General features: G+C 40.6%; 1 protein-coding gene across 1 annotated transcript; it reads left to right on the forward strand.

Moving 5' to 3' along the window:
* Positions 1–8744: 8744 nt before the first annotated feature.
* Positions 8745–40203, forward strand: CCDC186 (coiled-coil domain containing 186; the record flags this gene model as incomplete). The annotated part of the gene is made up of 16 exons (XM_084246093.1): positions 8745–8813; positions 18206–18901; positions 22672–22798; positions 25705–25833; positions 27589–27801; positions 28997–29116; positions 29523–29627; positions 30075–30173; positions 30338–30424; positions 31259–31401; positions 34163–34418; positions 35023–35212; positions 36571–36651; positions 38018–38228; positions 39299–39518; positions 40120–40203. The coding sequence occupies exons 2-16, from the start codon at positions 18240–18242 to the stop codon at positions 40201–40203; spliced, it is 2727 nt and encodes a 908-aa protein (XP_084102219.1). The 5' UTR covers positions 8745–8813; positions 18206–18239.
* Positions 40204–72089: the final 31886 nt, after the last annotated feature.

Genomic DNA, 72089 nt, shown 5'->3' on the forward strand with positions numbered 1-72089 from the left:
CTGTTCAATCCCTGGCCACCGGGCGAGGGTTCCACATGGCGCGCAGACCTCTCCTGCCGCCTGCTGCTCCCCTCAGCAGTGTACTTCCTCAGTCTGTCTGTTCTGTTCCCCGTTCTGGCTCTGGTGAGTTCTCACCCTCCTGCGCTTCTAACTGTACCCAGTGCTTGCATTAAAAAAAAAGTTATGAACAGAATGCACAGAGAAGGAATATTAGTTGATAAATATAATGGGGAAAATGTTTGACCTTAACTGTAATAAAAAAAAATTAAATTTTAATAACTATGCATTACATTATAATCAGCCTATCGTGAGTGCAATTAAAAAAGACATTTATAATTGAAGGGAATATTAACTAATATGCTTTTTCTGGCAAACAATTTGGCAATACATACATACAGAGGTTTACATTACTAGCCACTCACCTGATAACGCTATTTTAGAAAAATCATCCCATTGGAATAGTCCTAAACATTGAAAAATCCTGAACCTATATTCATTTAAAAGGGCAAAAAAAAAAAATTTAGGAAAAAAAAAGTGACACCTTGACCAGGGTCCTACACTACCGTTTAGAATCCTATTTAAAAAAAAAAAAAAAAACTACATGTTCAATGTACATTAATGGGAAAAAGTAACAAAATTAAACATAAGAAATATAAATGAAAGCCATTCTATTCTAAATAACAATGAATGTTCTTTTATATTCTTCTTTTATATTCTACATAACAATGAATGTAGGTTGAAGGAATTTTTTTCATTTTCTAAATTTACTTAAGTATGAATTACTTTCACAGAAAAAAGATTTTAATGATTAAAATATTTCATATCTGGCAGTTTTAAATGGAGAATTACATCACATTGTGAGGTTTACTGAAGTTTAATAGCAAAACTTGTCTTACAGTTCCCAAATTGGCAAATATATTTGACTTCAATAATAACAGTGGCAACAACAGCATCAGTCTTAGACTCATCGTAAAGTTTAAGCAAAAAATAAAATGGATAGATACCTAATACCTAAAAGAAGCTCCATTTATGATAGAATATTTAGGATAGAAAGACACCTTACTGGCTTCACCCTATTCAAGAATTTTCGTTACAGCTTCCAGGACAAGCAGGCATCTAAAGGAGTTGTTACAAGATACTTATATACTTCCTTTCATTTAGGACAGTCAGTACTTCTGCATTCTTCTTTGTAAAATAGTTCTCTTCCCAACTGACTGTTGTTGCTGTGGCCACAACCTTGCAAACATCTAACAAAAGGGGGTACCTGAACCTGGAGCCCCATGGGCTCCATGCTGCAAGGGGCATGATACGGAATAGGCTAACCTCACCCAGTTTTAAAACATTTTCTCCAATATCCAATACACTATTTTTTACATGCCACAGGTAGATGAAAATGTATTTTATGATCATCCTCAAACCCAAGTAGTTATAATGGCTCCTTAACTAACAAGAGGTTCATTAGAAGGCCCCTGAAACTTCTTTATGCTGAAACTATCCTTATATTTTTAGGGCTAGTATAATAAAAGAGCACTGGAATGACAGCAACTAACTTCTGTAATTCTACAGGGAAAAATAAAGCCTGGGCTGTATTGTCTTCTTTGTTCTGTATTTAGTGCTCTGATTGCAATAAGACACAAGCTCCCTAAGCACAAACCCTTTATTTTCCTTCCCTTGGGAATCCTACTCTTCTTCCCCCATGACCAAGGACATTCTAGGACACCCTGGGACCAGTGAAGCAAGCCCTCTCCTTTCCTCCCAGGAGACCACAGCCTAGTGGTTAAAGTAAACCCAGTGAATTAATTCCTCTAATACCAAAAGTGCTTACAGCAGATACTTGGTTCTAACTGTTTTCCTTCTCTGTCTGCCTTTGTCTTCTGGTAACCTCAGAAGAGGTTGCATTCAGAGAGGATGGCGCCTCCAAGGAAACACTCAGTTTTAAAGCAATGAAACTCAAATGGCTCAGTCTTTCAGATCCATGTCTGAGCAGTCTCCTCTTCCTCATGGAGCTATGTTGGCTCAGGCAAACCACTTCATCTTTCTAGAATTCAGTGACCATAAAATCTGGCCAGCAGCAGTAACTTCCTCCTGACTTAGGATCATGAGGATTAAATGTGAGAGACTGTGAACTACCAAGCACAGCGCCTGGGGTTTACTATAGATAAATTCCTGGGAGGCAGCTATTATTTCTTTTCTACCACTCTCCGCACAAAGAAATTCTTCCATTCAGGTGGAGCACGTTTCAGATGTTAAGTAATTTGAGGATTAAGGTATTCCTATTACTTTAGTCTTACAGAGGAGAGAGACCTGAGAAGGTGTAACTTGCTAAAGCCTCCAGGGCCAGCGCTTTACACAATTGAGATGAAAATTCAGGTCAGGTTTCCAGGCTGGGTAGCTCCACATTCAATGAGGAACTAGAGACATCTTCCCTAACTCTGATATATTTATAGCAGAGGCACTAGTACCAAGAAAATCAATTGACACAAGGCACACACGGATGTGGACTTGATGAATGAGCTAGTGTCAGCTAATTCACGGCTAAGCAAATGCTGCTGGGCCTCCCTGGTGGCGCAAGGGGTTAAGAGGCAACCTTTGAAGCAATCTGCAGCCGCTGCAACACGAGTTCAATGCCCGGCCAGGGAGCTACTCACATGGCGCAGCAGACCTCTCCTGTCTCACCCCCTGCTCCCTTCAGCAGTGTATTTCAGTCAGTCTGCCTGTTCTGCTCCCCACTCTGTCTCTGGTAAATCCTCTCCTCCCCCACACCTCTGGCCTTCACCCCATCTCCTGTATGCACAAATAAATTTTTTTTAAAAATGCTGCCAAGCATTTCTGGGGGGTTGGGGGGGGGCGTCGAATAAGTATCAGTATTGTGTGCACTGCAGCTGCACGTTAAACAAAGGCACTGAATCCAAAAACCAGTTTCTTTCAGTGAACAGGGTGAAGGGATCCTCTAATGGGATGCAAGTGGCCCTTCCCATTTCGGACAGCCACGCCTGCAGGTACTATTTTGCAAACCTACCGCAGGGCTTGACCCCAGGCTCAAGGCTTCAATCCCCAGGTCTCTGCACCCCCATCCTCAGTCTCCCCTCATCAAAATCTCCTGCCCTAAACCTGCCCTGCCCTGCCGTGGACAGCCCAGGCCCCCCAAGGGTTCCCCTCTCCCATCATTTCCAAGCCGCTCACACCGCCCAACGCCCGACGGCCTCAACGCCTGACCTCAACGTCCAGCGTCCAACGTCCGGCCCCCAACGACCGCAGCTCTGTCCCCCCAGGGTCCCTGGGGCTCCCCCTTGCGCCTGGTAACCCTGACCTGGAGAGAGACGAAAGGGCCGCTGACCCCCACGGGTCCCTGGAGCCTGGCCGTGGCGGCGCGCCCTGCCCGGAAGCCCGGCGTCGGGGGTGCTGCTGGGCCCAGGCCTCGCCCTCAATGCCAAGGGCAGGCCCACCCGCGCGCCTGCGCAGTTGGCGCCGCGCGCCCAGCTCGGTCACGTGGGCGCTCCTCGTGCTCCGGCCCTGACCCCTCTGGCCCCGGGGTGGGGAGGGCCCGAAGTTCCTGGTGGACACTTACTGTGGCTGCAGCTCAGGAGTGGTCTGCAAAGGCGGCCCTGGGAACTCTGAGGGTGAATTTTGAACTTAAGAGCAGACCATTGTCTGCCCGCCAAGGTCACTTAGGTCATCTTAACCGCTCTGGGCTTAGAGGGTTACCCCAGAGAGAGCCCCTACTTCTGCCTGGTCTTGGAGACTGACCACAAAGATCACTTACTCCCCCTTCTCCTGACAGCGAGCTCGTGATATTTTGGTGTTACCCAAAGGAAAGATTCTTTTCACCTTAAAAGCAACAAAAATAACTGGTAGACGGGGCCTCCCCGGTGCCGCAAGGGGTTAAGAGGCAACCTGTGAAGCTGCCCACAGCCCCTGCGGCCTGAGCTCCATCCCCAGCCAGGGAGCTACCCACATGGCGCAGCAGACCTCTCCTGACTCGCCCGCTCCTTCCCTCAGCAGTGTGTTTCGGTTGGTCTGCCTGTTTTGTTCCCGACTCTGTCTCTGGATCCTCTCACCCCCACCACACCTCTGGCCTGTACCCCAGTTCTTGTATGTATAAATTAATAAATTTAAGAACAAAACCCATAGAATTTTCAAGCAAATTAACAAGATAAACGGTTCTTATATGTACCCATCACCCAGTTTCAACATCAAAGATAATGATCTTATCTACATCTCTACTTATCCATTCTCCCATTGTTTTGAAGCAAATCCCAGATCTGATCTTTCTTTTTTTCTTTTGATAAATTTATAGAGTAGTTTTACAGCATAAATTGAGAAGACAGTATAGAAGTTTCCCAAGTAAGGCACACGTAGTTTCCACTTTTATTAACATAGAACATATCACAGCTTGTTATAATTAAGGAACCAATACTGATGCATGATTACCTAAAGTCTACCATTTTTAGATTTTCATTTAGATTTTCTAGGTTTTATTTATTGTCCTTTTCTGAGCAGGGATCCCACAAGGACACCACATTATAGTTGTTGTGTTGTGTCTCCTGCAGCTCCTCTTGGCTGTGGCAATTTCTCCACTTTCCCTTGTCTTGATAAAGGACTGCTGGTGAGGCCATCTGTAGGATGTCCTAGTGTCAGAATTCACCTGATGTTTTGCTCAGAAGAAGCCTGGAGATAAGCATTATTAGAAGGAAGACAACCCAGGTAAAGTCATTTTCACTGCATCATCTTTCAAGTATACATTCTAGGAACATGATTAATGACAGCTGTTTTCTACTATCACCTGACTAGGGTGGTGTTTGTCTGTATATACTATGAAGTTCTGCTGTAACATTCTACTATAAAGTTGCTTTTCCCCCTCTCCCTTCTTGTACTATTCTCTTGGAATGAAGTCATTATATACAGTCTATACCTAAGTTATTTTGTTCTGCATTTATTCCATTGAATTCCATATAGTACTTTTCCATATCACCTATTTGATTTGAGATTCAGTTTGTAATAAGAGAAATATGATGCTTTTTTAAAATCAATTTTCAGAGTATGATGATTCTGAGACAGGGCAAGCTAGGGTTATTAGGCAGTTTTAGGGATAGTGCAGGAGGGGACCTCTGAAAAATTTAGGGAGGCTTCAGAGATAAGGACAACCAAAGAAATATAACCAATTCCATTAGGAAAACAAACACCCCAGGACCACGAATAATATTAATACTGTTAATGATGGTCCTGGTTTCCTTCAGGTGGTAAAGGGAGGCAGAGATTGGAGAAATGGAGAGTGGTTTAATTTATGGTCACATTAGAAGGGCAGCTGTTTAACTTCAATGCAGGGATGCCCATCCAGAAGACTGGGCCATAAATTTAAAGATGCAACTAATGGGGAAAGAGAAAGCTGTTAGATAAGGAATGTGAAGATCCCCACTCAGTAGCAAATTGAGTGAGACAGCCGAGAACTAACCAATCACAAAGAGACTGGGGCAGCTTTAGAATAATGAGGGAAAAAAGGTATATATTCCCTAAGACACGACTCTACTTTGGCTTCCTTGCCCCTCCCAGGCCTGGTTCCCTGGCCTGGGAGTCCCACTTTATTTCTGCTCTTTTTCTCCTCAATAAACTTTTTCTTCTAAACAAACCTGCCTCTTCTCCTTGCTTGCCTGAGCATCTGCGGAAGTTCCTGCTGAGGCTTCGTGAGACACCAACCCGTGGGGGTCTAGTGGCTGGGGCTCAGCGCTGCCCTGCAGCCTGAAATCCGATCCGGGCTGGGAGACTAGGCCTGACAATTCCGGTATCAATTCCTTGGCATCCTCCAAAGGTGATCAATGTCATCTTTAAAAATCAATACACTCCTTGATTTTTAACATAGCAGACATGTCTCCATCAGTTACTGTTGTATTATTTTTGAATGCTAAATTTGTCCCTTCCTTTACCAGCGGGAGCACCTTTGATCTGACTCCTGATTCTTTTTGACACAATTCCTATTATCTTTACTTTCTGTTGAAATCAATGTGTCCGAGGCTCTCTTATGCATTTCCTGTACCACACTTAGAATCAGACCTTACTCTCCAAAAGGAGCATAGATGACTTCTATGCTAAATTATATTTAGAGATCATAGTCTGGAGACTAGGGTCATGCATTGGGTAGGTCTTTGTTCTAGACCTCTTCAGTCTCCATTTTTGTAGTGGGGGAAAAAAAAGAACCATGAGTACATACAGGCATTTTTAAAATTCAAATTTAGGATTGGAGAATTTTCACTTAATTTTTTGATTTTGTTTCTATTTCTGTAACAGGGTGGTCCCAGGAAAGGGGGAGGTTCCCTGCCCCACCCAAGGGAGGGTGGAGCTGAGCAAGAAGAGGAGAAGCTGAAGAAGAGACTGAGGAAGGAAACAGGAAGGAGCCAGGAGACCTGGAGGAGGCACATGGAGCCTAGAGACACGTGAAGAAACTGCGCTTGTCTTTTGGTCGTGGACTGGGTGACACAGATGTGGGTGAGACCCATGGGGATTTGACAATGGCAGCTTTTATCTTGATGTTGATTTTGCTCTTTTCCTTCCAGGCTTGTCTGGTTGTTTCTGGCCCTTTTCTGTGGGTCCCCACTGGAAGATGCTTTAGACTTGTGGCAGGCTTTGGGGCCTTGCTCTGGGCCAATCCCATATGGATGGACTTTTACCCACGAGGGGACGGGTAACTTTGGGTGCTTCATTTAGAAACCAGACTCTTTGCCTTACCTGTATTGTTTCCTAGTTTTATTAAAGTTCCTTCCCATTAAAGTCTTATATGTTTTGTGCTGATGCCGCGGATGGCAGAACCATTTAGAATAGGCAGGTTTGCAGGGTTTGGGCTGACCCTCTCCCTGTCCTATAACATTTCCTTTCTCAAAGGCTGAAAATCTTGCCCCCCAAGCATACTTATATACTTTATACAAATGTAATGTATATCTCTCTTTTTCAGAAATAACAATACAAATGTCATTACTGATAATTTGACAATTGAAAAAACTTAAAGTTTCTTCGGTTTCTTTTCCCTTGGAATAATCTCACAGGAACTTTTGATCTATGGTTTCTTTTCCCTTGGAATAATCTCACAGGAACTTTTGATCTATTTATCGCTGTAAAGTCAAATCATTGCTTTACTAAGCCCCTTTAACAACAGAATGTGTTTTAATGTAGCTTTTTCTTGTAAGGGGAGAGGTGCCATTTCCTGTAGAAAAGGAAGAGGAAGAAAAACACAACGTTTTATTTATTTTTTAAATTTTATTTTTATATTCCCCATACAATTGCAATCCCCTCGTTTTATTTTTTTAAGTGACTTTTTTTGGTCAGCTGTATCAAAGTAACGAAACAGAATGGTATCTGACTTTACAAACTCTGATTGACCACTCCTTAGAATTAACTACTTTCACTCAAGAGTTGTGCATAAAACGTCCTGAACCAAAGACCACACCCCACAAGACAGAGGACGCTTGCAAAACCTCCAGGTGTTGCAGAAATGAATTCTAGCCTTTTACCCAGGCAGGGGAAGAACAAGGCGTACTTCAGGAACAGTGAGGTCAGGAGAAGCTTTATTACTCATGCATGAGGTCTCAGGCCTGGGTAGCCCCGTAAGGTCTGAGCACCAGTCTAGGGACAAAGGGTTTCTTTTTTACATAACCATCTTACATTGATAACATTGGTCAGTAAGCACAAAAGTTTGTGACAAAACACAGGTATTCCAGGATGCCCTGGGAGATCAACCAGCCTGGCGGGCTTCCTGGCCTTGTTAAATTGTAACCTCGTTAAAGTAACCTCATTTAGATAGGCTTTAGAGAAGCAAAACTTGTTGTTTACATTTACTTTGCATTATTTACTGCACCAGACCTATGACTCCTTTAGCAGGAAACAGAAAAGATTTTATTTGCTTAGCGGTTCCCTGTCACAGGGACCAAATGTTCACTTTAATTCACCGCCACCGATTAGGTGACTCAATTCGAGATACTTTTTGTTGCTAAATCATGGAGCAGCTTCTTCGCATCAAACCCCACACTGGGTGCTGCGCTATCCAGAGGCCACTCCTGCGCTGGAGGCTCGAGGCGCTCACCCTTGGGTGCCCCAGACCAACGCGCCAACCGTCCATTATTAAACAATGCTTTGTGCTGCGGACTCGAGCGTGGTGTTATGGAAACCCCCAGAGTCGGTCCCAGGGCAGCGGGCGGGTAGGCTGCGCCTGCCGGCCCCGCCCGCGTCAGGTGCCAGGTTCGCGTCTCCGAGTTGGGAAGTCACGGCTGGGAATCTCTGATTGCTCCTGCCCTGACTAATACAGGAAGAGCCAGGGGCTGGGGAGGAGCTAGACGCAGGGAGCGCGCCCCATAGGAATAACCTGCCTGGGGTGGGGGGCTCGGGGGGCAGGGCAGGACGAGCTGCAGGGGGCGGGCGGGCCGGGGCCGCCCGGCGAGGGGTCACTGGCCGCCCCGGCCCTGGCAGGAAGAGGGGGGGTGTCCCCGGCCGGGGGGCGCGCGGCGCGGCCCCGCCCACTGCAGACAGGTTAGTCTGGGCGCCAGGTGCGCGCGTCATGTGCCCGCGCCGCGCGGATTGGCTCCTCCCGGGAGCCCCGCCCCCTCAGCTGTAGCCGGGCCGGCTTCGGCGTCGCCGCCATCTTTGTTGATGTGTCAGCTCCGCGGGGGTTTGGGGGAGCCGCGGCGGGGGGAGCGCGGGGTCGGCCCTGGTTCCCACCGCTGTCCCTGCCCGTCGTCCGGCCTGTTGTGCTCCGTTATGGAGAAGTTGGTTCCTGAGCTGGCGCTCCAGCGGCCTCGTTAGGGGTGCGGCCTGAGGCTCCGAGAAGTGGGGTGAGTGTCCGAGGGGCGTCCGGGGCAATCGGGGAGTCGCGGTGCGGCGCGGCTGGACTGCCCACCACCCCAGCCGTCCTGCGGGTCCCGCGGTGGGGGTGAGCCGGTCCCCGCCTGGCTCGGGGGGTGACGGAGACGAGCGCTGGGGTGAGGGGCGCAGAGTTTGGAATCCCCTTTTCGCCCTGCTTCCTTCTTTCCGTCCCGGGTCGCTGGGGGGCGGGGGGAGGCGGCAGAGAGGGGTCGAGGGGGGTGGTTGGGGGCCCCTCTTCCAGAACGGCGCAATTTGGGGCCTCTGCCTGTCCAGTAAGAAGGGGCAGCTGAGCCCCACCTGCTCTGTGATCTTTCATAGACTCAGTCGCCTGTTTCTCTTCCCATCTCCAAGTTGACTGCGGTGTGTTTCATGTTTGCTGTTGGGGCCACTTTTTACCCTCCCCCAAACGGGGCCGTGACAGTGATTTTAAGTAACTTGGAGATGATTCCTTGGGATTGTAGATGTGAGAGCTACTACTCTTGATTTTTATGTTACCTTTCTTCCAAGGACACCAAGGCATTTGATAATCCTTGGCTGCTAAGAATGGTACTTCAAATTTCTGTCTCTATCAAGCGAGTGAAATAGTAAATCCCCTTCTACCTGTCCCCTGCCATCAGTCCTGGAGAACAGTGCAGGTGTAATTATTTCTCAACTGCTAATAATGAGTAATCCAGCTAATATTCACATCTTGATTTTGTTAAGAGGAAAGAGGCCTGGATTTTGATTCGGGACATGTGGGCTTAGAATCGGCCTATTTCACTTCATTGTCTTGTTATCTATGGGAATTACAAAGTATAGCAAAGACAGTTCAGCCCCACACAGTTGGCAGTGTTGTGTGTGTGTGTGTGTGTGGGTGTGTGGGTGTGTGTGTGTGTTGGGGACTTGGGGTTGGTCTCTTGAGGCCCGGTTGTATTTTTATTTCTTCCAGAATGATAGTCTGGAAGTTTTCCTAAGGAAAATGTACAGTTAATCAGTAGAACAGTGTTGAAGTGTAGTAGTAGCCATTAAAAAAACAAAACAAAACCCAGAAACCTATTGTGGGTGAAGTCTTCCTAACTACATCTTTATGTTTGTGGAGTCTTGATCTCATGGGAAAGATAAGAAATACTGATAGTGAAACTGAACTATCTCCTGTGTATAAAATATACTGTTTCCTGTAGAGCTGCAATTCTTTCATCATTACACAAATAGAAAACAGTGATGATTGGTATATTTCTTTTTTTTCTTTTCTTTTTCGTCTTTTCATGTTATTTTAAATTCAGTGAAGGTATTAAATGACTCACAAATTTTGCAGTATTAAGAAGGAAACTGCTGCTTCGTAGTAGGCAAGTATGTATAATTACTAAAGAATTTACCCGAAAATATCTGGCTTGTGTACAAATTGGTTTTATTCTTTTTAAGGTGTGTGTAGTCAGTTTCTTGCATATAAATTTTGAGGTTTCTTTAAACAGTGCAGATTCCATACAGTGTCAAAGGTATTTCAGAGTCTTATTCATTGCTAACTCTAGGAGTAGTATAGCACAGTAACTACTATTTAACCTTTTGTTCCTTCACACATAAATTCAAGAGTTGTCTTTTGATGCTGTACAATGACAGCATGACTGATGATGACTGCTTCGTACATTCAGTTTAAAAACATCCATTTACAGCCACCTGTGGATTTTATGGAGTGAAGGTAAAGCAGTGTAGTTGATTGTTCAGAGAGAGATGATATGCTGAAGCAGCCTTGTTAGAGGTTTAGTAGTCATCTTTCCCTTTGAGGAATGTTTAGAAATCTGCACTAGTTTTCCAAGTTCACTTGACAGTTTCGTGTTAAGGCAAGAATCCTTAACATGCAGTTCTGGGTTTGTTTTTTTGTTGGTTTCTTTCAAAAAATATTTAGGCTTTTCTTCTCTTTTCTTTTTTTTTTCAGGTTTTTCTTTTATCTTCTATCTGTAACTTCAAATAACAGTCAGTTCTTGAAGTTCTCATCAACATGTCACTATGCTTATAAGATCGAGAACACATTATTTAGTATTCATTTCAGGATAACAGCGGGAGCATACATAAATTAAATTTACAAATTACTCTTTATTATTTCAAAATTCTCAACTTTTTTTTCTCAGCTACTGAGATTTTAAAAGTCTTCTGGGGCTGAGAAGTAAACAAAAGCAAATATTTGGGTGAAGGGGCAATAGACACAAAAGTAGAAATCAAATTCAGAAAAGTATTGTTTGAAGTGCTCATAGATAATATTCTTTCTTTCTCTCTCTCTTTTTTTTTTTTTTTTTTTTTTGGTAAACTACATTGTACCAAGGTCAGGGCAAAAGACGTCTCAGTTTTAAACAGAATTAAATATAATTCCTTAATCTTAATATAGAAAAATCCACTTCTTTGTTGTTACTAAGCTTCCATTTTGAAAAGGGAACTACAGAACAAATATTCACCTTCTTTAGTTTTTGATACGGAAAAGAAGATAGCTGAAAATACTTTCCAATTTTCTTAGATTCACTAAGTAGTGTGATATAATACTTCAACATTTATAACTTTGTGCTTTAAACCTTTAAAAAGTTATTAGAGGTATATACAATTGCAAGGATCTGAGCTAGCAGGCTTATCATGACAGTTAACTTAAAAATGTGATATATGATGTGGCTGCTTAACTTTTATTTTTCCCTCGAAACCTGATGGGCCATATCTTGTTTACCTGACACAGGGTGTAGAGGTTTGGGAGGGATCCTGCTAGCATGTATTGGCCCTGAGCCTTCTTAACATAGTCTTGGTGTCTGATACAATGTGCCTATCATAAAACTCATTCTGCCTTGAGTTTTAGGTGCAAAGTTAAACAAACACCCTTAGGAATAAACTTGACCTTGGCTTCATAGAACATACTCTCTAACTGGTGGACTGAAAGCGTCATAAAATCTAATGATATGAAAGCCCAATATGTTAAAGTTAAATTTTATCCAAAAAATTTAGAATGTGACTACCTTAAAAATCACTTCTTCCTATTGATAGAACTAATCTGAAGTCCTTTGAAATAGCTCAGTAATTTTTTTAAAAAGATTTATTTTTATTTTATTTATGCATACCAGAGCCAGGGTGTAGGGCAGAGGTGCTGGGAGGATTCACCAATGACAGAGCGGGGAGCAGAACAGGCAGATCTACTAACACACTGCTGAGGGCAGTGGGTGAGACAGGAGAGGTCTGCTGCGCCACGTGGGTCAGCTCCCTGTCTGGGGATGGAGCTCAGGCCGCAGTGGCTGGAGATAGCTTGATTGCACTGAGACTTGAACCTCTGTACCAGGAGGGAGGCCCCTTATTTTTTTTTTAAAGTAGAACTTGACTTGCATAAATTTACCTTATGTGAAACTTTACTGTCAAGATACTTTAACCCAATAGAACAAGATTTTCATGTTTCTTAGAAGGATTTTTTTCTATTCCATTTTATTCTATATTTTAAAAACTATTCAGGAACATATTTGTATTTTGAAGTTAATATTTACCAAAGAATTAGGTACTTGTGATCAGGTTATATTGGACTGTGGATGCTTTTTTGACTTAACTGCTTCTGACTTTAATTGCCTATTGGAACTAGTCAGAAAGATAAGTTATACTTTTGTTTATGCTGCTTTCAAAGTGTATTTGGGGAATATGTAAAAAAAAAAAATGCCCTTTGATGTACTTATTTTTCTTTCAGAGGACAGTGTAAACCATTATGTTGCAGGTCAGAAATGTTCTCAGCCACAAACTGCCTATATTAATGAACGTTATTTGAGAAATACATCTGGTATTCCTTGAGACTTAAAGGGTAAAGTTTGTAATTTAAAAATGTGTACTCAATATTTATATTGAACTAAGATTTTTTTTATTGGATTTAAAACACTCACAAATAATTATAATTTCTGATGGAATACTGACAGATCTTCAGATTGAATACGAATAATAAATGATTTAATGTGGAGCTTTTACATATTCGTCTACTACCCTGAATGTAATCTCTGTAAGGGATGTCTGTGTTGTTTGTTCACTGCCATAGTCCCAACATGTAGTGCAGAGCATGAGAACGACACATGTTCAATATGTATTTGGTGAATGAATTAATATCTAGTGTGGAAATATACTTCTGACTTGGTACTTTTGTATGAGATTTATTTGATAACTTCTTACCAAATATATGAGGGTTGGATTGGTTTGTGTTTGGTTGAATAAACTTGAGTTTCTGTTGTTTAATTGTTGGGAAAACTAGAAACAGTACTTAGTGGTTTTTTTATATGGCTCTTGTAAAGTAGTTTTGTAGAATTGTGAGCTCTTTCATTAATAAAGTCCAAGGTGGATAATGGCGTAAGGCAAATAAATGTTTCTTGACTGGTTGCCTACAGCTGATGAGCTCCAGTAAGAGCGAAACCAGTTCTCACTCCACTGAAACAACTTTTGAAGTGTGAATTGGTCCTGTAGTACTGTGTCAGAAACGAAAAAAACTCTGGGAAAAGAAAGTGCTTGAATTAAGAGAAATTTTGTGGCAGTGTTATGTTTTAAAGACAGTATTTCCCTCTAATGAGTAAGAGATGCTAAAAAGTTAAATAGCCTGTTTTGAATCGCAGAACAACCGCTTTTCGTACCTTGAGTGTAATCATTATGCGTGTAAATTTGAGTTTGGCAAACCCTTCTTAACTAAAACAGTTTTATGAGCAAATGTTCAGTTTTACATCCTTCTCTTACCTACCCCTAGGCTATTACATCTTGAGTAGTTTGGGTGAACCCCTGTTAATCATGGACATAACCCAAGTTCATCTGCCTCCTCCCTCCCCCCATTCTTGTGTAACACATTAATTTTTGGTGACATATATCAACTATTATAGTTGTAGCTTGAGAATTTTGAAGTTTGGTCAGGTTAAAATGAGTTTTTTTCCCTCTCCATGTAAGTGTAGAGATCATTTAAAAGGCTGAAGACTGTGTATTCAGAAATGTCACAAGGAAGGCAGTGTCTGTGTGCTTGATGAGTATGAATGAAGTGTGTTTTTATTTACATGGAAGATTATTTGTGTATTTACTATTAGGAAAAATTTGGAGGGTGATGTGAGAGTTGATAAGTAGGCTCCAGATAGACTGAACGGAAGGAAATTCTAGGTGACAGCAAAACCATGAAATGTTAATGTGCAAGTTGGAGGAATCTTGACTAGACTGGTCATAACTGGTAAAGAGAAATACTGGAATTTTTGGAATGTGTTGGGAGATAATATTGGAAAAATAGTACAACTGGTTTGTTGAGGAATCACAACTCTAGGGTATAAACATAAAATGGTTTCATTTTTCTCTTAATGGATCTCCAGTCATACTGTGTGAACTCCCTCTATCATCTCTACTTCCTTCTGAAGTACAGTCCCTTAATAATGTTTTGGTTTGATGTTGTAACTTTTCTGCCACTTTTGATTGTTAGTGAAAACTTACTCCAGAAATTAAGTCAGGTTTCAATCATTTAGACAACAAAAATAAAGCTACACAAATGTTAATCACAGTAGACAGTTTGGACCTGTTCTCAGCTGTTTGGTTTGAATAAGAGGTGGGATCTGGCTCTAAAGTGTGTGTTCCTTCTTTTTGGTCTAGCTAGTCCATTTGGAGTTAGGGAAAGAAGACAGCAGTGGTGGCAGAGTTGCATTATCTGAACCTTTAAAGAAAGAAGAAATAGCCCTAACCTCACTCTGGGTTCTGTGGTTGGATCGGATTGTGGTTTGTGTGGAAAATTTAAGGGCAGTGCATAGCTCCCTGGTCCCCTCTGTCATTGAGGACCATTTTGTAACCAAACTCAATTAGTTCATTCTCTTGGCGAGTATCTGGGCTGAATAAAAGACACTGCCAAGATGGAGTGTACAAAGGATAAGTATTTCTTTTCTTTTCTTTTCTTTTCCTTTTTTTTAAAGATTTATTTATTTATTTATACAAGCTCTGGGGTACAGTCAGAAGCGCGGGAGGGTGAGAGAGAATTCACCAGAGCCAGAGTGGAGAGCAGTACAGGCAGACTGACGAAGTACACTGATGAGGAGAGCAGTGGGCAGCAGGAGAGGTCTGCGCGCCATGTGGGACCCTGGCCCAGCGGCCGCCGGGGATTGAACCGGCGCTGCAGAGGCTGCGGGCAGCTTCGCAACCCAGCGCTCAACCGCTGCGCCACTGGGGAGGCCCGACAAGTATTTATTTTCTTGTGATGAGAAAAGACAACAGTGAAACTAGCATTTCCAAGGAATCTCTCAGAGAGAGAACAGTTTGGTAAAATGACCATGTATTGTTTAGTATGGGAGAGGGTCTTAAGGAACGTCTCTGTTCCTGGTGCTGGCATCTTCTGGTCCTTATCTTCAGCCAGGAGGTCTGTGTAAAAACATACGTTCAGGAAATGTTTTACATATCCGATTCTTATTAAATTTTATTTATGGTCAAGAAGCTTGTGTACAGGTGACCTTTGCCTGGAGGCCTGGGCCAACAGAGAATATTTAGCTTACTGCCACGCTCTCTCAACTTCATAAGGCAGTTCCTGTTCCTCTTTGGCAGAGACAATGTATTACACACTTCAGCTCCTTCTCTGGGTTGGGTGACACCTAGCCCCGGTGCTGTCTCAAGTCACCCACCCTTCCGTTCACCTCTTTGCTCCTTCCTTCACTTGGAGTTGCACAAAGAAGAGCAAGTAGGAGGAATGGTGTGAGATTGAGAAACCAGCAATTCAAGATTCCAGGTATAAAATGATCTGGCCTGGGCTGGGTTGCAGACGGGGAATAGTGTCAGTAGAAAAGAGGGTGTCATGGAGGGAGACATGAAATCGGTAAAAGAATATGAGGACAAAGGAAAGGAAGGAGTTATGATACCAGTGATAGACAAAAGATTACCTGGGCTAGTCAATTGTAGAAACTAATTATGACTTTGAGTGTAGCCATTTTGAATTTGAGGTCATGTTGGGACATCCATGGGAAATGCTTATTATTCAGGTGGAGATTTTAATACAGATATGTAGAGTATAGCTGAAGAGATAGCTAATTCACCTGCAACTCGAGCTCAGGAATGAATTAATGTGGACATCAGGCTGTGGATTGTTCAAGTTATCAAAGTGGATGAATTCTAGGAGAGAAAATAAAGTTGAGGACTGAACCCTGGGGATATGAAAGGTGGATGAGAGACTAACCAGTATTTATTTAGTGCTTTTCTCTTGACAAAGCATGGCACACATGACAAGCCATAATCCCCAATGATAAGGTTTCTTCTCAGTTGCTTTATGCTGGAGAGTCAAGGTGCTTTTATAATCTCACTCTCTTTCAAATAGATTCTTTATCTGCTATGCATTGTATTTTGGGCAGGTCTGAGTTCAGTTGATACAGTACTCACTAGTTATGATGATGATGTTTAAAACCACTCTCTTCATTAGTTTTTAGATTAATTTCTAAATTGAGATTTCAAATCCTGTGTCAACTCATTCACAGTTTATATCTTTTTTTAAAAAAAGATTTATTTATTTATGCATGCAAGAACTGAGGTATAGGCCAGAGGTGTGGGGGGTGAGAGCATTCACCAGAGACAGAGTGGGGAATAGAACAGGCAGACTGACTGAAATACACTGCTGAGGGGAGCAGCGGGCGAGTCAGGAGAGGTCTGCTGTGCCATGTGGCTCCCTGCCAAGGACGGGGATCGAACTCCTGCTGCAGAGACAGCGGATGGCTTCATAGTGCTGTACTTTGTAAACCCTTGCGCCACCAGGGAGGCCCTCACAATTTATATCTTAAGTGAGCTACTATGGGAAAGGTAATGTGGGTGGCTAATGTCCCTGTTTAAGAATTGCTTGATTTTGTCCAATATTTTGGATTTATGAGACCTTTTATTGACTTCATTTATTTATATTATCTTAAACCAAACCTTAATGCTTGTGTGGGCTTTATCTTAGTTGTACCATATATGTAGTAGGTTGATAATGGTAATTTCTGTTAGTATATATTATAGAGATAGGTAGTAAAGTATTAAGGCCATTGTCTATTTTAGTTGATGCCCCAGAGGGCAGTCTAAGATAAAAGACATGGTATTTAGCAAACTGATCTTTTACCTTGTAAAAGTTATTCTTCCCATTTTCTGCATATTTATAGTAATGTTCCTTAAATACTAGTTTTATCCTCATGCTTCTATGCTTTAATTGAATAAATACTTGAGGATCTACTAATGCTAGAAACTATATATGATCATATGATAATATGATCGTGATTTATTGTCTTTCTTACTGAAATTCACTTCTACATGTCATTCTGAGGACTCTATTATCTTCCTTTACCCTTTTTTATCATCCTTGGACAACCGCCTCCATCACAGATGAACTTATCGATCTTTCTGCTATTTAAAAATGTAATCTTTGTTTTGTTTTCCATAAGTACACCTTCCTTCAGAATTACTTCTTTCGTGTAGTTTCTGTCAAAACTATAATCTCTACTTTTTTAGCCAGCTTCATCTACCCGTAAACATGCTTTGTTGATATGTTACAAGAGGTGACTCTTTTAAAAATCAAGATCATTGAGATATTTATTATTATATTTTTCTGTCTCAGGATAATTTTTGAAGTTCTCTAATTTTCAGAAAATTACTAGGATAAAAACCCTCATAAGTAGAATAAAATATATTCTAATGTTATTGACTTAGTTTTATAAATGTTGCTATTAGGAACTAGGCAATGCATATGAGCTCCACTTGAGTTGCACTGCACATTATTTATTCTTGATAAGAGTGTTTGGAAATCACCATGATACTTCCTGGATGCCTGCCTGAATGAAAAACAATTCCTCCCTGGGCTTCCTTCTGCCTCTTTCACCTCAGCTCTAGGTGTCTGATTTACACAGGTAGCTGTGTTTTGTTACTGTTTAATTTTACTTCTTTGGAAATTTTTGTCATTGTTAATGTGCATTGCTTTATTTTCTTAGTTTGTTGCTTCTCCCCAGTGTGTTCATTTCTGTCTTATTTTCCTGATATTTTATTACAGATCCTTGAGATGCCCTTTTTGCCCTTCTGTAGCTGAAGGAATTCTAAATAATTCTTTAGCAATAATCTTCAGGTTAACTAGTAGTATCCCTTACCTGACACCAAACGGGGTTGACTGGGGAATGCCAAATCACAACTGAAATGAGAGAAATGAACGAGTGAATTTTTATGGCCGAATTAAAGGAGGAAAGAGGAGACTTTGTAGTACCCTGTTGATTGTCACACACTTGGACTGATCAGTTTTTTTTTTTTCTGTCCTCCCAGAATGGCTTTTAAACGAATGGTTTATGGTAAAATGGTGGCCGTAGTTATTCCACATCTTATGAGGTCATGGTTATTAAAAGCTTTTGGTTTTTGTTAAATTTTAATGTTTTGACTTTCATAGATGTAAAACGAAGATCAGGAACAGATTTGAAGAAATGCAGAGTGAATTAGTGCCTGTCACCATGTCAGAGACAGAGCACGTAGCATCCATTTCCTCAGATAAAGATGCTGAGAAAACATCTGAATTAAAGGAAGACTCTTGCACCTCGTTTTCTGGTGATGAAAGCAGCAGTTTAGGAAATGAGTCCAAACTATTGTCATTAAACTTTGATAAAGCTTTATGTCAGCCTGCAGAACACAGTCATCAGATTGAAGCACAGGAAAATTATATTCCAGGTCACGGCGGAGGTGAGGCTTCTTATCCTAAAACAGACATATGCCCAGAAAATTCTGAACAAATAGCTAATTTTCCTGGTGAAGATTCTTCAAAGCAAGTTTCCAAAGCAGATGAAACAGAACAGACAGTAACACAAATATTGGAGGGATTAAGATCATCTACATTTTCAGAAGCATCTAATCAAAAGACTTATTCAGACAACCCCTATGATACAGACTGCACCAAGAAACTTATTTCAAAAATAAAGAATGCTTCAGCATCAGAGGATTTGTTGGAAGAAATAGAATCTGAGCTCTTATCTGCAGAGTGCGTAAAACAACACCGAGCACCAAATGGAATGAATAAGGGAGAACATGCATTAGTTATGTTTGAAAAATGTGTGCAAGATAAGTATTTGCAGCAGGAGCACACTATAAAGAAGTAAGTTTTTAATTCTTTCAGATTATTTTTTCCACAGGGATTAGATTTCATTCTTTTAAGATTCGGTATCATCTTGTCCACTTTTAATTCCACAGTAGAGCCATGCACATAGTAATTGATCAACAAGTATGTATTTACTGAATAATTGAGCAAATATCATGCATGTCCAGTTATTCAGTATGAAATCTAAAGGAATATTTCATTAAATAATGTAAGTTCTTAAAGATTAGGAGATTTTTATAAAGACAACTCAGATTTTTCACTTAAAAGACGGCAGATCATAATCCTGTCAAAACTGATAAAGATTCCAAATGAAATAGGAAAACAAAATTTTTTTAAAATCCTTGTAAATTCCTTGGCTTAAAAAATTACAATATAGAGAAAAGAATTGATTGATTATCATTCAGTAAATAACAACATAATTATTCTTAGACTTATTGGATTTGTGGTATTAATTTCTAGTTTAACAATACAGTTTAGTTTCTTTTTCTAACAGCATTTTTATTCTAGATTTATTGATGTGATATATATTTTACACACACACACACACACACACACCCCAAATATATAAACCTAAATAGGCACTCATAACCTTTAAGAAAGGCAAGTAAAACATGCTAGACTGCACTAAAACACAGACTGGTTCTCTTCTTTTTTAAATGATACTGTAAAAAAAATTTGGTATGGGAGGAAGGGGAGGAGGAAATCTGCATCCCAGGAGGATGACAGAAGAAAACATCATAATCCAGATGTTGCTGAGTATGTAATTTGGTTTGAATGATCTCATTGCTGCTTCTAGTCTTTATTCTGCCAGTGTCTTACTCAGTGACTCGGTCTTCCCCAAGCCAACTCACCCTTCATTGGTTTGTACAGTGAACTTGAATCTCTTAATAATATCCAAGGCCCTTCTTTTCAATTTTTTTTTTCATTTTATGTGTTAGAAAATACATATAACATAAAATTGACCATCTTTTCTGATTTTAAGTGTATAGTTTGATAGTGTCAAGTATATTTGCATTGCTCTGTAACCAGGCCCCATTACGTTTTCATCTGGCAAATCTGAAGCTCTGCTCCCAGCCGCTGGCAACCGCTATTCTACTTTCTAAGAGTTAGATTACTCTTGACATCACTTTAAATGAAATCAAGCAGCATTTGTCTTTTTGTGGTTGGCTGATTTCACTTAGATGTTCTCAAGATGAATATTATCCTGTAGCATGTGTATCCCACAATTTATTTGTTCATCTATTGGTGGACATTTGGGTTGCTTCCACCTATTGACTATTGTGGGTAATGCTGTCATGTTGTGAATATGACAGTACCAGTATCTCCTGAGACTCTAAGGTCCTGATTTATGCCACCCCAAAACTGACATGTGCTGCTCCTACTCATATCCTTCCTAGAATACTACTGTTAAATGAATAAACATACTTGAATGAACAACATTTCTATTCTTACTTTTTAGGGTGATTTCCTCATTTTCCATCTCTATATATCTATCTTTTAAACCTGTCCCTTGAGATTATTTATCTTCTTTCCCCATTTTCCTTAGAATGGTGTTAATTATGTGCCTGGCACTTTACATATGTTAACACATGGAGTCCTCACAGCAACTTGATGTAGTGTGGACTGTTATTTTCCTTTTACAAACAAGATAACTGAAGCACAGAGAGGTTAGTTTAGGGTCACATGCTAGTAAATGTCACATGCTAGTGAATATGAAATCTAGTTTTTTAGGCTTCAGAGAATTTTTAAAATGTGGTTATTTGAAATGAACTAGTTACAAGTGTTAAATGTATCTTAAAATATTAGGAATACAGTGGAAAATCAATTCCTCTTTTTTCCTCTGCCCTGTCAGAAGTCAGTGGCAGCATGGTAGAGTTGGATGTGTGCTGGTCGGAAGCTTGGCATTGGAAGACTCCCACTGCTATTTGTAAACTATTTTGTTGGCCAAACGACCAACAAAAGATTTTTGAGTCAAAGATTTTTCATCTGTATTCAGGGAAACAAAACTGATATTATTTTGTGGAGATTAAGGCCTTATAAAATGTCAAATAGTACATTTAAAATCTATAGTCTTTTGTTATGCTTATAATGTTTTGTGACTCAGGCTAACTCTAAAACAACTAATTTTATTTTCTTCCGCCATCACTGAATTTTCTATAAAGACAAGTACCTTTCAAGTCTTTTGGCTTAAATTTTCATGAATGCATCTCTTTCCAGATGTCCTTGTTTATACTTTTTAACATCAATTTCATTGTCTAAGTTCCCACAGAATTCTTCTTCTCGCTCTTTTTTTTTTTTAAAGTATCAGGAAGAATTCTTCCGAAGAACAGTAATGTGTATACATGATGTGCATTTGACATAATAGCAGTTTGAGAGCTTGCTGCTCTTCACTTCTTCCTCTTTAAATTGTCTACTTTTCCACTACAGCCAGGATTCTTGTGTTTCAAGTAGTTTTGTGCAACAAATTGAGTGTACACCTTAATCATATAAATAATCTCAGGTCAAAAATGCTGGGCCAAAAAAGGCTTGAATAAACTTGCATTCTGTAATTTTTTCTTCCCCAAACACTGCAAGACTTGCTTCCTCAGGGCATTCCTGTGTGCCTCCAAGAGGCCTTCCCTGACTCCCATATCTAAAATCACCGCTCCTGACGCTCTCTCTGTCTTCTTGCCTTCCTTTCTTTTCCTTAATAGGACATGGGCACTGCTGACATTCTATTATTTGTTTATTTTCATTTTCTCCCATGGAATGTAAGCTGCAGGAGGTCTGTGACAGTTTTCTGATGTATTCTCAATTTCTAGAACAGTATTGGTATAATAGGTACCCAGTAAGCATCTGTTGAGTGAAAGAAGTGGAAAGGTATGGGCTATGGACTAAGACTTGGTTCCAAATCTTTCTTACTAACTGTGTGACCCGGAGCAAATTCTAAGCTTCAGGTTTGTTTTGTGGTTGTTTTTACTTAATTCAGAAGACATGAGTTCACAGGCCTCCTAATTTCATAGACTTGAATATTAAATAATGCACTTAAAACTAAGTAAAAGCTATATTAAGTAAATAGTAGTTGTGCAATCAATGTTAAGTAATAGCTGTTGTGATTAATAGTCCTAAAATATTAGCTGTAGCCTTACTAGGTATCTTTTTTAATAATTCTGAGCACTTTACAGATAATTGTAAACGTTTTATTTTTTTCTAGGGGGTCAGTGAAATTTCTGTTACACTTTTGTTATTTTATATTGACTAGTCCTGTCTACGAGTATATACTAGCTACGAGAATATTATTAAACTAGTAAAAGCTAAAGCAAAATTTCTCAACCTCAGCACTGTTGACATTTGGGGGCAGATTATTATTGTTGGTTGGGCTTTCCTTTTCTTAGTAGAATGGTCAGCATTTTCTCTGGCCTTCATCCACAAGAAGCCAGTATTAATCCCTGCCCTTTGTGGCCCCCCAAAATGTCTCCAGATAATTGCTTGAAAAGCAAAATGGCTCCTACTTGAGAACCGCTGGTCTGTATGGGTTCAAGTGCTGAAGGAAGGAAGAGATGCCCAAGGTCATCTTCATTTGTCTGGTTATATATTACTTTGAGCCAGGAAAAGTTGATAGGCCAGAGAATGTTTTGTAAAGTATCTATAATGTGTCATTGCAACAGGATTATTTAGCAGTGTTCATTTATTAACCAAAAATATCTGCAGCCTAACCTGCAAACAGGTTATATTCCACATACTCGTTTTTAATTATGTTTTACTTATACTTCCCTTTTTATATTTAGGTTAATTAAAGAAAATAAGAAGCATCAGGAACTCATCTTAGATATTTGTTCAGAAAAAGACAATTTAAGAGAAGAACTCAAAAAAAGAACAGAAACAGAAAAGCAGCATATGAATACAATTAAACAGGTAATAAGAGAAAACAAAAATCTTTAAAAACTACTTCAGTTTATAGAATAAATGCATTTCTGAAAATTTGTGTAGAAATTGAAGTTCTTTCAGTTAGATCTAAATTTATTTTAAATGCAGAGGATTGCTGGGTATGAAAAGCATTCTCTTTTATGAATTGGGACTCATAACTTGTTATTTTATATAAATTTATATTTTTTAATGATTTTTGTCACTTCTATATAGAAATAGAAATCTGAAAAAGAATTGATTTGACAATCAAACACTGTTTTTTCCAGTTAGGGAAGAAGCAATATGTACCTTGAAGTTTATTTCGGGCATTAAAATATTTTTAAGTTACAGTTTAATATGGTTGCATTCTCAGAATATTTGTGAACTACACTATAAAAACTGATACTTGTTCTTCTCCTGCCCTCTCTCTCCCTCCTCTCCTTTCCTTTTCTTTTTTCCCCCTGTGCCTTCCCTTCTCTCCTCCACTTCCATTTCTTCCTGTCTTTTTTTTTTTAAGTTAACAAATACTGAATATTTGGACTTGTAGCAAAGCAGAACTCTTTTTCTGAGCTGCTTTTTCTTTGAATTGGATTAGAATCTTTCTAGCCTTAAAAAGCCTTTCTTTTGGTCTCATCTTTTAGAAAGCTATATAATGAGAATAGTAAATATTTGGTAAAACTATAATTGAAATAGTAAAATAAGTTTCACTTGCTTATACTTGGTGCACCATTACTTAGTGGAAGGTAACTGTATTAGTAAATTTTACGTATGTAATTTTTATGTGCTCTAGGACCATTATGTGTAAACCAAACTTAGAATTTTTTAAAGTATGATGGAGCCTTAATGATGGGCTGAATTTTGCATGCAGGTCGCTGTTGATGACCAGAAACTTTAAACTGAATAGATGGGAGGGAACCAGAACTGTTCCTTTCTTGAGTATGTTAGTCACTGTGCCTTTTTTAAAAAGGAAATTGGATTTATATTTTATTGGCAAGTCTAGGAGGATTTTAACTTACGTCCAGACCTGTACCATTCAGTATGGCAGCCACTAGCCACATACAACTACTGAGTACTTAAAAGGTGGCTATTCCAAATTAATGATACTGTAAATCTAATGTAAAAACTTCTTTAAAAAAATCCACAAACATTTAAAACTTTATAATTTTGTGGAAAGGTTTTAATTTATTCTACCTAAAGAATATAGTATGTAATGTTTTGATAATTACATAAAAATACTCTTTATTGACCAAAAAAAAAATCCTAAAATACATGCTTAATTTTGAGGAATTAGTACAAAAAGTAAAACCTCATAATTTTTCATGTTGATTACATGTTGAGATGATGTTTTATATAAACATCATTATATAAACATAAACAATATTGTTGGTTTAATATTTCACCTGTTTTTTTAATATGAATCATAAATCAACCAATGAAGTAGAACATCTTTTCACATACTTGTTTGTTTTTTATTATAAGTCTTTTAACATATGTCTTTTATGTATTTTAAATAGATATTTCCAGAGAAATAGCCCTTTAAGTCCTCTTAATTTTTTTTTATGTTGTTGAGTTGTAATAGCTCTTTTTATATTCTAGATAATAAACCTTCATCAGATATATGACTTGCAAATATTTTCTCCTATTCTCTGGGTTCTGTTTTTACTTGCTTAGTAATAGTGTACTTTGAAACACAAAGTTTCAAATTGCGATGGTATCCAATTTATTTTTTCTTTTATTGCTGTCATACGCAACACTCAGTTGTCAAATCCGAGATAATGAAAATTTACCCCTATATTCTTCTCTAAGAGTTCTGTGATTTGACTTTCATATTTAGGCTTTGATTCATCTTGAATTAATTTGTTACATGGTATGATTTAAAGGACCAATTTCATTCTTTTGTAACTGACTATTCAGTTGTCCAAAACGAATTATTTGAAAAGTCTCTTCTTCCTCTGTTGACACATCCTGCCATCTTTATTGAAAATCAGTTCATATATGGGCTTATATTTAGACTCTCAGTCCTGTTTCATTGATCTTTGTGTCTGTTGTTAAGCCAATACCACACTGTGTGGATTACTGTTGTTCTATAGTAAGTTTTGAAATTGGGAAGTATGAGTTCTCAGACTTTGTTCTTTTCAAGGTTGTTTGACTCTCTTCAAATCCTTGCATTTCCGTATAAGTTTTACTTACCAGCTTACCAGTTTATGCAATGAGACCAGCTGAGTTTCTGATAGAGATTACATTGAATCTGTAGATTCGTTTGGGCAGTATTACCACTTTACAATAGTAAGTCTTCCAATGCACAGACATGGAATGTCTTTCAATTTATTTTAATTTTTAATTTTTTCAACAATGTTTTGTAGTTTTCAGAGTGTAAGTTTTGTACTTTTGTTAAATTTGTTCCTAGATAATTTATTATTTTAACTGTCATTGCAGGTGGAATTGTTTACTTAATTTCACTTTCAAATTGTTGTTACAAGTTCATAGATTTTTGTTCCAGTCTGCCTCTACATTTTGATATTAGTATTCACTCTCATTTTTATGTTATTGACGGTTGGATTTATGTCTACCAATTTTTTCTATATTTCATGTCTGTCTTGTTCTCCATTCATCCTCTACTGCTTTCTTTCACATTAAGTAGATATGTAATATTATATTTATTTTATAATGTTTTCACTGTATTTTGAGTTATTTCCTTTGTTATTGCTCTAGAGCTTACTTACACATTTCATCAGAATGCTTTAGATTTATATTAATTTAATTTTACTGAGATTTAGAAACATTGCTGGAATTACTTTTGATTTCTGGGTTGAAGTGTATTTACTACATCTTTTGTGTTTATTTCATTGTTGATATTTATCAGTGGTCTGTTTGTTGTAAATATAATAATAATATAGGAATAATTTTCTTTACAGTTAGAATCAAGAATAGACGAACTTAATAAAGAAGTTAAAGCTTCCAAAGATAAGCTAATAGCTCAAGACAATGCAGCTAAAAATGCAGTTCAACAATTACACAAAGAGATGGCTCATCGGATGGAACAGGTATATTCAAGTTATTAACTTTATACTATGGTGTCTTATTTATTTAAATAAACTAACCCTATCAGATGATTTTGAACATTGGTGGTATATTAAGAATAGGTGATTTCATTTATACAAAAATTAATCTTTTTTTAAAAAATGCTATAGCCATACAAAAATACAGCCTAACTGCAAAAAACTAATAAATTAGGGGGTACATAGAATAAAAAGTGAAAGTCCCCTGTCTGTATTTCTTCCTCCTTATACCTTATTCTCTTACATCCCATTCTGTTCCTTGTTCCATAGCTAGTTATTGATATTTAGGTTTTATATCTTAATTCACATATGCATGTATAAATCATGCTTGTTTATGTGTACATATGCATAGACTTTTCCCCCATACTTGATTGAAATCTTGTGCTGCTTTTTTGATAACTTTTTTCAGGTTTCAGAGGAGGTCATGTTAAGCATTACTTTTGTATTATAATTGTCTTAGCTTCTTGAGGATTGGACCTCAGTCATCTTCATTTCTGTATCCATGAAACCTAGCGCAATGTCTGACTTACAGTTGGTCCTCACTTCAAATTGAGTCCGAAAGGGCTAACTACTTGTTGAGTTAGTTCATTGAGATGGATCATGTCCTTTCTACCTTGTAGCTACCTTTCCACCTTTGGTGGCTTTCTGGAAGAACTTTAGGAAATAGATGAGCCTCAACCTTTATTTTTGTGATTATTTACAATATGCAGAGCCTTAGCATTTGAAATGTTATATATTTCAAATCCATCCTTGAAAGTTTTCAGACAAAGAAATAATTGAAAGGAATTATGTAAGACCTTAAGAAGTTAGTGGTTTTAGTGGACCCAAACATAGGTAATTAGAGATTCATCTAGTGAGCTTTAAAAAAAAAATACTCCTTTGATCTCACTATATTTTAAAATAAAAATAGAGTCATGAAACCTGGTAAATTTAGAACTGGAGACCCAGCATGAGGTGCATGTGTTCAAGTACACATACATACTCTCCCCAGTTAAATTTTCCAACTTGAAGTTTCCCCATGTCTCAGATTAGGTGACTAAGATTATAGATCTTGAAAATTGTCAGCCATATATTCAGGTTACTGGCTGAAATCAGTTACTGGTGATTTGAGGAGATTAATTTTTACTAAATTGTGGGCAAGGATTAAGGAACCTGAGCAAGGGAAACTGCAGAATTCTGGGCTGTTGGATGATCCATTGTCATTTGGTGGACTAAAAGAATAAAGAAAGGAAGCAAGTAGTACAGCCCACAGGTTAGTTGTGTAGAGAGGTACTTTATAGAAGTACTAACCTTCAGCCAACTTGTGATGACTCTAAATCTCACTCTCTGCCTTTTGATCTTCTGCCTAGTGCCTCCACTTGACCAGCTGGAAGTACAAGGATGACACTTGTTGATAGGGTCCCTGATAGTCTTCTTTCCTGAGTACAGAGTAGGATAGGACAGAATGAGAACGTGGATTCAGAGTAGTAAGCAGAAAATAGCAACTGTATCAGCCAGAGTAAAAGGAATAGGAAAAAAATGTTAAAAGCAAATACTAGTGGTACTATTTGTTTATTGTATTGTTAAACTTTTGAATTTTTTCTTTCATTTTAAAATTTCATGACACATGTCCTTGGAATACTGTGCAAAAAAACAAAAAATACATTGGTAAAATTATAGGAAAATATTTATTTTGATTTATTCTTATTTTGATTTGAAAAAGTATTTTTTTTATTCAGCTAGATAATATTTTTTTCAAAGGCCAATAAGAAATGTGAAGAGGCACGTCAGGAAAAAGAGGCAATGGTAATGAAGTATGTAAGAGGTGAGAAGGAATCTTTAGACCTGAGAAAGGAAAAGGAGATACTTGAGAGAAAACTGAGAGATGCAAATAAGGAATCTGAGAAAAACACCAACAAAATGAAGCAGCTTTCTCAAGAAAAAGCGCGCTTACACCAGCTGTACGAAACAAAGGTATAACCTGGTGATAGATCTTCATTAAAATTGTAATCTTTGCTTTTCTTTAATTACATGACAATATGATTAAACTACTCTTAATCTTAAAATATTTATTATTTTACCTAAGAACAAGAATGCTTCAGTGATTGCAGTATCTTGTTACCTGTCCGCAAAATTTTTTTTCTGGGAAAGTATTAGGCATTGACACATAAATTATTTATTAGATAACTTCTTTTTTTTTAAAGATTTATTTTTATTTATTTATACAAGCACTGGGTACAGTCAGAAGCGTGGGGAGTGTGAGAGAATTCACCAGAGCCAGAGCAGAGAGCAGAACAGGCAGACTGTCGAAGCACACTGCTGAGGGGAGCAGCGGGCAGCAGGAGAGGTCTGTGTGTCATGTGGGACCCCCCGCCCAGCGTCCGGGGATGGAATTGGTGCTGCAGAGGCTGCGGGCAGCTTCGCAACCCAGCGCTCAACCACTATGTCACTGGGGAGGCCCTATTAGATAACTTCTTGATAAATCTCTTTAAAAATTTAAAGTTCAAAGTTTATTTTTGAAGGAATGCATTTGTGCCATGAAAGAAGATTTTATTTTGATAAAATATGTATACAGGTATACAGTGTGTCAAATATGAAGTTTTTGAGTCACGAGAAAAGTATAATTTGACCAGAATCCTAAAGTAAAACTTACCATAGAATGGAATTTACATTTTTCTTGTAGAAAAACATTCTTAGATGCTTTCCAAGGAGGTTTAATTACTGAGAGTTCAGAACGCTTGCTATTAACTGCCCCAATGGCATGGTCTCATTTCCAGTGGGTTATCATTTCTTGGTGATGAACGTTAGTTTTTTTTTTTTCCATTAACTCTTAGTTCAGGAATGTTGTTGTTCTCAGGAATTCTGGCAGAACCAATTTAATTTGCATTTCATCTTAATGCCTGCTAGTTGAGAAGAATCATACAGGTATGCTTGTCCTCCCAGCATATCTGGTTGGTTCATATAGGAGTATCAATCATCTTCATGTCTGTTGATTGGATTTAGGATTTTGCTGTTCTCTTGTGGTTTGAACTCTAAATAAGTTTTATGGCTCGGAGTCCTTCAGCACACTGCCAGCATCTGAATTAGTGTTAACGCAGTAATCATTTTGAGGTGATGATACACAAATAATTGGTTTATTGGTTTATGACCAGTGATGTTATTATTTTAGGAAGGTGAAACTACTAGACTCATCAGAGAAATAGACAAATTAAAGGAAGATATCAACTCTCACATCATTAAAGTAAAATGGGCACAAAACAAATTGAAAGTAGAAATGGATTCACACAAGGTGAGTATAATAATAGTTGAAAATTATTAGAATAGCGTTAAGCACAAATGCAGTAATAGTTAATGAGGCAGTTTTCAGTAGATACCACAGCCATAAATCCAAGAATTGGCTTTATCTTTGTGTGTGCAAAGAACTGTTTAACACTTTAATCTTCTTGCCTTGTTAGATGAGTAACTTCAGGTGATTTGCTGAAATCTCTATCAAATCGAGCTTTATTTAATGGCTCAGTTAACTCTACAGGCCACTTTAGCTTTTTTGTGAGAAACATAAATTGTTATTACCAGAGCAGTACCTGACCCTTCAGTGGCTGTGCTAGAACAAGAACTTTCCCTGTTCTCTGATCATTGTTCATGACATTTATCACATCATTGTGCTCAGCCTTCTTGTTTTCTTTATCTCAATACAGGAAACCAAAGATAAACTCAAAGAAACAACAACAAAGTTAACCCAAGCAAAGGAAGAAGCAGATCAGATACGAAAAAATTGTCAGGATATGATAAAAACATATCAGGTATGCTTAACTTTTCAAGTAGATTAGTAACAAATTTGCTAAATATCAGTATATTCTTGTTTCATTAAATTTTGGATCTGCTATATTTGAAGTATGGAGTGGATTTGGTAGGGCAGTTGAATAAAATTCAGATTATTTCCTTTGTTAAAGAAAAACTTGAAGTTTAAATAGAAATCTTGTAATAGTAGTAGTGTTTAGCCAAATGAAAACACTAGAAATTGTCAGAAGAATGAAGATTACAAAGAAATGTTCACTTAAAGAGTTTCATACCTTAAATCTGCTATTATTCATGCACAATTACCATATTTGAAGGTTTTCAATGCAGACATCGCATTTAGGTGTGTAAACCGCGTATTACAGTTAGTAAACTTAATTGCAAACCTTTCACTTTCCAAAGTATAACCTTTTAAAAATTGAATCATAATTTTTTCTTTGCATTTCCATTAGGAGTCAGAAGAAATTAAATCAAATGAGCTTGATGCCAAGCTTAGAGTTACAAAAGGAGAACTTGAAAAACAAATGCAAGAAAAATCTGACCAGCTGGAGGTGAGTAGTTTTGTTCTAAATATGCTCTAGACTGTGTAATAAATGTAGAAGAGAGCGAGTACTTATTGTCACCTGTTTTTGAGACCTTTGGAAGGTGCCAGGCAATACATTTTTAATCTAGTTTGGTACATAGTAATTGTGACTTCTTTTAAACTTTTAATAAGATGCATCATGCCAAAATAAAGGAACTGGAAGATCTGAAAAGAACATTTAAGGAGGGCATGGATGAACTACGAACGCTGAGAACAAAGGTAATTGAATCTTTAGTCATGACTGTACAGTAGGGTAAATATATTGGACTAATTCTGATTTTTTAAATGTTGGGGAAAAGATATGTACATAGAAATTTTCCAAAACAAAACAACTCTGAGGAGTAGAATGCCAGTTCTGTGCAACATAATCACCTTTGTCGAAATGAAAATGCCTTCCACTTCAGTGAGTGTTTGCCACTCCCAAGGTGCCACACCTTGCCACACACGAACTTCATCGTCCATGACTTACCCTTGGTCTGCTGCCCTAAGGCAGTCTTACCAGCCAGTTAATTGGAAAGAATTGGTCTTTAGAGCTGAGTGTGAAAAAATAATAAAAAGACTTTATATTTCTCCTGGATATGTTTCACAGTCATGTATAGTTTTCATTTCTAACAATTATATAAATCCTTCCAGTTTTTTATAGTCTTTACTGTAAGAAAAGTATAGCTATTTACTATGTTATGTCCTCATGCATTTATTTTAAAAAGTCTTAAATTATCTTGAATTTGTGATCACTTAAGTAATTTTCAAAGTACTTTTCATGTACGCTTCTATTTGCTCTCTGCACCAGTCTGTCGGGTAGTAGGGAAAGATTATTCACTCTTCTGTAAGAAAAAGATTGAACAAAAATAAAGTGACCTGATAAAACTTCCTTGATTAAATCATAGAAAAGCTGAGACTGAAACACCAGGACTTTTAACTTCTCCTTATATTTTCTTCACGTTAATATTGCTTCAGAATTCAGCTTAGATCATTAATAACCATTATCTGAAATGTTAATCAAGAACAAGAACATATTGTTTGTAGTTTAACTTGATTTGGATTATTTGATAGGTGAAATGTCTAGAAGATGAACGATTAAGAACAGAAGATGAATTATCAAAATATAAGGAAATTATTAATCGCCAAAAAGCTGAAATTCAGAACTTACTGGACAAAGTGAAAATTGCAGATCAGATACAAGAACAGCATCAAAGGTATAAAACAAGCAACATCTGTTTGTGCCAGCCAACAGACTTTAAATTTACCTCGATTCTATTTTAAAATGCAATTGTTACCTTAAGAATAATTTTACACTTTAACTAATTAAAAAAAATTTCATTCCTGTCTTCATTTGGATTTTTTTTGGATTATCTTTGAAGTTCTCATCCTGGCTTCTAAAAACCAAAGTTTATATTCCCTAAACATTGGAAATAGCAATTTGTAAGACAGAGTGGTTTTAGTTTTTTTAATATGTTCCTTAGCTTTCAAATTCTATTACTTATGCAGACTACTTTTTCTTTTAAAAAGAGGTTATATAGCTTTGTATGTATGTAGCTTGAAATCAGGAGCTGATATTATTCTTAGCTTTGTGTGAAACCATACAGCTAAACACTACTCATGACATTATCTGAATGCAGAGCCTGCATTCAAGTCAAATCCAAATAACTTCTTTTTCTTATGTTCCTGATATCCACAACGCTCAGGAAATCCTCACCATTATCCAGCTTCTGTAAATTCATGGCCAGCAACCTCCACTGGGAATATTAGTGTACCTCTAGCCTTACCATCTGTCCGAAGAGCCTTCTCTTCCATCTTGCATATATTCCAAACCTAACTGCTTTCTTCACATTTCTGGCCTTCACTATTTACTTTCCTGTTCCTTCACAGAAAAAAATAGGAGCTGTCAGCTTATTGTCTGTCAACTTCTTGCTGTCAGTCCTGTGAACTTGCCTGTATCTGCACCATTCTTCTTTCTTTTCTTTCTGTTGTTATGGAAGAAATATTCTGATTTGAATTATTTTCTCTATGTTCTTTTGCCTTCTTAAGGTCTGACTTGATTATTCCTTCATGTCTTCACTTCCTTTAGGAATAGAGGGTGTATTCCTCTCTTCATTAAAAAATTTCTAGTAAACCCTTAAATCCAGTAGACACTTCTCAGTCTCAACGTTACTTGAATTTTAATTATTTTTAACACCATTGAACCTGTTTTTTTCCTTTTCATGCTCTGGTCTTTGGGCTTCATTTCATCATGCTCTCTGGTATTCTTCCCCACTTTCTGGCCTCTCTCTTTTGTCAGTCTCCTTGGCAGCCTTCTCTTTCTGTCTGAAAACTTTCATTTTATTCAATCCCTTGGTGATCCTAAGTATTTCCATTACTTTGCTGTAGGATCTTCAAATCATTATCATTAGTGCTTTTTACTGAGCTCCAGACACATAAGTATCAAAGACACCCCAAACTTTAACATGTCCAGAACAAATTAAACTATTCTATTCACAAATAGGCTTTTCCTTTGGTATTCTTGAGATGAGTAATGAATGCAGTATCCACCTGAATTTCCAGCCCAGGGACCCAGGGATCAGCTTTGACACTTACCCTTCCCCTCAAACATGTACCAATCACAAGATATTGTTGGTGCTAACTCTTTAATATCTCTCAAGTCCAATTTCTTTTTACGTCGCCACTATTGCTACCATCATCCTAGCCATCATTAGCCCTTAACAGGAAAGCTGTCACAGCTAAACTGGTTCCTCTGCTTCATTCCCTTTTTTTTTTTTTTTTAGAGGCATGTGTTTTTATTTATTTATTCGTTTGTTTTGTTTATACATGCACTGGGTACAGTCAGAAGTGCGGGAGGGTGAGAGAATTCACCAGAGCCAGAGCGGGGAGCAGAGCAGGCAGAAGGACCGAAGTACACTGCTGAGGGGAGCAGCGGGCGGCAGGAGAGGTCTGCGCGCCATGTGGGACCCTCATCCGGTGGCCGGGGAGCAGCCGGGGATCGAACCGGCGCCTCAGAGGCTGCGGGCAGCTTCGCAACCCAGCGCTCAACCGCTGCGCCACCGGGGAGGCCCTGCTTCATTCCCTTTTAATCCATTTCCTTCAGATAGATAAAATCTTTTCCAAAAGGAAATCATTTCAGAACCTCTTAGTGATTTCCCAAGGATTGCCTAGTAGTGCAGATGCCCTAATGTGACTTGGAAGATCATTAGTGACCTCTCCCCCCATTCTCTCTCTGTGCCTTCTCCTTTTACACTCTGTGTTTTAGCCGTACTTGATTAATAAACGTTGATTGACTGCTGTGTGCCAAGCTCTGGAGCTATCGTGTGGTCTTCTTCATCAGTATTGAACATCTCAGTACCAATAAAGTCATTCACTGTTCCTTTTCCAGCTTCCATATATTCTGCTTACTCCTTATCCTAGATATTTTGTTCTCTCACTAACTCTTGCTTTTCCTTTAGGCCATGGATTAGCAGACTGTGGCCACAGCCAAATCTAGCCCATGGCCTTTTTTGTAAGAAAAACGTTTTGAACATAGCTATGCTCATTTCTTTATATGTGTGACAGCTTTCATACTACAGTGGCAGAGTTAAATAGTTGTAACAAAAGTCGTATGCTCCAGAAGCCTAAATTCTTCACTGTCTGGTCCTTTTACAGGCAAAATTTGCTAACCCCTACTTTAAGTATTAGTTCAGCATCACTTACACCAGGTTAGGCAACCTGCTCTGTGCTTTCATCATCAAAATGTTTTATCACATTCATATAATTTCCCTCCTTGACTGCAAGCTCTTTGAAAACAGGGGTCATGCTGGTCTTATATTCCCAGCTTTTAGTTCTTATCATATATTGGGCATTCGTAAATATTTAGATAAATGAATAAATAGTATCTTTTAAAATCATTTCATTCGATGAAGATTCCCAAACCATTAATGTCTTTTAAGAGTTTAATTTTTTTTCTTAAATATAAACTTTGTTTTTTAGAGGTAAACAAGAAATTGAAAATTTGAAGGAAGAAATGGAAAGTCTTAATTGTTTGATTAATGACCTACAAAAAGACATCGAAGGCAGTAGGAAAAGAGAATCTGAGCTACTCCTGTTTACAGAAAAGCTCACTAGTAAGAATGCACAACTTCAATCAGAATCCAATTCTTTGCAGTCACAATTTGATAAACTTTCCTGTAGTGAAAGTCAGTTACAAAGCCAATGTGAACAAATGAAACAGACAAATATTAATTTGGTAAGTATAAATGAACATTTAATTTTTAAAACACTTAGCAAGAGGCACAAATAACATTTCCCTCATGGTAGTTGATTTAAACTCTTCTTTTTCACCAACTCTGGTATTTTATATGCTGTGAGAATGTCAGTTTTTCCCTTCAACTTATTGTAACTTACAATAAAATTCTCCCTTAAATGATTATAAAGAAGCACGTCACTTTTGAACAGAAAAACCCAGGTTATTTGTCATCCTAACTGGAATTACTACTTATTTTTTTTTTAATACTTTAAATATCTGTATGTTTTATAGTTTAAAAATGGTTTAATATTTTGAAGTTATGAGAGTATCAACTTAATCATGAAAATAATTTGACACTTCAGTCCAAAAATTCAGAGACTTCTATCACAAGTGATTTTGCATATATAGAACGGCAAATCCGCTAATGTAGCTCTCTGCATTACAACATGAGGAGTTTGAGGAGCTCAGTAAACAGACCTAGCAAGGAGTGATGATGATAGAAAGATCTGCTACCAAGGAACTTGTATTTTTAAAGTTTTAATTGTGAGCATTAAATTAATTAAATCTGCTATAAACATTGATGCTTTTTTATATTAATATTTAGGAAAGTAAATTGTTGAAAGAGGAAGAACTGCGAAAAGAGGAAGTCCAGACCCTGCGAGCTGAACTTACTTGTAGCCAAACAGAAGTTAAGGCTTTGACTACCCAGGTAGAAGAATTAAAAGATGAATTAGTCACTCAAAGACGTAAACATGCCTCCAGTGTCAAGGATCTTACCAAACAACTCCAGCAAGGTATGAAATCCTTCCACACTTAGGTCTTAATGATTTTGTTATTTTTAGTCATTAAGGGATTGTAGAAAAAAATGTTTTACATTGGCTTCTGCCACATTGGGTGGAACCCCATGTGCTCTTTATAAATGCATTATTCATAAATCAAATTACTAAATTTCTCAAAGTTCTGTGAATAGCCATCTTACATGCTATAGGGCATTTATTCACAGACCATAGAATCTAAGCATAAGGGAGGTACTTTAGAGTAATAGTGCCTACACTTTTTTTGATCACATATTCCTATTAGTAACATATTTAAGCCTTTCCTCTCCAGTTTAGATGTATCTATTTGTAAATTGTAAGCATGTATTATCCTATTTTGTGTACGTTAAGAAACATAGGAAAAATAGTAATTAAAAAGATCAGGGTAAATTAATTTTATATTGAAGTTCTATGACAGCTGGTCCCAGAACTGAGGCCTGGGGTGAGTGGAGGGAAGAGAGCACAGTGGACCGTGGTGGGGGACTGCGGGTGCTTTGGTGTGGTGGGTGTGCTGCAGTAACTGTACCTGGAGCGGGAGATGATATACTTCTAGGATCTGTTAGTGTTGGTTTACACTAACAACAGTGTAAACCAGTGTTACTTCAGTAAAAAATTTGAATTAAAAAATAAATATATTGAAGTTCAAATATTTTCTTCTTATATATCTGTGAATTTTTTTGTGCTCTATCTAGGGTAGCTTTACCTACCTTGAAGACCTCTGACTTAGAGATTACTGGGACATAATCTTTCATCTTGTGGGAAACTAAAACCCAGAAAATTTATAGATTATCCAAACACAGTAATTAACAACCAGATTTGTTTCATTTAAAAATCATTAGGTGTTTGTGCTGTGTGCTTGGATACAAAGATGAATAAGATACGATTCTGACATCTTATTCTCTGCTGTACTCCCCACTGCTTTATTTGTGTTAAAATGGGGTGAAATATAGTAATAAAAAGTTTAACATAGATATATTCAGATTTGCCATAATAATTCAGTTGGTTTTTACAGGTATAACTGAAGGGAAGTTGGGGGAAATTTCTTTATAGATCTTCTAAATCTTTCTAGACTTCAATGGGTATATTCAGTGTATCTAAGTGTTGCCGGAATCAATTGTTGCATAATGTTTCTATGTATTTTGTATTTGACCTGTCCATTTCTACATGACTTTCTATATGATTGCACCTGTAGCCCTCCTGTCTAAAGTTTGTATTCAAGAAATTTCTCTCATTTTTATGCCATTTGGGCCTAAGTGATATTTGCAGTTAAAATTAAATATAGTGGGGGCAAATGTTCATGATAATTGTTGCAAATAATCCATTTCTCTTTGCTGTAGCACGAAGAAAATTAGATCAGGTTGAGAATGGAAGCTATGATAAAGAAGTCAGCAGCATGGGAAGTCGTTCTAGTTCATCAGGTAAAATACTAATGATTTTAGTTGCTACTTAGTGATTACCAAAAAAATAGCATTTTTTGTTGTTGTTTTAAAAGGTATATCCTTTAATTTTGAATTATTTAAAGGGGGTAGTTGTACATAATGGTAATAATTGTAAAAAATATTTCCAGTTAAATGCAAGTATGTCATGGGAGTCTATAACATCTGTCACCCTCTTTTTCTTACCTACCTTTTTTAATTCTGTGCAGCTTCCTCTTCCATTTTAAAATTCAGATACATATACACCCATATAGAGACATTTGGCATAATATGATTTCTGTCTCTTTCATTTTTATATTTTATCTCTTTGAGAACTAATGAAATGATTATTGTATATCAGTTGTTACTGTATGTATGTATATGTTATGAATACATATGTATTTATTTTTTATATATATGTATTTTTTTAATTGCTTGACTTTTCTCATGATAAATATGCCTCTGTGGTGTAAAGCAAAAATAAACTGAATCTATAAAATAGTAATCAATAACTTTGTGCAGTGGTCTCATTCATAGCAGGAATCTAGAAAACCTAAATAAGGGACCAGGAAAAAGAATAACTATAAGAAAGAAAAAATCAAAATCAACAAACAACTGTGAACCAGAGACACACTGTGTGGGGGGAGGCCAGGAAAAGGAGGGATGGGGTCAAAATAAGGGGATTGCAATTGTATGGGGAATATAAAAATAAAATGGAAAAAACAAAGGAAGAAAAATACCAAGGAATTAAAATGTTTAAATAAAAAATAAAATAATTCATGCCAAAAAAAAAAAAGCTTTGTGGAAATGATAGCAAGATATCAAAGCATTTACTATTTTTAGAATGCCAGGAACCACGCCAAATGTTTTAAACATATCATTTGCTCTGCACAACAGTCATGTGTGAGTGTTGTAATTCCCATTTTACAGATGAGAAAATTAAGAGTCAGTGGTTCCATGACTCAGCCAGAATCTACAGAGCACAGAGCTGCAGTTGAGGAGTAGGATTTGGACCTAGGGAGCCTGGCTCCAGAACTTAACCACTGGCTGTGTTCTGTCTTCTCTTTCTCACTCTTGTTCTTGCTTTCTGTTTAATTTTGGTCTCACTTCAGGCTTGTTATTTTAACTTGTCCTTGAGTTTCCTATTTCTCTATTGCCATTTCCTCATCCTGTTCCTGAGAGACATAATAGACTGTTTTGGTAATCATCAGTGCATTAAGAAACAGGAACTCAGGCCAGGTATGATTGTGTTCTGTGCCTAGCTCTGTGAGATTGAATATTTGAAAATGATACTGGAATAAATAATAGTTGCAATTAGAGATGATTCTAAATTAAGCTCACTATCTAAACTTATTTTTTTAATCTTCAGGGTCCCTTAATGCGCGAAGCAGTGCGGAAGATCGATCTCCAGAAAATACTGGGTCATCAGTAGCTGTAGATAACTTTCCAGAAGTAGACAAGGCCATGTTGATCGAGAGGATAGTAAGATTGCAGAAAGCACATGCCCGGAAAAATGAAAAGATAGAATTTATGGAGGACCACATCAAACAGTTGGTGGAAGAAATTAGGAAAAAGACAAAGTATGTTTATTATGGTAACGTAATCTGTATTTAAAATCCCATTATTCATATGGTAAGGTTACTGTTTTCAAAATTAGTCATATCAGGATCCTGGCTTTTAAAAAATAATTAAAATTACTCAGTTCCTAGTTTTTTATTGATCACTTGTTATGTTGTAGGTTTTGAGACTATAGGAATGAAAGAAAACACAGGTCTTTCCTTTAAGATGATAGAGAATTTCGTAGATGTTAATTTTTTTGAAAATAACTTTGGACTTAAAAAAAGACAGTGTCTAAGTAGTTTGTTATTTCCATAACTATAGCTCTAAGAAGATTTTGGGTTCTGGATAATTTGCCCTGTTGCATAGGACTCAGTAGGGTAATTTATTAGATATCTATACCACTGTGCCTGTGGCTTAATATTTCAGTAATCCCAACATCTTATGACGTCAGCTATAATCTCTTACTACTACTCAGGGAAAGAAGCCGCATTCTCTAATTTGGCAGATAAGTTAATGGAGGTTCAGGTTAAAATACTTAAAAGTTCCAGAATCAGCCCTTACACTGCAGGTGACAGACATAGAGCTGGAGATACAAACCAACTCTCACTTCAGAACCTGTGCTGTGTAAATTCCTCTCCCAAGAGCCATACTCAATCAAGTAAGAGGGGTTGTTCCAGCGCAGGTCTTTGCCCCTGACTTTTTAGTTTTTATTTTAAAGTAATGTTAGATTTAGAGAAACGTTTACCCATGACTTCTAAAAGAAAAAGAATAAAACACAAGTTTAGTAGCAGGAAAACAGAAAATATTAACTGCAATCAGAGCAATAAATTGCTCAAATATTTCGATTAAAGTAATAGGGAGAGAAATAGAAAAGCAATGTTTATGTCTTTAAATACCATCTTAGAACAGAAAAGGGATTAAGGAACCATCTGACAAAGGAAACTTATTTTCTAATACAGTTCTATCATTAACTTAATTAACAGTTCTGTTACTAAATTAATGCTTATTGTATGCTTATAATTAGTTGACTTGTAAATTCCAGTGTTTTTTTCTGCAAGCACGTAACTGATTGTGTCATTTTATTTTGTAGAATAATTCAAAGTTATATTTTGCGGGAAGAATCAGGCACACTTTCTTCAGAGGCATCTGACTTTAACAAAGTCCATTTAAGTAGACGAGGTGGCATTATGGCCTCTTTATATACCTCCCACCCTGCTGATGGCGGACTGACTTTGGAACTCTCTTTGGAGATCAACCGAAAGTTACAAGCTGTTCTGGAGGATACATTACTAAAAAATATTACTTTGAAGGTATTTGTATTTCTTACCTGCCAACCAATAAATTCATCCAACTGGTGCCCCTTTCATAGTTTAAGTTAGCTTGTAGTGGACTATGCCTGTGATGCAAAGTAGCCATTTTAAATAGATTTAAATAATTTCTTTCCTCTTTTGAAAAGTATAGTTTTTATTAGCTACCTGGCTAAGATAAGAGCAAAAAAAAAAAAAAAAAAGAATTTAGCTATTAGCTAGACTAAGATGAGCTGTTTACTTTGCAATGGGAGTGGGTGGCCTTTAATGTTATAATTGACTGATGAAACATTTTTTAAGACTGAGGCATTTAGTGTCTAGCTTTAAATAGCTATTATCTGTCCCAGCTCTTTGTGCTGTTTTGTCCTTAATAGAATGAATTTAAAAATTAAAGTTTTTAAGTAATACGTGTATGCACTAAAATTTGCTGTAGCTTCAGTAAGAAGGTTAAGTGCAAATCTGAAGTGTATGGGGTTGCTTCACTGAAAACAGCCGTGCATCTGGTTTAACACGAATCAGTCAATTTTGAAATTTAGGCAAAAAATTCAATCTTTTCACTTATATTTAGTGGTTCTGTTTTTTCCCCTTTTTTCAATTGTTAAAGGAAAATCTACAGACTCTTGGAACAGAAATAGAACGTCTCATTAAACACCAGCATGAGCTAGAACAGAGGATGAAGAAACCCTAACACAAAGCTCTGATTCAGCAAACAAAAGCTGCACAGAAGCAGGTGCCCGGGCCCAGTACTTTTGGAAACTTTTCCTGCTTTCTGTGTCAGCCAGTAAAAATTTATTTTGCTTCGTCTGTATAAAAAAGTATCATTTTACAACAGGAATGTATTGCTAGGTATACTGCAAGAGTGTGAACATTAATGAAATTTGGTTCCGTATGGTGACAGCCTGTCATTGGATCAGAATTTGCTCATAGTCACAGAAAGTTCTGAACATTACCACAGGGCTTCAGAATGAACCTTCACCATATTTCTTCCCTTTAAAATATACAATGTCAAAACTGATTCAGCTTTTTAAATCATGCATGAAAAGACAGTGTTCATGATTTAGTAATACACTATTTCTCCAATATGAACAAAACTAAAGTAATAAAAATTTTTGTTTTGCAACTCCACCATAACATTTGCTTTTGTTTTAGGGATGCCAAAGAGTAGTACTTAAAGCTTTTAATTATAGTTTGAATGGAAGTTAACAGGAAAGCTCACTCTTTGTGACTAGCAGTGGTCAGGCAGCGTATGCCTCTGTCAGCTTTCCTTACCTGTGCTAGGGACATTTTTTCAGATTCAAGTCAATGGTTGAGTTTTTTAATCTTCAATTAAATAAATATGATTTTAAATAACTTGCTCATTTAGAAAATTCCTGTGTACTTTAGTTATATTTAAAAATGTAGGAAAAGAATTAGTCATTTAGAACAGAGAAATAATCAATTATTTGAAACTGAAATACTTTAATTGGCATTAAGTGTAAAGATAAATGTTATGATATTTGTGAAGAATCAGTTCCCAAGGAAATCCAATATGGCTGTTAACCATTTCATCTGAACACATTCTTTCCTAGTGACATAATTACTTGTTATCGTAGAGTGATCTTATGTCCCTAAATATGATGTGTTTCAGCATATTTATTTAAAACACAAAATAATTACATCTCTGTAACCAAAGGAATTTTAGAGTCAAATTTATATATTTTGTTGCATTTTTACAATATTTATTTAAGATGTGCACTTAAGTGTTGCCAGTCATGTTATCAGTATTTCTATGTCATTTTCTTTCCATCTCTTCAAATTTCTTACCTTTGATAATTTCTATGTGGTGTTTCACATTTCCTTATATTTATATCATTTTTATAATAGGATACCATCACCCACATGCTGATACTGTAGCAAAGCTCATTTTGTTTTGAATTTTTACATCCTCTTTTCCTCCTCTTAAGAGAAATAAACTTTGGGGTGATGGATCCAAAAGACTTTAAATTTGTATGGCTCTAAAAAGTCTGACTTATAGTGGTAGTACATAACATTAATGTGTGTTATATAACATTTTTTTAAATTGATTTAGCATTATTTAAAAAGATTAGTAAGGATTAGATTGCTCAGATTCAGTGTGGTCTTACTGTGTCTGTTTATTGAGTTATCTGTTGTCTTCCAAAAACACTCTTTTCACTTCGTGATGCCAATATTAAAGTTCAGAAATGTTTATTTTTAAAATAGCTGTACAAAGTATTAGTCTTACCATAATTTGTCTTGTTCTTTTTACCAATAATTATCAAAATAGAGTAAGAGAGGGTAAGTGCAATCAAGTCTGAATTATTTCCTAGTTGTTTCTATACTATTGAGACTCCTAAAGACAACTAGAGTAGCCAACATAACTAAATTTTTATGATTTCTTATGTGATATAGATTCATACACTACAATATTTTTTTCCCTAAGGTACAAAAATTAATGGAGACCAGATAGTGATCAGATCCATAGTGCCCCATATCTGTACCTGTGTGTGTGTGTGTTTGTGTATGTGTATAACATACAAAATGAAACATTCCAATATTAACTTTCATTTGGAGTAGTTTAATGGTAGAACCATTTTAGAAGAGAGCTACTATAAGCCATATTTTTGTTTATTGTTACCTTTGTCTCCCATAAATGTGAGAAACTGGAAAACTTTTGATGAAAAGGCTTCATTTTCCTTTTGTTCTTCAGTAGCTTTTGTATCCTTTTTGTGTATGTGTTGGGACTAAGCAAAATAATGTGCAAAATATGCAAACTTCAGATCTCTGTATTGATTCACAACTCCTGTTATAAGGATTTAGAGGGTCTCCTGTTCTTACTGCATTGATAAAGAAAGAACAGGATGTCTGGGGAAGGGAAATAGTCTGCATAAACTGGAGATCTGAGGGAAATTTTGCTGTTTATGTTCATTATCACGTGTACATTCAAAGGGTGTTGGTTAGTTAGCAATATTTTGGTTTCTTTGAATAGGAAATGATTTTTCTGCGTGTATATTTGTGTATGCACTAGGTTCTAAATTTAAAGTGAATACTTAAACTGTGACTCCACTTTCCCATACCACTTCAAACTTTAGCCTTAGCCTATTGATGGTGGGTTTGGGAAGAAAGGTGAATTTGAACTTTTTAGCCTTTTTATTTGCATAACATTAAAAGCTATTTCTCTAGAAGCTTAATTTTACCAGGCTGCCAACATACTACTTACTTGTCTGGTAAACACATTAATCGAAAACCTGTGATTGCCACGGACCATACAACATTGTGATTATGTTGGTAAACAGACCAGACAGGGAGTTCCTGTCCTCACGGAGCTTATAGTCTTGTGAATATACCAGGAGGCAGCGGGCCAGTCTGAACCTCTGTATCCACTCCCTGCAGCTGGTCTGGGAAAAGGGGTATGGCCTGGAACACACTCTCTGACGTGAAGCTTAGGGAATGCGTTCTTGCCCAGGCCTGCTGAGAGCAGCTTGCTGTTTTCATGATGGCGCTGCACATTTCCTGATTTTTGTCACAGTTTAATGTTCGATTATTCTTTAATAAAAAGGAAAACAATCCAAAGACCATACAATGACATTGGATTATTGCCGTTTTAGTAAATTATCAATGTGTAGTTAATGCTCATAAAAATGAATCTAATCATGTTGCCAGGCATGTTTCTAAGCATTGTTTTGCAGTATATTTTCTAGAGATTTTTACGTGTAAATTTTGACCAAGATTTACTGGTAGAAGAAAAAAAATATGAGCCATTTATGTTATATACACCACCCTGGTGAAAATATTTGTATAAATCATGTTATTCAGTGTGGTTAATTTACTTTGTGAATATTAAACACATCAGCCTATTTTTCAATAACTTTTTTTAAACAAAAACAACTCCCCCCACCTTTTTTTTGACACTAGGATTAATTTTTAACACCAGTTGGTGGCACTAGAAACCTGAAGTTTTTCACGGTTGAACGAGAGAAATTAATTGAAAAAGTATCTACATGGAAACGATCACCAGGAAAATAAATGAAAAATGTAACTGTATAGTAAAGATGTATTTTTCTTCTGAAATGGAATTCTTTTTTAAAATACCTTTTACTGTCCATTTTGATTGCAATGATGAAGCTTGTTTATCTTCCAAAGTTCGTGTGTATATGTGTATGTGTGTGCATCATGCAAATCTTTAATTTGATTACACTGTTTATGTTGTAAATATGTTTCTGTATAAAATGAAGCTTTTAACAGAATTCTATGTATATATTGTACTTATTAAATAGGTAATGCCTGTTTACAAGTTGTATTTTAATGGTGTCCTTGATTATTTTATTAATACATACACCACTTGCCACACAGACTGATTCTCTAGACTATTAGGAAGGCGGACTCAAACTGCTTGAATTTTTTTGGCCAATCTAGAAATTTATGTCCGTATTTCTTTATCAGTTATCATTAGAAGTTAATAAATAATAGTGAGCAGGTCAAATTGAATGTCGGGTTGTAACTGAATTTTTGATAACAAAATTTGGCCTTTTCCAAAAGAAATTTTCACATGCATATGCTATAGGTATCATGAAAATTTCTCACTGACTTCAATAAGCTAGTGATATATTCAGATTTTCCACAAAATTGAAAATTCCAAAAGTTTGGAACTTCTCCAAGTTATCGGATTTTAATATACATATTCAATAAGACACTGAAAAGGCATTAATTTCATCAAACTAACATGTGATAGATTTTTATATCACAACATGTATTTACTTCTCTGTGCCAAACAATTTTACCGTTGGAAAGAATCCCCTGAGATAAGGATCCTTGGAATAAAGGTAGAATGAATAGAATAGAGCAAGCTTTCCTGACATCTCCGTCTGCTTTCGGTAGGCTATGAATTTGTTTGCCAGAGAAAGGAATATGTTGAGGAAGAGTGGGGGAAAGACACTGACTTATGCTTCTTAATTGGTCAGTGTGGCCCACAGGCAAGATTGGAAAAACCATTCCAAAGAACTTCTATCCAAGTCGTTTTTCTGGCAGTCCCATTAAATTGGAAGAGGACGCATAACACTTCTTCCCTATCAACAACTTGAGGTTTCCGGGTGACCAGTGCTGATGCTGTTTGAACGATCCTGACGAAGGCGTGACCAGACGTGAGGTTCCTGCCCCTATAGAGAGGTGCTATTAATTCCTAAGTTGCATTTAAGAGATTTCCTGTTTTTCTAAATAATACATTTAAGATGTATTCTATTTCTGAGGAATTTGTAGCCTTATTTTGATTGCCCAAAGACCACACTTTTTTTTTTTTTAAGATTTATTTATTTATTTTTACAAGCACTGGGTACAGTCAGAAGCGCGGGAGGGTGAGCGAATTCACCAGAGCCAGAGCGGGGAGCAGAGCAGGGGGAAGGACCGAAGTACACTGCTGAGGGGAGCAGCAGCGGCAGGAGAGGTCTGCACCCCATGTGCGACCCTCCTCTGGGGGCCGGGGAGCAGCCGGGGGATTGAACCGGCACTGCAGAGGCTGCGGGCAGCTTTGCAACCGAGCACTCGAGCACTCAACCGCTGCGCCACCGGGGAGGCCCAAGACCACACTTTTTATTTTTTTTAAGACTGCCTGCTCTTAACCCAATCACTCCCCAAAAGGGGTAAGATATTTAAGAGAGGAATCTACCAGTTGACCCAGTTCAAAAATTTCTCTTGAAAGTTTAGGAATTACTGAAATTTAAAACTTACCATGTTGATAGTCTCCTTCTGGTTACATTAACTTGGGGAAGACATACCAAATGGCTTTTCACGTCATTCACTCTGTAATTTTCTTTGTCCTAAATAAATACCTCAGGGCAGGAAGTCTAGGGTGTGCATATGTGTTTTTGACACCCTCCTTCTGCTTGTCCCAAGAAATATCAGTCCTGCTGCACTACCTAGTGCTGCCTAGGCAGGTTTTCTCCTTATGAACTTTGACCAGGGAAGATACCCCCATATGCCGGTTACCCCTACTACTCTTGGTGTTGGCCCAGCTGTATTTCTGCTCATATGTATGGAAGAAATACTTTTAAATAATTGGCTACCACCAGCGCCCCCATTCATCCCCATCTCCCCAGAGATCTAGGTCCCCAGAAGCCCATACTAAATGAGAGTGGTCTTTGGGTTCTGAACTAGCTTCTCCCTGAGTTTTTTGTTTTGTTGTTGTGTCAATTTGGGGTGAGCGGAGGGAGGCCCTGCCAGGACTAGCAGATGGGGAAGAATCTGTTCTGGTCCCTGAGTAAGTACATATCAGACTCAGAAGTGGTTCCTTTGAACAGTGGTATCCTATCATATTTTGTTTCTGAAAGTTTTTTTCAATGAGCATGTAATACTTTTGCTATAGTGAACTTTTAAAGTTTTACCCTATATTGCAAACATGGCACTATAGGAGGGCATATTAGAAAAAAAAAAAAGGTGGTGTGTGGAGTGGTGTGTATATAGTCAAGGTCTTGAGAAGACACTGTGTAGTGTAAAGAAAATATCAGGCTTTTCTGCCCTTCCGCCATCAGGATAGATGATGGATCCTTGTCCTGAATGCATGCCTGATGGCGGGCACCTGGAATAGGGTGTGGGCATAGGTAGATGGGATTCAGCTGAGCTAAGACTGCTTTTAAGGGCGGCGTCACGGGGACACCAGTAGCAGCAGTAGCAGCCAAAGCAGAAGCCGAAAGAGAAGCCGAGAAGCAGCAGAACGAACTCCAGAGAGCCCAGATAGAGTGAAGACTTGCTGGGGGCTGGGAGGCTGGCAGGCCTCCCAGCCCCCCAGCCAGCACCCCTGCCTGCCATATACCCGCTGAACCCCAATAAAAGACCTGCAAAACCACTGAGGACTCTGACTCCTCCTTTACCTGGTCTGCCTGGGATCAGAAAACGCGCACTGTGTCCAGGTCCTGCCTCTACACACTGTCATTTGTTTTTTTGATTCTTCCACCCAAGTGCTGACCAGGCCCAAACTTGCTTAGCTTCTAAGATCACTCAGGACGGGGTGTATTCACAGTGGGATGACTGTTGACTCATTTTTCTCATCCTTTTGAAAGACACTGAGTCTAGAAATAGGAGGCAGTGATGTGTGTTGCCAAAGAGGAGTAACATTCATTTGAACAGTGTCCCCTGAGAAGATCTATAATCCAGTTCTCACTTCAGACCTTTATTTTATTTTCAGACAGTGGCTTGGAGGCATCTGCCTTCTAATCTGTTTCTGATGGGGCAATGGTGGGCACCAGCTGCATTATGGGAATAAATACATGAGAAGAAGGAACATGCCTGGCAGAGGAGCCAGATTTCAACCCCATCCTGTCCTCTGTGTACCATCCCCTTAGGACCAGCAGGGGGCGCTTTTAGAAGGCTGGGAGTTTTCAGTTAATATTTGTTGGACCTCCTAGGGATTCTTTTTTTTTTTTTTTTTAAAGATTTATTTATGCATACAGGAGCTGGGGTACAGGCCAGAGATGCCGGGCAGGTTGGGGTGGGGCGGTCTGAGAGGATTCACCAGAGACAGAGTGGGGAACAGAACAGGCAGATTGACTGAAACACACCGCTGAGGAGAGCAGCGGGCGAGTCAGGAGAGGTCTGCCGCGCCATGTGGGTTGCTCGAACTCGTGCTGCAGGGGCTGCGGATTGCTTCTCAGTGCTGTGCTTAACCCGTTGCGCCACCAGGGAGGCCCCCGCCTAGGGAGTCTATCCTCAGGGCTTGGACCACAGTGAACATACTGTAGTGGTTTATCCATTTGTAGGTACAAAGAATAAAAGGGAGGACAAGCACTATGGGGATAGGAATTTTTACTGTTATCAAGCAAAGGAGGTGCTTGCATGAATTGCACGCTGTATCCTTTCTGGACAAGGAGGTCTAAATGTCCCATTTACAGCATGTTCTGTTTACACTCCAACAACTGTGTGCTGATGAGACAGGGCAGCAGAGACTGCTGACTCCTAACCACGCCTCACCCTGCCTCATGCTTGACCCTCAGGTTTAAGAAAGCTCCATCATCAAATATTTTGTTTGGGTTCTGTGGTACTGTAAGGGCGGGACAGGACACTGAGCAGGTTTTCTGATCCAGCAGACCAGGTAAAGGAGGAATCAGTCCTTAGTGGATTTGCAGGTCTTTTATTGGGATTTAGTGGGTACATGGCAGGCAGGAGTGCTGGGGGGCCAGGAGGCTGGCAGTCCTCCCAGCCCCCAGCAAATCTTCACTCTATCTGGGTTCTCTGGGGTTCTCTCTGCTTCTGCTTCTGCTTCTGCTTCTCTTGCTTCTCTCTCGGCTTCTCTTTCGGCTTCTGCTGGCATCCCCAAGACACCGCCCTTAAAAGCACAGTCTCAGCCCAGGTGAATCCCATCTACTTATGCCCACACCCTATTCCAGGTGCCCGCCATCAGGCATGCATTCAGGACCTCAAGGATCCATCATCCATCCTGATGGCGGGAGGGCAGAAAAGCCTGACATTTTCTTTACCCTACAGGTACTTTCCAAGCAATACACATAACTCAAGCGCTGCTCCTAACTCAAATAACTTATGTTGCTAGAAATCAGGCCTTTGCTGTCACTAAGACTGGCCATTATGCTAAACAAGATACATGTAAATTAAGTTTTCTATCGTTTTCTAGATTTTCTGCCTGCTTTTGGATTGAGTATTTTGTGGGGCTCGAGTTCTATCTCCAGATAGGTGTTATGCCTCTTTTTAAAGAAATGTTTGTATGCATAAATAAATAAATCTTAAAAAAAAAAAGAATTCGTACACATTGACTCTTCTGCCTTGGGGCATCCTTGGGCCTCATTGTTTTCTCAAGGTAGTTTCAGAAAGCAGGTGAGTTAAATGGAAACATGCTGGAGGGTGTTATGGTGATTAGCAATTGCATCTCAAAGACTCAGCATGGAATGTTATAAGGTAGAATAAATTGCGCCTTTGAGAAGACATCTACCACCAAGCAGAGCAAATTTCCACCAGGTCAACAGACGCATTACATGTGGCTGCTCTACAGAGACTCATATGGGACCAGTGTTACAGTGAGACAGACCACAGATTTGAACAGGTAAGTTTTTTTAAAAAACAGTAAACTAATGCCCCCCAGACAAGGACTGGGAGCAATTTCATGCTCACCTCTCTTTTCTGATGACTTACAGAAGGGCAGAGGCACTGCCGCCTCTCTAGCTGTGCTAATTCATTGCTGTATACATGAAAAATGGCAGAGGCTCCTTTAAATCAGGTACTCCTTGCTATGGCTTATGTTTGACTCCTGCAAGACATCTGTTTTAGAGATGCACAAGCTAAGTAAGTTTAAATAATATGCTTGAGCCACCCAGCTGGTAAGCAACAGTCAGAATTTGCAACCAGGCCATCACCATCTGACTTCAGTTTATGCCTCCGGTCAGGACACCAAAGTCCATGTCACTGGTATGCTCAGCCCTAAAACAGTCAGGGTGCAAAGAAAGGCACAATCAGCACTTAGAGAATGAGTGAATGAGTTATAACATTCAGTGTTCTCTTAACCACTATTTGGCTAAGCAATTGGAAGACCAAATTGCACAGTGCCAAGAGAAAATTAACAGGCATATAAACTACCACAATAGATCTCCGTACTGGTCACATTTCCCCTGGGTAGATCAGATTAATTTGTGTAGTTCAGGATACAATTTACTCTGCAGGTTACTGGAAAAAAAAATACTTGGGTTATTATACAACAAAGGCATGTGTTTCTTGCCAACAATTTAGTGTCTCTAGGAAAGCATTTCACTCTTTGCAGTATTCTAGCTGGCAGGATATGGGCATTGACATCAACTTCATTAAAGACAAAGAACTGTTCTGGCAGTGGGTTGCCCTTCAATATTTGGCCACATTTTAACTTAAAGGAAACAGGGCTTCCTTAAATATACTCAAGGAACACTTTAGTAAGGAGTAGAAAACAACTATATATGTATATATAAAACAACTATATATATAGAGAGAGAGAAAACAACTATATATATAATTTTAAAATGTTTTTTCCTGTACTGAAAAGATCCTTTGGCAGAAATTTTGCTAACTCAATGCTATTCAAAAGATTTTTGCATCAACTAGTTTGATTGATTAGTCAACTGTCAATGTAAAAGCTCAGCATTCATTGGGTGGGAAGGATTATGGTTTATCATTTTAAAATTCTTATATATAATAAAATTATTGCCCATATAGACCTAACATTTCAAGGTCAAGTACAGTTGCAGATTTATTGACATTTCTTATTCATTCTTATTCCAAGTCATTGATCGAGTGTCATTTGTAAGATACAGTACAAAGAAATATTCAAATAGCGAGTTCTAGAATTAACCATATGCATACAACCCAACACCAACATAGAAAAAAAACTTTAAGTAATCTCAATTGATTTGCATACAAGTTTTCTGGAGGATATTCCCCTTAATGTAATTAATTTTGACCATTCTCATTGCTATTCTCATAAGAGTGTTCTTCTTAATGAAACTCATTTAACATGATTTAAGGAGGGCGCTGGGGTGACCATAACACGGAAAGGCATTAGCAGTACTTAGCATGTAAATCTCAAGTGGCTTTAAAAACTGAAAGACAGAAAATTGACTGTCTTTATATCATTATTTTATGCTTGAAAATTTGTGAAGTCTTTATGTTCAAGATTTTAAGTTTTAATGTTTCTTTTTTAAAAATTTTTGTCAAAAGAGTGATGTTCAGTAACTAGTGGTTAGGATCTTAATTTCTCTGATCACTTACAAGGGGCGCCGACTTTGGATTGGGCTTGTTTTTCACATCTTTACACCATCCTCCGCTGTCAAGTTCTTCTCCTGAAATGGTTTTAGGAAATCTTTACCAAGATTTGCTAGTCTGAAATGTGATATAAGTCTCACATGTGTAGTTCACTTCCTGGCCTCTGCTTTTGTGCTAAGACACTTTGACAAACGTGATCCACGGACAGCCACCTCCTGGAATGAGGCTGGGGTTTTACACTGAGACTGTGTATTTATATGCAGATTATTAATCAATTTGATCAACTTAAAAAATTAGAGTTTTGTATCATCAAAAATTCCACCGGTGGGGACATGATATGAGCTTGAAGGAAGCTGTGGCCAAATGGTTGGAGTGTGTATTTCTTGGATCAGACCCCTGGTTTTGATCGTATTGCTTGACATTTAGGGCCTCAGTTTCCTCATATGCAAAATGAGGGTGGTGATCAGTGTATCTTCCTTGAAAAACTGTCATGAAATTCAAATGAGACAATGAGAGCCAAAGTCCATTATGTTTTCTTCACCACATGTGAGCACTGAACAGATGTTAGCTTTTGTAAGGGTGAGAGTTGAGAAGACCAGCTTTGAATGCAGCTCTTCCAGACTGGAGAACAGTGAATAGGCACTAGGAAGACTCCAGACATCAAAATGGCATGATGCAATTAAAGACTTGACCTCAACTTTATAAAATAATTCCAAAAGCCATACAAATAGTAAAGGCAGAGTTGTGGACCTATTGTGGCTGGAATGCCTTGTGGCCAGTGATAAAAGTAGCAAGGACTGTTGGTTGTTTTTTTTTTACATGCAAGTGTGCAAGTGTGCACACATATGTGTGTGCACGGACACTTTTGTACTGTGAATCATTTATAAGGGAAAAAATTGTCACTTGTCACAAAGGGTCAGGTTAAATGTCCATGGGTAAAGTGGACAATGTATAAGCACATTGTCCAATGTACAAACACAGATCTAGAGTCAGTTCTCATTGGTCTTCTCTTGAGCCTCATGAGGCATGTCTTCAGATGTGTTTGAGTGAAAAATAAAGGTAATTCATCAAAGTCTTGCAAATTATCTTCTTCCTCATATAGGAACTCCTAGAAATTTCTGTGGGAATTAAATCTAGGCTCTGAATGCCACTAGGTGGCAGAGGAATGTTATGAAAGCAGCCTATCATCATGGACTAGTAAGGACCCTCTCTCTAGCCCTCTCATCAGGCCTGGGTCTCAGTCTTCTGAGGCCTTGAGATCTTTTCTATTGGCACCTCTTGTCTTTCCACAGACTTAGGCCCCAGAAGAGGCTGTGACCCTGCATGACCAACACTGGTATATTCTAGAGTTTGATGCTACTGTCGCCCAAATCCATAAACCAAAAAAAGTACCAAAAGCTTTCCAGTCATTCAATATTTAATTCTCAAGCCACTTGAGCTGAGCATTTGCAAGAAATAACAAGAGACCTGCAGGTGTCTTGCACGGCACTTGTTAGAATGGATGAACCCATGTTCCTTAGATCAGGCAGATGCACTTCTTTACCTTCCACTCCTAGGACAAACAATTCCATTGCATCAAAATCTTTAACTTCTTAATCACAGCAATTGTTCTGTGTGGATAGTGAGCATATTTTTTAATATTCCAAAATCTGGGAGGCTAGTGTGGACTAAATGTGATTTATTTTTCATTTTTTTCTCAAAGATAAAGTTCCAAGTCTGAGCTGTAAGTTACTACTTTATTTCTGAGCAATGGCTTAGTTATATCCTATTTGGAAAGAGTTCAGGATGGGGTTGATCAAGCAGCCCTAATGTCATGTCACCACCACCTGCAGCAGAAATCCAGCAAGTTCTGCTTTTTGACTTAAATTTTTATTACATCCAATTTAATTTGCTACCAACCATAAAACTTTCCCCTCCATCTTTAATAACTGTCCCCCTAATTGTTCCAATTTCTGGAGAAAAGTCAAAGGTAGCTAATCGGGGCTCTTGCTTTTAGCATGGAATCCTTCCCTTCTTTTTCCACAGAGCAGGTGCTGATTTCCGATTGGCAGTGCCAGTTGGCACAACAGGACATGTGGCTTGAAAGACTGATGTAAAGCAATTCAGTTGAGGACCGTATAGTCTGAAAGGCCACTTTATGCAGGTGACAGGAGACTGGCTTCAGAGGTCCAGCTGAGAGTGTGTTCTCTCCCAGGTACCCCTCCCTCCTACCTGTGCCCTAAGCCTCTGTCAATTAATAGCCCCGGTCAGTCCTGGTCAGTCCCGGGTCTCCATCTCTCACGCAGGCATGTTCTTTGACGGACCGACGACCACCCTTGGGATTAGCCCAGGCTCTGGCAAAGCATTTGCTCTGCATCCAGACCTCCGCGAGCGATTGCTGCAGCGGCATAAACCTCCTCCGGGTGTGGAGCTTTCCAACAAAGGACCTGTTTCTTGGCTTTGGAAGGAAGTGGGAGAGAAAACCCAGCTTCCAAATTAAAGGCAAATTAAATTCGGGGACTTCCAAATTAAGTCAACACAAGCATTTCCTTCTTTAAAGAAGCCTTAGCCCCCGCAAGCCCGGAGCTGGAGCTGGGGGTTGAGCTTGCTTCCTACAAAGGCTTATTGGAAGCGCAGCCTCCGCGAATCAAAGGCAGGCGAGGGCGCGGGGCCTGCCCACGGTCGGGGGCGCGGAGGCGGGCGAGGCTGGGGAGAGCTAAAAGGTGGGGGAGGAGCCGCACCCTCACTTCTGAGCCTTCTTATCTCTTTGTCTAAGTGTCTCCGCAGGGCTTTGAAAGGTGCCAGAGAAGTGGCGAGTGAGCTGGGAACATCTCCCTCCAGGAGCTTCCAGCTGCTGCGCTCTGCGCAGGGGGAGCCCCGCATCCCAGCTCGGCCCGGCAGGCTCCCGGCAGTTTGAACCACTGCCCCTGCCCATCCTTTTCCTTTCTGGAGCCCACAGTCACCTCCCTCAGTGCTCCTGCCAGCCTGTCCCCGGGTCCCCTGCGTGCGGGGTGCCCTGCAGCCCCCACGAGCTGGAGCAAGCTCCCGAGCCCCCGCGAGCCTCCTCCCTGCTCACGGGTTTCCTCTAGAAAGGAAAAGCGCATGCATTGCTGTCCCTTCCATTCTAGACGGTTTCTGGCCTGGTAGGAATTTTTTTCAAGGATCCCCGATCCATTTGGGGTCGCATATTTGCTTATGTAGCTGGATACTTTTCTGGAAATTTGGAAATAATACTGGGACTTACCTGTCAATGTGCAAACGTGCTCGTAATGGTGAGTGAAAGCCATGGGTGGCTTTTCCTAGTAAGGATGCTGTCCTCGCGCATTGGGAACCAGCGTGCACCCCCGGGAGGGGGATATTTAGAAGATGCATGATCACGCAGCCCCACACACCTCATTTGATGATGATGATGTGGGCCAGCAGGCTTACACTGGCTTTTCCCTCAAAGGTCACTGGAAGAGAGGGCAGGGCTGATGGCTTACAGCCTGCCTAGGGAAGGAGCCCACATCCAGCCTCTCCATTTGGCAGGAAGACCACAAATCTGGGGTTGGACTTTACTGCCGTGACTGGAATCTCTGCCAATTGTGCATATATTGATAAAGATAGATAGTAATGAAGATGCAAAGGAGTATTTTAAATAAGTCTGGTTAATACATATTATTTCAATGAACAGGACCCAAATTCTGTAAACACTTAGATTTTGGTCCTGGAGCTGGGTAGGCTGCAAAATCGTCATCTAGAGCAGAGCGATCCTTAGCCAGAGTGTGGCTGGGGAGCTGGAATGCGCCTGCTGGCAGCTGCACACATGGACTGTGTCGCTGTCACTTTCAGCAGTTACTATTTTAACCTGGTAGTGCCTGATCTCTCTGCCTGCTGGGAACACAGCTCCCCCAAGCCCTCTCCCCTCCTCAGCACCAGCCCTTTCAGCAGGGGGGTGTCTGCCCAGATTAGGGATAGGCTCCGGGTCACCCGTTCCAGGGATCTCTTGGTGACCAGAGGCTCTGGTTCCTGGGCTGTAAGAAATCTACAGGAGGTCAGCCCAGTTGGGACACGGTGAGTGTCCCCTCCCAAAGCGGGAGGAAAAGGTGGAAAAGTGCTCCTGGCTCTTAAGCAAACATTGCTCACTCCCAAGCTTCAGTTCCCTTTCAGAAGCAAAGCAGAACAGCCAGCCAGCTCCAACCTGGAAGAGAGTAAAAGCCAGGCCGGGAAAGCACTAACAATAGAAGTTGGCCCAACTGACTGAACAGTCCCTCTGGGCAGGGAGGGACCGTGCACTTAGCTGTTGCCAAAGGGCACAGGTCAGGGTCAAAGGGCTGTTTTTAAGTGGAATTAGGTCTACCTGAAGAAGCCTGGTTGCTCAGATTCTGTCATTCCCTGCCTGTTACTCAAATAGGAAATAAGGATTTTGGAGTAATAAGGACAGATGAGGAAGGATGTTTGAGCTTTCCTGTGGTGGGGGGATAAGGAGTAGGGAGAGGGATCCCTGAATTATTTTCCACTACTGTCTAGGATCAAGAAAAATTTTGCCATATCAAACTGAGTCCTCTGATAGGAGAAACATAATTTGTGTCTCTGTGTGCATAACCCCTTGGGCAATTAAGCCGGTTGGAAGGAGTAAGGAAATCAGAAACCCATCAGCATCAGCAGGTGGGAGGCAGACATTTTGCCCCAAGTAAATTGTTTTATTTGATAAAGGATCTTCAAATTGGGGTGTGTGAACTAAAGATCACCTTGCCTCTTACTAGGTGTGGACTTTAGGTAAGTTACCTTCTTTGAACTTGGATCGGTCTTTACCTGCCAAAACAAACTCCCATAGGCAGGGAGGCTTAAACAACAGAAATTCATTTTCTCACAGTTCTGGAGGTTAAAAGTCCAGGATGAAGGAGTCGGTGATGCCTCTGTCCTTGGCTAGCAGTTGGCTGCCTTCCTGCTGTGTCCTCACATGATCATCTCTCTGTGTGTGGATGTGCCCAACTCCTCCTCCTCAGTATCCTCCTCCTCTAAGGACACCAATCACACTGGACTAGAGCCACCCTGATGACCTTATTAATTTTTTTTTAAAGATTTATTTATTTATTTATTTATTTATACGAGCACTGGGTACAGTCAGAAGCGCGGGAGGGTGAGAGAATTCACCAGAGCCAGAGCGGGGAACAGAGCAGGCAGACTGAAGAAGTACACTGCTGAGGGGAGCAGCAGGTAGCAGGAGGGGTCTGCGCGCCATGTGGGACCCTCACCCGGCGGCCAGGGATCCAACCTGTGCTGCAGAGGCTGCAGGCAGCTTGGCAACCCAGCATTCAACTGCTGTGCCACTGGGGAGGCCCTGATGACCTTATTTTAACTTAAGTAGCTCTTGAAAGGACTTATTACCATCCCATTCTAAGGTACTGGAGTTAGGGATTCAACATGTGAGTTTTGGGGGGCTATAACAGGACCCCAGTTTCCTCATTGTTAAATCTGGAATAAAATGTGTCCTCCTTGTTTTGAGACTCAGATGAGGTGAAGTAGGAAAAGGGACTTTGCAAGGGGTCACATTCTATGCTAAGTTGTTATCCTGAGGGGATAGGGAAGCAGTGTTATAGGACAGGGAGAGGGGCAGCCCAAACCCCGCAAACCTGCCTATTCTAAATAGGTTCTGCCATCCGCCGCATCAACACAAAACATAGGAGACTTTAATGGGAAGGAACTTTAATAAAACTAGGAAACAATACAGGTAAGGCAAAGAGTCTAGTTTCTAAATGAAGCACCCAAAGTTACCCATCCCCTCGTGGGTAAAACTCCATCCAAATGGGATCGGCCCAGAGCAAGGCCCCAAAGCCTGCTGCAAGTCTAAAGCATCTTCCAGTGGGGACCCACAGAAAAGGATCAGAAACTACCAGACAAGCCCGGAAGGAAAAGAGCAAAATGAACATCAAGATAAAAGCTGCCATTGTCACCTCCCCACGGGTCTCACCCACATCTTGTCACCTATTCCACGACCAAAAGACAAGCGCAGTTTCTTCACGTGTCTCTAGGCTCCATGCGCCTCCTCCAGGTCTCCTGGCTCCATCCTGCTTCCTTCCTCAGTCTCTTCTTCAGCTTCTCCTCTTCCTGCTCAGCTCCACCCTCCCTTGGGTGGGGCAGGGAACCTCCCCCTTTCCTGGGGACCACCCTGTTACAGCAGGAGGACAAAGAGGGTAGGATAAGTTGTCCTGTGGGGTTGTGTGAAAGTCCCCAAGATTTGGGGGCCAAGTTCCCCATGAAAAGATGAATTGGCAAAGGTGCTACAAAATATCAAGCTTTCTTAGGAATTAGCACTTAAGGTGATGTGACTTGTCCATTTACTTCTCTACCAGGGCTGATTTCACACCTCTCCTGCCACTGCTGGATCAGGATGCTCCTTTTAGCTACATCATGCAAAATGGCCAGTTGACTGGGTGAATTCAATAGGAAATTTCACTAAGTAGGGAGCAGACTCCTGCTTTGTCTTCCTAAATAGCTTACAGGGAGCTTCACTGAAAATCTCTCTTGCCTTCAAAAACTTGCCTACTCCCCACCTTTCCTTCCTTGGTCACATTCCGCTGCTCAGAAGTTCAGAAGAACTTGGAGGTCACCCTGGCTTTGGGACCGGGGCCACATGGGCTAAACACAGCTGGAAAAAAAATTCAGATTCTGTCACTTTTAGAGAATGACTATTTGATACAACTAGGCAGATCTGTGTTCTCTGAGTTCAGTCACACTCACACTCACACACACACACACACATACACACACACGTATGTGTTACTGGGCAGTGGGTCAGTCTATTTTCACTCAGCAATCCTTCCACTGTCTTAATCGTCTTGTTACCAGGCAAAAGGTCTAAAAAACTGATCAGATCAGAACCCCTCTTACAGGTTCTGCATCTGGGCAGTCATTGCTACAAATGCAAACAAAATGACCAGGGTACAGGGAAAAAGGGAAAAACTCTAGGAACAGGCAGGGTAGAGGGAGAAGGAGTAATGGTGCAAGGTGGAGCTGTACTTACAGGAGCCAGCAAGGTGTGGCTGAAGTTCACTGGTTTGTGGGCTCCCCACCCTGTCCGGGGGTCAGAGGGCTGCCACCTCCCACAGCAGCTCTGATGACAGCAAGAGCCCAGGGGCATCGCTCCCTTTAAAGGCATACAAAATGCTCGCTCAGCTCTGCCCCTTCCCGCAGCCCCCTGGCTCAGGAGGACAGTGGGGTTTAGACTTAGGCACTTCCCAGGTGGTATCCCCTCCCGCTTGGGCAGAGTTGGGCCCCTCATCTGTACTAGCTTGCTCCAACCTACACCCACCTGCACATAGAAAGTACAGAGGCCAGAAAATGTCATACCTGTCCTTGCACCAAGAAAGTACTTTGTTGTTACCATTGAAGAAGAGAGAAATGCCACCTTGAGTGAAATGCCACCTTGTACCTTCAGTCTCCTCCTCGTGGACCTTGGAAACCTCTTTCTCATTTTGGAACTTCACAGCTGAATGGCAGCCTCAAGCCCAAGCCTCCTCTCAGCGGTGGGATCCCTGTGCTGTGGGGATGGACTTCTGGAACAGGCCTGGGAGAGGTGTCAGAGGCCGCTGTGCCTTCTTGTCTTCCTAAGACCTAAGTTTGAGGTCTCATTTATACAGGAGGGGTGCCACGAAGAAATAAGAAGTACACCGTCACAAGACAAATATTGTGAGGAACCGAGGCGCAAACTAGCCTGCAGTTCTCAGGCTGGAAGGAAAAAGCAATAGGAATGTAAGACAAACTGCATGAAAAAAGCCAACTTGCAAGACTGGGAAGAAGGACCCCAAGAGTTTAGCTTTTTACCTTGGACCATCAGACTATTTTGTAGCTCAGAAGTGCCCTTTTTTGGTCTTTCATCTTACTTTATTTCCAAACTGGGACTGGGAATGGATTGATGAAGCCAAAAATACCAAACGGCCTTAGTTCTTTGGTTAAAAACACCAGCAGCAACACACGACAGAGCTTACCTCCCCCATTCTTGACATTTCATTATAAGAGGAAAACCACAAACCAAATCTAGCAAAGCTGTTATAATTAACTACCAAGCCCTCATGTGCTTGTGAGTGGTTTTTGAGTCTCTGGGGCTCACTCAGAAGTGATGTAAAATGGTGTTATTTAATGTGTGTTATGGAAGGAGGAAAGAAAAACACATTTTAGTCTCCTCTAAACAGCACCCTGATTCCATTACATCCACTTCATTTAATGTTTCCAGTTTCCAGGCTCAAGGGAATCATTTCCACGTGACGTTTATCTACATAAATTTGGGATAAAAGGAGTTAACATGACTCAATTAGGGTTCTTAATGGCAAATGACTGACCACTTGAAACAGGAAAATAATGTATTAAAGATGCTTCGAGAATCCCAGGAGGGCATGGGAATGATGTTCAGAGACTGTAGTCAGCACCCATCCCTCACACAACTCTAGAGCCCTGACACTTCTCTGCCTTCTTTCTGAGCAAAGAGACTGTGCAATGACCATTCTTCATCCGGGACAACTTCTGGATCATCTATAAACTGGCCACAACAGTCACCTTCCTAGCCAGCCTGCCCCCAAATCATAACCAAGAACCTCTGGTTTTCAAGTTCACTCTTCTCCAAAGATCTCTATGGGAACCCCTCTAATCCACCTCTTGGGGGAATAGGGCTCATGTTCTAGAACTTATCCCCCACACATACACACACTGTACCCCAGCTGCTGTTTCTCAGATTGGAGTCATTCTGCCTGGAGGAGCACCCGGGGCTTTAGTGCCATGGTCAGGATGTTTGAAGAGAGGGTGCAGACCCCGGGAGAGCTGCATCCCCTAGGCTGGGGCTCCTTGTCCCCACTTCTGCCATAGGCAGGGCGGGTACTCTTGCTCTTTGGCTGCTTGACCTGTTGGAGCCCACTCACCCATATCTCCAAAGGAGAGACAGGTATTAAGCCTCCAGGGACAGTACAGTCTAGACTCATATCAGAAAAGAAAATTCTCACATACCTTGCCAAGTTCTTTTCCTAAAGGAGCCACACTCCCCTCTTTCAGGAATTTCCACGGACACCCCTGGCAAGGGCTCCTGGCTGACCATTTGTGGTTAGGACTTGCTTTCTTCTCCAGCTCCCTCCTGAGGGTGGAGCACAGTGTAGGGTCTGGAGCCAGTTCTTGCTTTACTGTGTCACGGTCACCCTCCACGCGTTAAGGCTGCAAGACCATCCATCGGACATTTAGGATGGCAGAGTCACCTGCTGGGGAGTTACCTATGTGTGTTGTTCACAGCTGTGGGTTCATCATGAAAGAGTGAGAAGTATTTTTCCTTCTTCCCCAGAGATGAGCCAGATTCTGTGTCCTGGATATCTGGACTTCTGTCTTGGGGGGATTGGATGACTTTGTTTTCAACATACTAGGTTCCTGAGGGGGACAAGACTCAAGCCACTGACGTGACCAGATGACCATGTGGTCAAAGGGGAGGGTGAAGAGATGGAGCCCCAAGGCCCAATGGAAGTGAGGTTTTGAAATGGTGAAGGTTGGTCCTGGCTAGTAGACACTGCCTCGTGAAAAGCGTCACCTTGGATGAGTCCTCCATCTAGAGGCCAGTGAAGGGTCAGGTGCAGAGATGCAACCCTAACAGCTAAGCCAAGAGCCTGCTGGTACCAAGCCTGGCATGCAAGGAAGGCAACAACCAGCATCGACTGACCTGGGTTAGTGGTCTCAGAGCAACCCTGCAAGTGGGTCCCCACTGCACAGAGGTGCATGAGATAATAAGGGGAACCAGCTGGGTCTCAACTCCAGACTTTGAGAATTGCATAAGTCACTGATAAGTTATCCTGAGCCTTACAGAAAGCCTTATTTTGGAATAAGTTTAGATTTGCAGAAATAATGCAAAGGTAGTACAGAACAGTCATGTCTATCCCTCACCCAATTTGCCCCATGATAAATATGTCACATTTCCGTGGGACATTTGCCAAAATTCAGAAACCATCACTGCTTTGTTATATTCATCAACCTCCACACTTTATTTGGATGTCACCAGTCTTCATCAATATTCTTTCTGCCCCAGGATCCAATCCAGTCTTTGTGCATTTAGTTGCTATGTCTCCCCAGTCCTCTCGGGTTTATGACAGTTTCTTAATCTTCCCAAGCTTTTCATGACCTGGACATGAAAAGGAGCACTTGTCACTTATTCTGCAGAATGTCTGCTAAACTGGGCTGATCAAACATTTTTCTTACGGTTAGATTTGGGTTATGGGATTTGGGGAAGAATACCAGGAGGGTGACATGCCCTTCTCATGACATAGCATTGTATCAGGGGTACATGACACCCCCTGGCCTCACAGTCACGTCATCATCATCATTGGTGAAGTCGCCACTTTCACCACCATAAAGTTACTATTTTCCTTCCATGTTTTACTCCTCATGAGCCACCTGGCCTTTTATTTTTTTTTTAATGTGCATTAGAAAAATACAGAAATATGATGCTACATGCAACTGAGTGTCCTGGAATAATTTTTATCTGTGAATTTATATTTGAACAAGGGTTTTCTTGAAGCCCTCTGCCTCAACCAAAAGTAGCAGCTCTTAATGGTAGGAATTTCAGGCTCTGTGACAGTTGCGTGTGGGTGTGTGCGCTCAGGAGATAAATGTAAGCAGCGTTTTCAGTCCCAGCATCCAGGCGGGGCCCTGCTCCTCTGCCTACATACGTAGGATATATAGGGCCAGAGCAGGAGTAGCCTCGCCATAGAATCCTGCTATAGATCTGAGAATGTAATACGCCCACACACGTGTGAAGCACCATCCTATTTTATTTATTTTCTAACGTGAGGTGTGAGTGCAGATTTAGAAGGGGTGATGATTGTTTACTCAGGACAAATTGAGCTTCTTGGGTTGAGAATGTAGAGAGGAACATGGTTTTCTTTCTATTTCAAGTCTGAAGTGTTCCCAGTGAGCTGGTTTTATTTTTTTTAAAGATTTACTTATTTTATTTTTAAGAAGATTTATTTATTTATGCATACAAGAACTAGAGGATAGGCCAGAGGTGTGGGGGATGAAAGGATTCACCAGAGACAGAGTGGGGAACAGAACAGGCAGACTGACTGAAAAACACTGCTGAGGGCAACAGCGGGCGAGACAGGAGAGGTCTGCGCACCATGTGGGTAGCTCCCTGGCCTGGGATTGAATTTGTGTTGCAGTGGCTGTGGATAGCTTCATAGGTTGCGTCTTAACCCCTTGCACCACCAGGGAGGACCAGTTTCTCCATTTTAAGAGCCAGCCTTTCTCCACCTCTTTGAAATCAAGAAGCTATGGGAGGATAGATATGAAAATAAGTGTCCCACCCCTAACCCAGGGTCCATGTGCAGCCAATGGAAAAGACCGTGGCTCCAGAGTCTGGTTCTGACCTGTTTTAGCACCAGATATCAGTGTAAGCCGCTCATTTTCCCAACTGCTCCAGATGACCCTGAGAATTATGGATTTTCAGTTTAATGCTTTAGACTGAAAGTACTTCTGTGGTTGGCATCAGCAGAAAGACTCCATGAATCATTCAGCATATCTGAACAACAAAGTAGTTATTGGAATATTGCAGAAGTTGTTTACTGGGCTTCTGACTTGTAGAGAAGCAAGAAACTTAGCAACAGATTTAGAGCCATAAAACATGGTAATGTTTATTCACACTTTGTGCTGTCAAAATTAAAATTCAGTTCCATAAGTTTTTGCCTTGGGTCCTTAACAGAAATCATCTCATAATATCCCTCTAACATGGGTTGTGTAACAGTGGCTTTCCAGAAAGTCAGAGTGATGGAGGCTTTTTGAAGAGACTGTGGAGGTTATTATGAAGAGACCTGGGGTTGTGCAGGGAGAGTGGTCAGGTGAAGTGGTGGAGGTGGGCTAGGGGTTTGGGTGGGTTCTGAGTTCAGGAAGGCCCAGCTCAGCACTCTGAGGCTTCCTTGAGATCAAGGTTGAAACTCATTTCCTATATCCACCTCTCCCTGGCTGTATTTTCCCCTTTTCTTTTATTCAGTACCTTTTGTTGGAAGTCAGACTGCTGGGCAGAGGATGAGAACAAGGTTCTGCCTCTGCTCCTGAGGGGTGAGGGAGGGGATGTAGAAGGCAGAGGGACAGGTGGGCAATGAAACCAGGTGATGAGGTGGGTGGGGAGGGAAGGGAACCATAAGCACAGAAAGAGGCACCTACAAGGTTCAAAGGTAGGCTGGGCAAACTAGGTGACTAACCCAACCACCTTCATGAGAAAGCAAAGAGATTCTGCTTCTCTTAGGAAAAATTGACATAACAATTAAATTTCATGATGAAAGGTAAGCATGCCAAGAGAGCTAAAAGTTTTGGAAAAGGGTACTGAAGAGGGAAGGAGACTTTAACAATTAAAGGGGATGAGAAAACTGCTTCAAAACTTTATGCTATTGACAGTGCAGAGATAGAACAGAATACCTAAAGAGATTCCAGAACATTTAACTTCTTAGTAGACCATAAGGGAACCAAAGGGGGAAGATTTGGATTATTCAAATGGTGGTGGAGAAGCTGGTATTTGTAAATGATTGAAATTATAGCCGCACCTGTTTTGTTAAAATGCATTACAGATAGATTTGCATAAAGGTGAAAGATGAGGTCTTAAAAGCAGAAGAAAATATCAAAAGTGAGTACTTTGTAAATACCATATTAATAGAATAAATTATTATGAAGAGAATGAGAATTTTCAATAAATTAAAAGAACTTCTTAGTAACCTAAACAAACACTAAACAATTCAAAGGCAGGCGACAAGCTGGCAAAAATATCTTAAGGTTGTGATAAAAGGTTAATATCCTGATTTTACAAGCCAATCTTACATGAAGAAAAAAGTGCAAAATAAAAACAGATGGGCATGAAAATGTTTGACGTTAGAGGTAAAGAAAGAATGCACAATAAAGAAAAAGAATGCATATTTTCACCTGTCAAATTGGCAAGACTGTATTTTCTCAAATTGTATTAATTTATTAAAAAACTGTCATGTACACAACTATACAATTTTGGAGCGACAACCTCACACCTCCGATCGTGCATGTGCTTGCCTCACTTCCAGGAGTCCAAAGCCAGGGTCCTAGCAACTCCGTCCTACTGCTCCCTCTTTTGTCTTTTTTCTCCCCCAAATTCCCTCTGATCCCCAGTACATTTTTCACAAAGCCTAAGAATTACATTTACTGTGCTGGTGGCAAAGATTTTTAAAAAGGAATTTTGGCCCTATGTACTATGAGAAAAGATGTTCATTGCCTTTGTTCCCAACTTTTACCTTTAGAAAGCTATCTGAGGGTGGATCAACCCCATTTTAAAAGCAAATTTCTCCTTGCACTGATGCATGCTCACCATGACTAAAAAACACAAAATTATAGCCACACCCTCCTCTTTTATGTCATTTTACAATATTGTGAAGAGAGAGGATTTGCTGTCAGATTGTTGTGTCATAAGCACTGGGACAACAGGGCCTCTCTGTAGTTGCCCTTAATCCCTTACTAAGATCTGGGGCCTCCTTGGTGTGTAGGGGTTAAAGTCTCAGCCCTATCAAGCTATCACCAGCCACTGTGGCATGGGTTCGATCCCCGGAGCTGACCCACATGGCACAGCAGACCTCTCCTGTCTCACCTGCTGCTCCCCTCAGCAGTGTATTTCAGTCAATCTGTGTGTTCTGTTCCCCACTCTGTCTCTGGTGAGTCCTCCCAACCCCCACTCCTCTGGCCTATACCCCAATTCTTATATGCATAAATAAATAAAAATAAATCTTTACAAAAAATAAACTGGGGTTTGGCAGTTAGATTAATTCTTTAAAGTATTGGAGAGCACATGGTAATCACCCAATAAATGATGAAGTCATAGTTTCCTTAACATTTTGGGGCCCCTAGATCCACTTCTGTCATGCAGTGACATTATATATTTAGGAATCTGGTAGCATAATGGAATCTGGCAGGAGAGGAGAGAAGGGAGTTTGGAAAATTCTAAGGATCTTGGTGCTTGTTGAAGAGAAACAGAGGGGCACAAGGAGGAACAAACTAGTTCACAAGCTCACATGAAAGAGGGGAACAGAGCTGGAGGGAAAAGGATAGAAGCCTTGAATCCCTGGGAGTTTAATGTTGATTAATCCAGGCCAAAGTAATTTTTAAAAAGCAAGCGGTGGGCCACAGAGGTTTCAGGACTCATCTATCTTGAAAGAAGCCACTAAAAATTATTGCCCCACTTGAACTTGGAAAGAAGTCCTGAGGCCCTCAGTGAGACTGTCACTCATCATTTGTGTCAACATCATGCCCACGGGCCCCAGACTAATGAAGGAAACTCAAAGCTGGTGGAGACTTGGTTAACCGGACAACTTCTGGATGAAAGGATGACATCTCACTTTCTCCCAGATGCCCAGCGAGTGGGAACAGCCTGTCTTAGATCTGAAAAGTAAGGAAGAGGATCACCATGTCCCAGAAAAGGAGGGATTTCCAGCACAGACTCAACCAGATGAAAGGGTGATCGATCCTGGGGCTCACAGTGTAATGCAGACAGCAGCAAGCTCCCTGCCCCCAGAGACCACAGCCTGAAAAACTTCAAAGCCTGACCCACCGTATCTGCAAATTCCTGGGGCTTCTATTCTCACGGTCCCTCTGCCCTGCCGGCCCCTCTGCCCTTCATGCTGCCCTGCCTGGCCCCATATCAGTCTCGCCAGAAACGCAAACTCTTCAACACTTTTTGCAAACAATTCCCTCATACCAGGCACTTCATGAATTTAGTTATCTTAACTCAGTGGTTCTCTACTGGGGCAATTTTGCTCCTCAGGGACTTCTGGCCATGTCTGGAGACATTTTTGTTTGTCACAACTGGAGCAGGGCTGCACTGGCATCTAGTGGGAAGAAGTCAGGATGCCCTGGTGCCCAGGACAGCCCCCCACCCTCCCCCAGCAAAGAGTTATCCAGCCCAAAAGGTCAATAGTTGTGACACTGAGATACGGGAGGGTCTGAAGGTGCCAAAGTCATGCACGGGACTTGGGGGGGCAGAGCATAGAGAGGGGTCCCTGCCATCTCTGGGACTTCCTTTTCTCCTTTTCCTCTCCCTCTGCTGCCTCTCAGGAGCAAAGCAAATTCCTTTCTCTGTCTCCTGGTCCGCAGTTAAGCAATGCCCTTTAGCAATCAGAACAAGCCTTTGGAGTCTCAACTACTCTCTCAGCAACTTGCCATATTATTTTTTCTAAGTGCTGGGCCTTCCTTGAGAGGAATTCTGGTAAACATCACCCCCCCCCCATGTTATTACACACCATGTAAAAGCACCACTTATCTGGGAAATAGAAGAACTTAAACCCTCACCAAATCCACCAAATTCGAGGATCAGGGTTGAGGAGGAGAGTTCCAGTGTGGAGTGGTGGAGGCAGGCAAGGGAGAGACACCTGCCAGCTCTCAGAATCTTGGGAGTGGTCGGTGGACAGCCAGGCCAGGCAGGGGCTGCTTGTTCAGAGGACACTGGCATCAGCAAAGCACGTGCTGCTGTAAACATGCCAGGAACCCCCAGCAGGTAGGTGAAGCCCCTGCCTGGGAGCTCCCACCTGTACCGCCCCCCATGGCTACCTGCTGTGCCAAAGCCACTGGACCTCTGGCAGCAAAGCGCAACTGGAAAGAATCTCATAAGCTGTGTAAAAAAATTCAAACGGGGCATCCCATCATTTTAAAAGATTGTACCCAACCGGTCCATCAGGCTCTGCTCAGACAGGATGCGGATGCCACAGGGAACTCATCCAAAGAATCGAGCACATGGGCAAAATAACATGAACTGAATTTGGTGCCAAGGAAGGAAAGAAAGCTCCTTTGTGTTCTCGATGAGACCCTCGGGGATGCTGAAGCTGGAGAGATGATCCCACTACCTCGGGAAGAGACGTCTGAGCCACCAGGGAGAGGGAGAAGGAGGCCAGAGGCAACCTCCGCCCCCCAAGAGGCCCCAAGGCCTCAGAAAGGCAGAACTGTGAGGAAAAGGTAAGAGTAAGAACGTCTCCAGGAACCCAGAGGAAAAATAAAAGAGGGGCCTCCCTGGTGGCGTAAAGGGTTAAGCACCACACTATGAGGCAATCAACAGCCTCTAAAGCAGGAGTTCGATCCCCGCCGGCCAGGGAGCTACCCACATGGCGCAGCAGACCTCTCCTGTCTTGCCTCCTGCTCCCCTCAGCAGTGTATTTCAGTCAGTCTGCCTGTTCTGCAACCCGCTCTGTCTCTGGTGAATCCTCTTACCCCCCACACCTCTGGCCTGTGCCCCAGCTCTTGTATGCATAAATAAAGAAATCTTAAAAAAAAAAAAAAAAAAGAGGGCCTCCCCGGTGGCGCAGCGGTTGAGCGCCGGGTTGCGGGCTGGTTCGATCCCCGGCTGCTTCCCGGCCACTGGAGGAGGGTCCCGCATGGCGCACAGACCTCTCCTGCCGCCCGCTGCTCCCCTCAGCAGTGTACTTTGGTCCCTCTGCCTGCTCTGCTCCCCGCTCTGGCTCTGGTGAATTCTCTCACCCTCCCGCGCTTCTGACTGTACCCAGTGCTTGTATAAATAAATAAAATAAATAAATAAAGATAAATCTTTAAAAAAAAAAAAAGAATATGCTTTAAAAAAAAAAAGAAAAAGAAAAGAGATTACAGAGCAATAAACATGACTTCAAAAAGACAAGGAGGAATAGAAAAAGGTGACGTGGAAACAAGAAGGGGTGGGAAGGCAGTCTACCTGCTGGCCGCTTTGCTTTTCTTTTCATTGAGGTGACACCGGTTTGCACACTGTGCAGGTTCCAGCAATGCCTTCTCACCCCACCCACCTCCACCTGCCCAGGGAGCACCCACCACCCATGGGCAGAGGGGACAGGCCCCTCTGCACACCCTCCCCCACCTGGTTCCTCCCTCTGGTTCACCCTACTCTGTTCTCAGAGTCTAAGGGTTCCTTTTTGCCTCTGTTTCACTTGTTCTATTTTTTTTTCCTTTATATTCCACAAATGAATGAAATCATATGGTGTTTGTCTTCCTCTTTCTGACTTAATTAACTTAATATAATTCCTTATATTTTTAAAAAGGAGGGGAGAGGAATAAGCATCTTTCTAGAAAAGGAGAATTCAGACCTTATGCAGAAGTACAACTTGTCCTGGGAACAGGCAGAAATAGGCCTTATTAAAGCAAGATTCAGCAGAGACCCACGCTGGCTAGGCCTCCCCCTTCAGCCCCCCCAGCATCTCAGCTGCAATATTTGAAAAGTGTCTGCACAGACCACACCATTTTTGTTTTCTTTTTAAAGATTTATTTACTTATGCATACAAGAGTTGGGGTACAGGCCTGAGATGCAGGGGAGTAAGAGGATTCACCAGAAGCAGCGTGGGGAGCAGAACAAAGGCAGACTATTGAAATACACTGCTGAGGGGAGCAGCAGGCAAGACAGGAGAGACACGCACCTTGTGGGTTTCTCCCTGGCCAGCCAGGGATTGAACTCATGCTGCAGAGGCTGTGGATTGCTTATAGTGTGGTGCTTAACTCCTTGTGCCACCAGGGAGGCCCTGTTTTCTCATCAATACCCACAAGATCCCCTAATCTCAGGCTTTAGGAAGACAATGAAAAAAGATCTGATAAGAATTACTGTAAGTCATTGTTATGAAATGAGAATAGCTGTTGACTACAACCAACTGAAGAATAGTTTATGTTGTGCATGTGCATTTCCTGCCCCTTGTAACCTGCACTTCTAATGTAGGTGATCATTACCTTAATTTTCTGAGCACAGGGAGTTGGCAGATACCCTATTCTGAGGTTTGTCTTGCTTCGGCCTGGGTTCCTCCTCTGCAGGTCCCGCGCTGGTCTGAGAGCAGGGCTGTCATCACTGGTCTCAGCCTCTGCTGTGTCTGCCTGCCTGCCCTCCTGCCTGCATGTGCCTAGGGCACTCTCTCCTGGACTGCTTGCTCTAGGGGGATGTTTAGCCTTTTGTAACATGCACAGAATATGCCAGTGGAATGAGTTAACTCTGTGTTATTTGATGTGGAAAATAAATCTCTCATTGGAATCTGATAGGAAGATGCACCGCTAGGCAGAGAGTCCTGGATCTGTGATCCATCCCAAGCATCATCTTGACACCCCCCTCAGAGCTGCAGCTGACTGGTTGGTGTAATTGGTGCCATACCAACAGGGGCATAACAGCATCGTTCAGAGCTGCATCTACTCATGCATTTGTCAACAGCGCCAGAGAATAAGCTTCAGAGTGACAGAAGTGAGCCTTTGCTCCAGAGTCCTAGAAGGAACATTGTGCACTTAATAGCCAATCACAAGGGATCCACCAGGAGAGGGCAGAACATCCTCTGGACGATGCACTTGCCCTCTGCCTGTTTCTGCAGACCCTGGGAATTCCTATTATCTTCAAAGCCCTGGATGGGAAGTGAGAAGGGCTTGGGAACTCAGATAATGCTGGAATATCTTCAGAGGAAAAATCTAGAAGGGTAGATTGTGCAGATAGGGTTGAAGAACTCACGTTTTGCTTTTTTTTCTTATGTACTAGGTAGATATTTTTAACCAGATGCAAATTTTATTTTTCTGTATCTTTTAAGCTAGTTTAAACAAAGCAAAGATAAAGAGGGATTACTGGCCAGGGTCAAATTGGGTGCTAGGCCCAGGAAGCCAGGGCTGGGAGATGCATGCGAATAGCACACTGATCAGGTGGTAGCAGAGAGACTGGAGAGGGTGACAATGTGGGCAGGAGAAAGGGTTTGGCCCCAGGACCTTGAGAAGCCCAGTAAGCCACGTCCTGTGGTTTTGACCCGAGCTCATGTAGCCTGTCTCCATGCAAGAACATGTGGGGTAGATCACACGGTAACTGTCCTCAATGAACCTACCTCACGCCCTTGGGACTCTTCTCCTACAGTGACTCTGGATTCCGCCATGAGACTTGCTTTGGCCAATGGGATCGGTAAACATGGCAGAAGTTTGAAAATTGTTTATTGGGGCCTCATTCTTTTTGAATGTTGCCTCCATGTGAGGAGACCCAGCCCAACTGTTACAGACACGTGACCCAGCTGACCATTTAACACCAAGTCCAGACAAGCCTGGGAGGCGGGGGGGGGAATGTTAGACCATCCAGCCCCCTGCTGGGCTGCCGGATAGGTGACTTCAGCAGTCTGAGTGACCCTAGGAACCACCAGCAGAAGAACCACTAGCTAAACCCAGCCCAAATTATCCATAGAATCCTGAGTTAATAAAGTAGCTATTGGGCATCCCTGGTGGCGCAGCAGTTGAGTGCTGAGTTGTGAAGCTGCCCGCAGCCTCTGCAGCGCCAGTTCGGGTTCGATCCCCAGCCGCCAGCGAGGGTCCCACATGGCGCGCAGACCTCTGCTGCCGCCCGCTGCTCCCCTCAGCAGTGTCCTTCGGTCCTTCTGCCTGCTCTGCTCCCTGCTCTGGCTCTGGTGAATTCTCTCACCCTCCCGCACTTCTGACTGTACCCAGTGCTTGTATAAATAAATAAACAAATCTTAACCAAAAAAAAAGAGTAGCTGTTGCTTTAAGCCACTAAGCTTTGGGTTGTTTATTATGTGGCAATATGTAACTGATATACCAAGTCAAAAATCTAACATTTGCATCTAGCAACTAGTTCTGCATATGATATGTGATCAATAGCTGAATCCTCCTGTAATTTAAGGAGGTACAGAATAAGAGAATAGGAAATTGTATGGAAGAGCAAGACCTTGTCCCCACACTGCAATTTAGTTAGTTCTTCTCTAGATTGGGGAACTCATCTTGTATCACCAGGCTTAGGTAGAGATGGATGATATTGATGAGTTGTTTTCATTCAGTTGCATCAGGAGTCAAGAAACATGTTTTCAATATTCAAAAAAAAAGATGTCTACCCAGTACTCCACCTGCATTCTCTTTTCCAATGTGAGGGTGTGAGGACTTTGGGGAGAAGCCTGGGTTTCCAGCACAGGAGCCCCCAAACTACTGGGCTGAGTCTTTCCTGGGGAACCCACTAACAATACTTATATGAGGCATTTGGCAAAGCACATTCTTAGATGCCACGAGTGAACTCACATGCTTTCTTTCCTTGCCATAGAGAAGAAAGGAGAAAAATCACGCTTTATGCATGGAACTGCCTCTGAGTTTCATGGGAAAAGGAGGTTTTGTAATTTCAAGATATAGCCTTTGGTAACTCCTGAGTAATTTGTCTTTTGGCCCTGTGTTTGCATGTTATAATCAATTATTTAAATTTGTTAATGGTTGTATTTATAATGACTGACGAGTATAATTAAGGCATGAAACAGATTCTCTGTTCACTGGGGCCCTTTTCCAGGAGGAATTTATCAAAAGAATCATATCTTTCTTAATTGTTCTCTACGGAGCGGCCAACCTAGCTGCATTTCAGTCGCCAGGTTTCTTAAAAGTGGGTGCCCTATTTGCACCCAAGAAATGCAGTGAATGCACAGACCTGAACATTCTCTCCTGCAGCCTTGCCTGCAGCCGAAGTAGCAGCAGTCACTGAGGCAGGTGGCTGTGTAGGTGCTGCTTCTAGAAATCTTTTAACCGCCTCCTTGGTGGTGTTCTGGGAGAGCTGGTCAGCAAGGTGGTACAGGATGATCAGGTAGCAGGTATGGGGTCAACCTGGGTGGCTACTAGGCTGCTAGATACCTTTCACCACTAATGTATATGACCCAAGAAGCAGTTAATGAGTCGAGCAGTATGTGACTGAAATGCTAAGCGTGAAATATCTAAAGAGAACCAGAGGCCCTGGGCACGGTGTAGTGGAATCCTGGGACTGGGCTGCGTGGAGACGTGGGAAGGCGCTCCAGCATGAAGTGGGACACCTTCCAGCTGATGGTCCAGCATGAAAAGGGGAAGGTCTGTGTCCTGCCAGCAACTCTAGCTGAGAACAATGTCTATAGGGGTGGGGGTCGGGGGTTAAATGGTGCTTTGAAATCTGTCCTTTATCAGAGGAATTAAGGCCAAACAGCAACTCCTACACTGCTGAAAACAAAACCCGAAACAGACTCCCTCCCCCACCTCTCCACCCCCAGGCCACTATGCCCTGGATTTCAAGTTCTAGCTCTTATTTCTGTTAATCACTAGCTGAGTAACCACTAGTAAATCACCTTTTCTGGGCCTTCATTTCACCACTTTGCAAATAAGGAGTCTGGATGAAATGGCTGAAATTCCTTTTGCTCTAAAAGGTACTGACTCTTAAAGATAAATTATTGGCTACCATTGTAGATTCATGAGCAGAAGAGGGATATGAGAAGAGTATTTTAGGAAGATTAATTTAATATGCAGGGGAGATTGAAGTTGGAAGACAGTGAGGTGGGAAGAATAGCTGAGAGGCAATTCCAGGAACTATTTCTCAAAATAATATCATTCAACTTTAATATTGTTTACTCTGAGTTTTATGTCAAAGTGTCAGGAAGCATGTCTTTGGTCCCCTTATATAAAAACTCCACTTCTTGGCCTCCCTGGCGGCGCAAGGGGTTAAGCACTGCACTATGAAGCAATCTGCAGCCTCTGCAGCAAGAATTCTATCCCCGGCCCGCCAGGGAGAAACCACATGGTGCAGCAGACCTCTCCTGTCTTGCCCGCTGCTCCTCTTAGCGGTGTATTTCAGTCAATCTGCCTGTTTTGTTCCCCATTCTGTCTCTGGTGGATCCTCTCACCCCCAACATCTCTGGCCTGTACCCCATCTTGTATGCATAAATAAATAAATCTTTAAAAAAAAAACTCCACTTCTAGATCAAGTTAATTTCCTGTTTTCTTGAGTAATTAAAAAAAATGCAGAGCTGATAGGATCTCCCTACACCTGCCTCGATGAGGCAAGGCTAATGAATATTTCTCTTTCATATCTTTCATGACAACAGTTTTAAGAAAGTTTCCACTTAGGAGCGTGTTTCTCTGTTACCACGCTCTGCAAAATAT

Source organism: Talpa europaea (assembly GCF_964194135.1).
Source record: "Talpa europaea genome assembly, chromosome: 10".
In the NCBI taxonomy this organism is placed as follows: Eukaryota; Metazoa; Chordata; class Mammalia; order Eulipotyphla; family Talpidae; genus Talpa; species Talpa europaea.